This window comes from Carcharhinus amblyrhynchos, chromosome 18 (assembly GCF_965287045.1).
Source record: "Carcharhinus amblyrhynchos chromosome 18, sCarAmb.v2.hapA, whole genome shotgun sequence".
In the NCBI taxonomy this organism is placed as follows: Eukaryota; Metazoa; Chordata; class Chondrichthyes; order Carcharhiniformes; family Carcharhinidae; genus Carcharhinus; species Carcharhinus amblyrhynchos.
Window position 1 is genome coordinate 26,625,439 of NC_137341.1, and position 60,948 is coordinate 26,686,386.

Consider the following 60,948-nt stretch of genomic DNA (forward strand, 5'->3'; position numbering starts at 1 on the left):
AATTGAACCCAGGTCCCTGGTGCTAACCACTGTGTCAGCGTGCCACTCCACAAGATTTACATGCATGGCTCAGAGGGGAGATGCAGCATCCTGTGTGCTGTTGCTCCACAGAAACCAGAAAAGGGACCAAATGTGTGAAGCCTGTTTGTTCTGAGTTGGCTGATCATAGCTGGGGCAAGGGTCGGTGTTACCATCTTTGTTCACTAGGTTTGGGTCAGGTTTGCTGTCCCACGGTTGTAGCTGGAATGTGAAAAGTTGCAGATGTCAGGTGTGAATGGAATGAAATCCAGCTGTGATGACCACTATGGTGGAACAGCCTACCAGCCCTCACTGACAAAAAATACACAAGAAGAATGGCCACTTGGGTGAAGAGCGTCCCTGTTGCTCCAGGAAGCAGAGTTAAAGGGAGACAATCAGGACTAAAATAACAGGGGGAGAAAAAGGGTTGAGAAATGACAGGAAAGACAATATATGAACAACAGACATCAGTTAGTGCTCAGGAAGATAGGAGAAAGGAATCCAGTGAGAAGACCTCCATGTATTTGGATTCAATGCTGTGCGCGAGTGAGTGGTCAGGGCCTTGAGATTCTGGAGAATCAAAAGTAATAAGAGATTACAATGGTAAAATAAAGAATTCTCTCTATTTAACATGGATTGAGGCACATGCATTGATTATTGCTGTTCTTCACTAGTTACAGCATGCCAATCTGAATATGATGCACTTGTTCCTGTTCTACACTATAACCAATTCTCAACCCACGCTCATATATTACCCCCAACTTGATAAGGCCTACTTTTGTGCAGTACCTTTTCAAATGCCTTTTGAAAATGGATAAACACTAGATCTACTGGTTTATCTACCCTGCCCTCAAAAACTCTTAATAACCATGCACAAAATACACAAAGCCTACCTTATCATCCCTTCACACCCTCTCTCCCTGTATCCATGTTCACCAATGCCTAGGCTCTCTCTCACTTTCCATACTCCCTCTCTACCCACTTTAACTTGTTTTTTACTTTGTTTTTACTTTAGCAATTCTCAGTAATTTCACTACCTCTACTTTTAATCTCTGTACATGTCCAATTGGCATTGTTGATATTTCTACATTTTCTCCCAAGTTTCTCCAGGGATCTCCACCTGTCAGTGTTGCTTACGTTCAAGTCACGCAATCTTTTGGATTTTGAGATCAGCAGTGATATGTATTGTTTTCAAAGGAGCTCCCCACAATTTCTGGGATACTGTTCTCTTAACCAAGCCCCGCTGCACCAGCACCCCACTGTTTGACAAGGCTGTGTCGTGTTTGTACAGAATATCAGAGTGTCAGTAGCATATTATTTACTTATTTCCAGTAAATTAGTTAATACTTCGGCTCTGTAAACTCATTTCCAAAGACAGCATTGCTGAGCGGCAGGTTTGGGCAACAGAGTTCCATGGCAACATGGGCAGGATGGTGGCACAGTGATTAGCACTGCTGCCTCAGAGCACCTGGGACCTGGGTTCAATTCCAAGCTTGGATCCCTGTCTGTGTGGAGCTTGCACGTTCTCTCTGTGTCTACATAGGTTTCTTCAGGGTGCTCCAGTTTCCTTCCACAGTATAATGATGTGAGGGTTAGGTTATTGGCCATGCTAAATTGACCCTTAGTGTTAGGGCATTAGTACGGTAAATAAGTATGGTTATGGGGATAGGGCCTGGGTGGGATTGTGGTCATTGCAGACTCAACGGGCTGAATGGCCTCTTTTTGCACTGTAGGGATTCTATGAACATAGGAGTGTGTGTGCTAGACTCGGGGACACAGGTCTTGGGTTTGAATCCTGAATGTAGCTCTCCTCTTTCTGAGATAGGTGAAGTGAGCTTCCAGTATGGAGGAGGGAGCTATAGGCATCTCTAGTCTTTCATAACAGAGATTAAAGGCTAAATCTCATTGTGTCCAAAGTGAGGTAGCTAAATGGATACAAAATTGGCTTAATGACAGAAGCCAGAAGGTGGCTGTAAAGGGTTGTTTTTCAAACTGGAGACCTGTGACCAGAGATCGGTGCTGGGTCCACTGTTATTTGTCATTTATATTAATGAGTTGAATGAGAATATAGGAGGCATGGTTAGTAAGTTTGCATTTAACACCAAGATTGGTGGCATAGTGGACAGTGAAGAAAGTTATCTAGGATTGCAACGGGATCTTAATCAATTAGGCTGATGAATGACAGATGGAATATGATTTAGATAAATGCAAAGTGATGCATTTTGATAGATTTGACCAAGGTAGGGCTTACTCAGTTAATGGGAGGGCACTGGGGAGAGCTACAGAGCAAAGAGATCTAGGGGTACAGGTTCATAACTCCTTGAAAGTGGAATCACAGGTGGACAGAGTGGCGAAGGCAGCATTTGGCATGCTTGGTTTCATTGGTCGGAACCGATGAATTGGTCGAATACAGGAGTTGGATGTCTTGTTGAAGTTGTACAAGACATTGGTAAGACCACACTTGGAATATTGTGTATAGTTCTAGTCACCCTATTGTAGAAAGGATAATATTAACTAGAAAGAGTGCAGAAGAGATTCACTAGCATGATACTGGGACTTGATGGTTTGAGTTATAAGGAGAAGTTGGATAGAATGGGTCTTTTTTCTCTGGAATGTAGGACGCTGAGGGGTGATCTTACAGAAGTCTATAAAATAATGACATTAGGTATATAGTCAATATCTTTTCCCAAATGTAGGGGAGTCTAAAACTAGAGGGCATAGATTTAAGGTGAAAGGGGACAAATACAAAAATGTCCAGAGGGGCAATTTTTTCACACAGACGGTGGTGAGTGAGTGGGAACAAGCTGCTAGAGGTAGTAGCAGAGGCGGGTACAATTTTGTCTTTTAAAAAGCATTTAGATCGTTACATGAGTACGATGGGTATGGAGGGATATGGGCCAAATGCAGGCAATTGGGATTAGATTAGGGGTTTAAAAAAAAGAAAGGGCAGCATGGACAAGTTGGGCCAAAAGGCCTGTTTTCATGCTGTAAACCTCTATGATTCTATGACTCTATTAGCATCAACCAGGCTGTTCCTGCTGCTGCCACCAAGTGGTCAATTTTATATCACAGGTCATTCAGTTTATTGCCCCTGTGCTGATTCTTTCAAGTTGAAGTCCCAATCTTCTGCCCTTTTTCAATGTTTCTCTTTTTAAAATATTTATCCACCTTCTCTTTTTAAAAACTGTTCTGGAATCTGTTTCCCCTTTAATTTCTGGCAATCTATTTCCAAATAACTCTCTGATTCTCCTTTTATTTATTTCTTTGGTGGTGAACTTATAAAGGAAACACTCAAGAAATTAACTGATGAAGTAGCTGGAAATGATTGGGCAAGCACACTATCCTGAGGGACTCCTGCAATGATGTCTTGGGACTGAGATGATTGTGAGCTCCAACAGCGATTTTTGTGTATACCAGGTATGTCTCTAACGAGCAGAAGGTTTTACCCGATTCCCATTAATTCATTATAGTAGGGCTCCTTGATGTCCATACTTGGTCAAATGTTGCCTTGATGTCAAAGTTGGTCACTCTCTCCTCACCTCTGGAGTTCAGCTCTTTTTTCCATGTTTGAGGTTAGGAGCTGAGTGGCCCTGGCAGAACCCAACTACAGGCGAACAGATTGTTACTAAGTGAGTATTGATGACCCCTTGCATCACTTTTCTGATGATTGGGAGCAAACTGATGGGTGATAATGGACATAATTTGTTCTGCTTTTAGTGAAAGAATATACCTAGGCAATTTTCCACATTGCCAAGTAGCTGTACTGGAATAGTTTGGCTTGGGATGTGGCATGTTCTGGAACATGAGTCTTCAGTACCATTACCAGGATACTGTCAGGGCAAAAAGCCTTTGCAATATCTATCTAGTATCTTCAGTTGTTTCTTGAATTCATGTGGAGTAAATCCAATTGGCTGAAGACTGGTATCTGTGATGCTGGGGACCTCAGGAGGAGGCCAAGATGGATCATCCATTTGGCACCTCTGGCTGAAGATAGCTGCAAATACTTCAGCCTTGTCTTTTGCAGTGATATGCTGGGTTCCCCATCATTGGGGATGGGGATATTTATGGAATTTCCTCCTCCAGTGAATTGTTTAATTGTCCATCACCATTCATGGCTGGATATGGCAGGACCGTCATTGATAGAGCTAAGTGATCACACAATCTATTACTTGCTGCTTTCATTGTTTGGCACACAAGCAGTCAGTTTTATAGTTTCACCAGGTTGACACCTCATTTGTAGGTATGCCTGGTGCTGCTCTTGGCATGCCCTCCTGCACTCTTCTTTGAACCAGGGTTGATCCCCTGACTTGGTGGTAATGATAGGGTGGGGGATATACTCGGCCATGGAGCTGCAGAATGTGCTGGAGTACAGCCCTGCTGCTGCTGATGGCCCTCAGCACCTTAGGGGTGCCCAGTTTGAGTTGCTAGATCTGTTCAAAATCCACCCCATTTAGCACAGTGGTACTTGAGGCCACAGCACAGACCCCTGTGGGACTCCACTTGTTGCAGCCACACAACATGATGGAGGGTATCCTCAATGTGAAGATGGGACTTCATCTCCACAGAAACCATGTGGTGGTCACTCCTACCAATACAGTCATAGACAGATACATCTGTGACATGTAGATTGGTGAGGATGAGGTCAAGTGGGTTTTCCCTCTTGTTGGTTCCCTCACTACCTGTCAAAGACACAGTCCAGCAGTTATGTCCTTAAGGATTCAGCCAGCTTTGTCAACAGTGTTGCAATCGAGCCACTCTTGGTGATGGACATTGAAATCCATCAACCAGATTACATTCTATGCCCTTCCCACTCTCAATGCCCCTTATTATCTATTCCTTTTTGTCAACAATGTTGCTTCACCTAAACTGAGGTATGGACAGGTGAAAGAACAAGACTGAAAGGATTAAAAGGTAGGAATCCTAAAACATAACGTATAGGATAAAATCTCAGAGAATGATAGTTTACAATGGAGTTAAGCTGCAGATTATATGAATATTTGAAAGTGCAAACTATAGAAGTAAGCCATTTGGCCCCTCCAGCATTCTCCGCCATTTGATAAGATTATAACTGATCAGTTTGTGTTTCACAGTCTACATTCCCATCTACCCCAATTTGATTTTTTCGCCTAACAAAAATCTGTCTACCTACCTCTGCCTTAAAAATAAGCAATGACCCCACCTTCACTGCCTTCTGAGGCAGTGAGTTCCAAGGTCTCACAGCCGCCTGAAAGAAAAGACATCTCTCCAGCTCTGACCTTAAAGGGTGACTCCTAATTTTGAAACAGTGCTCCCTAGGTCTGGAAACATCCTTTCCATGTTCACCCTGTCAAGACTATTCAGCATCTTATAAACTTCAATCAAGTCACTGCTTAATCTTCTAAACTCCAACAGAAACAAGCCCAGTCTGTTTAACCTGTTCTCATGAGACAACCCATTCCAGATATCAATCCAGTAAACCTCTTTTGAAATGCCTCCAATGGATTTACATCCTTTCTTAAAAACGGAGACCACATAATATTCAAGGTGTGCCCTCACCAATGCCCTATATAACAGCCTCATTTTTATGTTAAATTCCTCTCATTAAAAAAAGGGTAATATTCCAGTGGCCAGCTTAATTACTCGCTCTACCTGTTGAATCGTGCGCTAGTACACCTAGATCCCTCTGTACCTGCACACTAACATGTTGAGTCATGCGCTAGTGCACCTACATCCTAACGTGTTGAGTCGTGCACTAGTACACCTAGATCCCTCTGTACCTCAGAATTTTACAGCCATTCTCCATTTAATAAATATTCTACTTTTTTATTTTTCCTGCCAAAATGAACAACTTCACCTTTTCCCACATTATGCTCCATTTGCTAATTTTTGCCTACTCACTCAACCTCTCTATATCCATCTGCAACCTCCTTTTGCATGCTTCACAACATACTTTCCTACCTTTCTTTGTATCATTTGCAAATTTAGCTACCATGTCTTCACTCTCCTTATTTAAGTCAGATATAAATTGTAAAAAGTTGAGGCCTTTGCACAGACCCTGTGGGATTCCACTCATCACATCCTGCCAGTCAGCAGAAGACTCATTTATGCATAGTCTCTGTTTACTGCCAGCCAGCCAATCTTATCCGTGCTAATATATTACTCCCTAAACCATGAGCTTTTATTTTCCACATTAAGCTTTGAGGTGGCATTTTATCAAATGCCTTCTGGAAATCAGCCATGATCTAATTGATTGTTGGAACAGGGATTGAGGCTGAATGGCCTTGTCCTGTTCCTATATTCCTGCAAGGGTTGCGAGGTTGTGGGATGCACCAGGAGAGGCAGAGACTATGTCAATGTTTAAGAATAGGTTAGGCAGGTGATTGTAGAAAAGTGTAATAAAGGGATGGGGGCCACACAAATGATGGTCGTGTGGAGGGTAAACACCAACACAGACTGGTTGGGTTGAATGGCCTGTTTCTGCATTGTACTTTCTATACTACTGTCATTCTCAAAGAGCCTGGTCATTATAATGGGAGAATTAGCAGTGTAGGAACACAGGCAGGGGAATAAGTGTATCATGCCCTGAGTGTGTTCTACCTTTCAGTTAGAACATGGCTGATCTGTACCTTAGCACCATTTACTCACCTTGGTTCCCTAATCTTTAATATCACTTAACATCCCCCCATTTATACACAACTTCAGCAGAATTCTGGGAGGTGGGAGTGGTTTGTTGCTTGTGGTTATTAGGGTCAAGGATCATGGCCCCCCTTCATCATTGCAGGAGTTCCTCAGAGTGGTTTCATTGCCCCCTTGTTAATTATCTTTTCACCTTTGATTTATATCACATGATGATATTATTATGTTGGTTATCCTACACTTCGTGAAGTCTTGGAATGAGTGGCACATTCACACCAATTTCTCAAGAATATAAACGTGGCTTTGGTTTTCCATAAAGTCTGTCACGTTGCCTGCAATACTGATTGCTACCAGCAGGAGTAGCCATTTCACATTCAGCAAATAAATCATAAAAGCCCTCGATCAAGAGAACTGCTATTTTAAAAGAGAAGGAAACCTAGAAATTAGATTAAAACAGGAAGTTTACCTTCAGGTTGCCAACAATATTTACTTGAAAGCTATAACAGAGGCATGTCAATGATGTTAAAAGCTAAAGTGGGAAGCCTCAGTTAGACAGCCTGGTTCACATGACGATAGAGTTTCTCTTGTCAGTGAATCCAGAACACATTTTCGATAAGGAGTCACTCTCTGCTTCAGAAAGGGGTGGAAGCAAGGTCACTGAACATTCTTAGGACTGAGGTAGATAGATTCCTTGTCGGGCAGTGAATCAAGATGTTCAGGGAAGATGGGGAATGTGAACTCAACACAAACAGATCAGCCAGAACTTACTGAATGGCAGAGCAAGTTTTAGGGGCTAAATGGCCGCCTTCTGTTCCTACTTTTTATATTTGTATCTTCATATGAAAAACATTCAGGAACCACTACTCTGTTTCCTGTCACTCAGCCAGTTCCATGTTGCTACTGTCCCAGTTATTTTACGAGCAATAGCTCACAAGTCTGGTGTGTGGAACTGTATCAAATTTTCTAAGTCCATGTGAACCACATCAACAGCATTACTCTCATCAACCCTCACCGTTATTTCTTCAAAAAACTGCAGGTTAGTTAAACATAACTTTTCCCATGAGAAATCGGCACTGGATTTCCTTAATTAACTATCATTTGTCTATGTGATGATTAATTTTGTCCCAAATTATTGTTTCCAGAACTTTCCCCAGCACCAAAGTTTAACCCCTTGACATTGAATGGCATTACCATCACTGAATCCCCCACTATTAATATCCTGGGGGTTACTATTGACCAGAAATTGACCTGGATTAGCCATATAAATATTATGGCTACCAGGGCAGGTCAGGGGTTAGGAATCCTGCAGAAGTAACTTACCTCTCAACTCTCAAAGCCTGTGAACAAGGCATAAGACAAGAGTGTGATGGAATATTCTCCACTTGCCTGGTTGAGTGCAGCGACAACAGCACTCGAGAAGCTTGACACCATCCAAGACAAAGCAGCCCACTTGATTGCTACCCCTTCTACAAACAGTCACTGCTTTCACCACCGATGGACAGTGGCAGCAGTGTGTACCATCTACAAGATGAACTGCAGGAACTTACCAAGTCCCTTTAGGTAGCGCCTTCTGAACCCAGGACCGCTACCATCTAGAAGGACAAGGGCAATCAACACCAGGCAAAAGCATCACCTAGAGGTTCCTCTCCAAGTCACTCACCATTCTGAAATATTTTGCCGTTCCTCCATTGTTGCTGGGTCAAAATCCTGGAATCCCTCCCTAACATGGACTGCAGTGGTTCACCATTGGCTTCTCAAGGACAATTAGGGATGGGTAATGAACGCTGGCCTAGCCAGTGAAGTCTACATCCTGCAAATGGATTAAAAAAAACCGATCGGCCTGCAGTTCCTGGGCTTATCCATGCACTCTTTTTTTTGAACAAAGGTGTAATATTTGCAATTCTCCTCTGCAACCACCCTTGAATCAAAGAAAAACTGGGAAATTATGGCCAAAGCCTTTTCAATTTCCACACTCATTTTCCTTAGTATTCTAGATGCATCGCAGGTCCGAGTGCCTTATAAGCTTTAAGTATGGACAACCTATCCAATACTTCCTCCTTTTCTATGTGGTGTCTGCATTACCTTCACTTTCACCTTGGCCTGGGCGGCGTTGTCTTCTTTAGAGATAGGTGCAAAATATTCATTTAAATCCTGAACTATGCTCTCAGCCTCCTTGTGTAAATCCTCTTTTAGGTTTCTAATTGGCACTGCTCCTCCTTTTGCCACCCTTTTAACCTTTATATACTGATAAAAGACTTTGGAATTCCCTTTTATGTTGGCTGTCAGCCTGTTTTATGTTGGAAGGGAGGTCATTAGTAAAGCAGCTGAAGATGGTTGGGCCTTGGACACTATCCTGAGGAATTCCTGCAGTGATGTCCTGGTGCTGGGATGATTGAATTTTTATTACTGTTTTATAATGTTTTTTCACTGTTTTAAGCTTCAGGTGAATATTTATAATCCATGGTGTTTCCTAGTTCACAGGCTTGTGCATTCAAATATCTTTTTATAATCCAGCAAATTCCAAAATCCAGAAATAACTTGGTCCCAAGAATTCTGGACTGGCGAGGTTACAGTGTGTTAAAATATATTGAACCTCTGCTGGAGTGTGTCTAATTTTGGACTCTATAGTTCATAAGGATATCAAAGCCTTTGGAGAAAAGGCAGGGGGAGATGTACTACAATAGTGCCAGGGGATCAAGGACTTTAGTTATGTGGAAGACTAGATAGTCTTCCAATCATATAGCATAGCAAGAGACCATTCAAATCATTGTTCCAGCAATGACTTTTTGACTGGCTACCCAATTAATCCCAATTAATCCTTTCACCATAGCAGCATTGCAAGTTTTTTTTTCAAGTATACATCAAGTATATGCTGTTGAAAGTGACTATAGAATCTGCTTATATCCAGCATGTGTATGTTCCTGATATTAGCAATTTGTTGCATAAAACCCTTCTCATTTCCCTTCTGGTTTTTTTTGTCAATTATCCTGTATCTATGTCCACTGGTTACTCCTATCAGCAGATACATTTTCTCCTTGATTATTCTTTAAAATAAGTTGAGATTTTTCCTCTTAGAGCAGAGAAAGTGTAGATTAAATAAATGTCTTCAAAACTTTGAATAACTTTGATTCAGCTTCATGAGTGTCAATAACCAGTTGCCTTATTTGTGTGTGCGCACGTGCATGTGTGAGAGATCAGGCTGACCTAGCCATCCAGCACAGAACTTGAACTTGGCAATGTTTCTGCATTGAAGAATTGACCTGCTCACATGTGATGCAGCCTGTCAAGCTTTACACATGGAGTGTATTCAAGTCAGAGAGCAACAAATTTCCGGGAATCCAAGGACATAGAATAGCTAGATTCATAGGGCTTGATCTTACCGCCTGTGAACACCATGCTCCCGCTGCTGCAAGGTCAGAGAATTTGGCGGCCAGCCAAATCTCCATTCACTGCGGCAGAATGGGAAAACCCGCCGGTGTGAACAGTGGTAAGATTCTGGCCTTGGAGCTTTACAGTACAGAAAGAGGCCCTTCAACCCAAATGTGTGCTAACTATCAAACACCTATCTGTTCTAATCCCATTTTCCAGCACACGGCACATAGTCTTGTATGCTACAGCATTTCGAGTGCTCCTCTAAATAATCTCAAATGTTGAGGGTTCCCACCTCCGCCACCCTTTCAGTCAGTGAGCTCCAGATTCCCTCTGAGTGAAAAGGTTTTTCCTCAAATCCCTGGTCTCTTGCCTCAAATCTATGCCCCCTGGTTATTGGCCCCCTCTACAAAGGGGAAAGGTTTCTTAGTATCTACCCTATCTATATCCCTCATAATATTGTTGCTCCTGAATCTTCTCGGCCCTAAGGAAAACAACCCCAGCCTAACCAGCCTCACTTCATAACTGAAACATTCCAGTCCAGACAACTGAGGAGTCCCCTCTGCACTCTCTCCAGTGCAGTCACATCCTGAATGGGATGCTGTAAGCAAGTGTAGCTGAGGCAGAAGATGCACATGACCTTATTGAATGGCAAAGCAGTCTCGAGGGGCTGAATGATCTAGCCTTGCTCTTATTTCTTATATAATTGTGATTATCCACAATGTTGGCATTTGGAGTTTTTTTTAGCTAAACAGTGCATGTTTTTAACTTCAAAAATATTGCAATGTTAGCATCACTCTAACAAGGTTATTCGTCACAGTTGAGTGGTTTTATTACTTAGGCTTACTTTAACATGTGAACACCTGGGACTTGATAAGCATTAAAAACCTGTTAGTTAACAAATTATTTTTGGTGGGAACCTTCGCTGTGGGATGATGTTCTTAAATTAATCTGATTATTTTTCTTGAGTTTATCTTTGTGCTTCTATGCTCTCTGCTTTTATCAGTCAGCCCCAGCGTTAATCCAACAAGCAATCAGTTTCTGACAAGGGAGAATGGAAGCTCTCACTTCCAGCTGTCTTTTGACATCATTGACAGATGGAGATTAATTTGCCAGGTTAAACTTGCAATCACTAATATCTAATATTTATCAAGTCTGAAATTGTCTTTTGTGAGCAAGTCTGTACTTTAGTAAACTAGCTCACATGTAAACTTTAATCATTTAAACAAATAACAGCCACATTCTCCAAGTGTAAGTAGGGCAGGTGTTGCATGGTCTGTTTGACCTGCAGTGCTATTTACTTTATTTTTATCACTCACCGTGCAAATAGAATGCTATTTCATACCAGAAAAAGTCAACAGCTTCATTCCAAAAAGAAATATCATAATGCTAGCCTTAATTATCCATGTGAGGCGCACAGCTAAGACCTAGAAGACCTCATGTATAAATAGGCTCTTTTATTAACTGAATCATAGAACCCCTACAGTGCAGGAGGCCATTTGGCCCATTGAGTCTGTACCATCAACAATCCCACCCAGGCCCATTTCCCCATAACCCCAGGTATTTACCCTGCCAATTCCCCTGTCACTCAGGGACGATTTAGCATGGCCAATCAACCTAACCTTCACATCTTTGGGCTGTGGGAGGAAACCGGAGCACCAGAAGGAAACCCGTGCAGACACAGGGAGAACGTGCAAACTGCGCACAGATAAGCGATCCGAGGCTGGAATTGAACCTGGGTTCCTGGCGCTGTGAGGCAGTGGAGAGAACCATTGTGCCACTGTGCTGCCCTCTGTGGGGGCAAACAAACTGACAGACAGTAATAAAAAAGAAGAGATTCCCAGAGACATGCACTAGTTCAGTATGTAAGGAAAACAGACACTTTTAAAGACCACTCTATTTCTAATACTCAATGAAAAATAGGTATGTGATACATAGGAACAGGAGTAGGCCATTCCGTTGTTATGAAAGAGCAGATGTAATTGCTGAGCTGACCAAGTCTCAAAGAGAAACCTTATCAAACTATCACAACAATTTGTAATTAATATTTTTATTATAAGGATTATGTATACTGAAATCAGAACTAAAAATTCTAATGCCACCTTTTGAGACTTTAAATATTAAAGTTATTAAAAAATTTAAAGACAAATGGTTACAGTTGGTGAAATTTAGTCTAACAACATTTCCCGAAGGATTTCTATTAGCTAAGCTCACAAATAAACATTACTTTTCAAGTTACAGTCTCAATCTATAATAATTCTAGTAGATAACACCACAAGGAACACAAAGAACAAGGAACTGTACAGCACAGGAACAGCCCTTCAGCCGACCAAGTCTGTGCCGACACACGTGCCTTTCTAATCTAATATTTTCTTGTCTCTACGTGGTCCCTATCCCTCTATTCCCTGTTTGTTCATATATCTGTCCTGATGACTCCGGAACATTGTTATAGAATCTGCTTCCACCACCTCCTCCGGCAGCACGTTCCAGGCATTCACCATTCTGTGTGAAAAATTTGCCCCTTACCTCTCCAATAAACTTTCCTCCTCTTGCTGTCAACCTATGCCCTCGAATAATTGACCCTTTGACAGTGGGGAAAAAAACACTCTGACTATCCACTCTATCCAAGCCTGTCATAATCTTGTAAACCTCGCTCCAATGAAAACAATCCAAGTTTGTTCAATCTTTCTTCGTTGTCCATGTCCTCCAAACCAGGCAACATCCTGGTAAATCTCTTCTGCACCCTTTCCAATGCATCAACATCCTCAGCCACATGTTTCAGGGGAGATATTTGTGTTGTGGTAATATCACTGATCTAGTAATCCAGACATGTGGAGTCATGGTTTCAACTGTGGCAACTGCTGAGACTTAAATTTGTCAATGGTGTGTAAGAAGTCTTAACTTCTTAAATCTTCTGTAAAATCAAATTTTGTTTGTAGAAATCTAGAAGTTAGATTTTAAACTTCATAGCTTTAAGCAGGGTTTTAACAATGCTTGCACTGGAAGAGTTGCTGGGCTTAGCTAATTAAGGATAGCTCAAACCGGTTTGTGTGTAACTGACTCAGCTAACTCCTTTCTGAGCAGCAAACAAAGTCAACCAACTTAGTGGGCTTTAGTGTGACTTAGAATAGAGCGCTGGGAGTTGGGTAACTAAGGGATTTCAGGAAAGAGGTGTACTTTTGCTTTCCAATTATCTCAGCCTTCAGGAAGAGGTCTTATTCTGTTACAGGAGAAGAAGCTAGTTATTTGGTGCTTATCTGGTAAGTAACGAAGGTTTAATCTATTCTTAAAGTTCAAAATAGTATCATGCCTTAATAAGGTTAATAAAATATATAAACAAATAGTACACAAGTAAAATATAATTGAATAAAGTAATGAAATGGTTAATTAGAACATATTAAGGATGGCAGGACAGTTGATGCGTCACAGCTGTAGTATGTGAGACAATGTGAAATTGTCCACTTTAGCAGGAAGCAAAAAAGAAACAAGCTATTTAAATGTTGTGAGATTGCAGAGCTCTGAGGTGCAGAGGGAACTGGGTGTCCTTGTGCATGAACCACAAAAGGGTAGTATGCAGGTACAGCAAATAATTAGAATCATAGCTTCCCTACAGTGCAGATGGGGGCCACTCCACCCATCGAGCCTGCACTGACAACAATCCCACCCAAGCCCTACTGCTGTAACCCCACAAATCCCCTGACACTAAGGGTAATCTAACACAGCTAATACACCTAACTCCACATCTTTGGAGTGAGGGAGGAAACCAGAGCACCTGGAGAAAACCCACACAGTCATGGGGAGAATGTGCAAATCACTGTGCCACTCCATTAGGAAAGCTGATAGGATGTTATTATTCATTGCAAGTGGAATTGAATACAAAAGTAGGGAGGTCATGTTTTAGTTGTATGGGGCACTAGAGAGACCACATTTGGAGTACTGTGTACAGTGTTGATCACCTTATTTAAGGAAGGCTGTCATTGCATTGGAAGCAGTTTGGAGAAGGTTTACCAGATTGAGACCTGGAGCAGTGAGTGGCTTGGTGGGGAAACTTGCAGGTGGTAGTGTTCCCATTTATCTGCTGCCCTTGCCTTTCTAGATGAAAGTGGTCGTGGGTTTGGAAGGTGCTGTCTAAGGATATCTGGTGAATTACTGCAGTGGATCATGTAGATAGGACACACTGCTGCTACTGAGCCTCAGTGGTAGGGGGGCGTGAATGTTTGTGGATATGGTGCCAATCAAGTGGGCTGCTTTGTCCTGAATGGTATCAAACTTTAAGTGTTGTTGGAGCTGCCCCCATTCAGGCAAGTGGGGAGAATTCCATCATACTCCTGACTTGTGCCATGTAGATGGTGGACAGGCTTTGCGGAGAGGTTAGGAGGTGAGTTATTTGCCGCAGTATTCCTAGCCTCTGACCTGCTCTTGTAGCTACTGTGTTTATGCGAGAAGTCCAGTTGAATTTCTGGTCAATGTTAACCCCAAGGATTTTGACAGGTGATCTTAAAAATGGCGCAAATTTGTCATCAGACGATCATCTTGGGGTCAGATATGATACTAAGGTTGCAACCAGTCTGGTGCAGCCTCAGACAGCTGTCAGGGAGACAAGTTTAAACAAGCTCTGACAACATCAACTTTAATGCAATGGACAGTGTGTCCAGATGGCCAGAAAGCATCTACCCCCCCACACCAAATCCTGATTTCTCCTCTCTCAAATGGCTAGTGCTCCGAAGAAGACAAATAAAATGCTTCAAAGTCACGCCGAACCATTCCTTGAAGCACGACAGCATTAACCTTAATGACTGGGAGTGGCCTGCCACCACCTGTCCAAAATGGTGACAAATTATCCATCAAGCTGCACCATCCACCATGGGAGGCAGCACAGCCTTGGTGATTGGTTTTTGGGACGCAAGGATTGTCCTGTGATGAGTGGGCTGAGTAAACTAGGCCTGTACCTCTGGAGTTTAGAAGAATGAGAGTCGATTTCATTGAAACGTATGAGGTTCTGTAGGGGTTTGACAGGGTGGACACAGACTTTCCCGTGCCCAGGGAATCTAGATCACAGTGGTACTGTGTCAGTGGTTTAAGGCTAAATGAGAAATTTCTTCACCAAGCAGGCTGTGAATCTTTGGAATTCTTTACTCTAGGGAGTTGTGGAATGCGCCACCGTGAAGAATATTAAAGGCCAACTTTTGACATTTCAGAATATCAGAGGATTATGGGGAAAGTGAAGTTGAAGCATAAGATTGGGTATGATTGTACTGAATGATAGAACAGGTCCGAGGGGCCATATCGTCCACTCCTGCTCCATTCCTAATACAGGATGAATAGTAAATAACTCCAGGATCAAAAAAAAAAGCAGCAGAAGGATATTGTTAAGATAGTTGAATAGGCAAAAGTGCCAGATGGAATTTAGTGCTGGTAAATATGATGTGGCACATTTGATTGTTACAAATAAAATTATATTTTGAATGGGGGAAAGTTGGATGCTGTGGGAGAACTGAAGAACTTGGAGTCTTTGATGTAAATAATCCCTTTACAAATTCTGGATTGAATGGCAAAGTTACATAATATAAAAGTCAAGATGTCATAGTAGATCTAAATTGGTGATGCTAAATTCTCTGTGTACTCGAATAAGCACCGAAATGTGGTGACTAGGGGATTTTCACAGTAACTTCGTAACAGTGTTAATGTAACATACATGAGAGTCTAATACAATAAACTTATCTATATTAAATTTATTAATTTATATTAAATCTATTAATTAATCTATATTAAATTTCAGTGAGGCTACAGTTGGAGATAGCACGCAATTTTGCACTTCATACTATAGGGAGTGTCTTGAGGCACTCAAGAAGGGGTCAGTGCAGATTCTACAATAAGGGAGATTTTTTTTCACACGGGAATGTAAGGCTTGGAATGTATTCTCCAAATTAGTGATTGAAGGAGTGACCAGGTGAACATGGAAAGGTAAGATTAGTGGTTGAAGGGAAATGGAGTGAAAGAACACAGAATCCCTGCTCATGTGGAAGATAAGCACCAATACAAGCTGTATTCAGCTGGCTGGCTGGCTTGTTTCCAAGCTCGTGATGCATGAATGTACAGAAACAATGGACTGGAATAAGATCAACTGGTCGACAAAACCTGTCCCATATTGTCATAACATAATATCTATACCATGAACCAAATCTGTCTCCCCATGCAGGGAGCACCAATCTCCTGGGAGAACCATCACAAACAACACATACACTTACAAATAATTTCTATTTAATTCAATATAAAGAGCATGCATTATTCATGTTGCCATGTACAACTGGCATGATGCACTCAGACAATTTATTCCCTTGTATTACTTGCTTCAAAGAAACAAAATAAAAGAAGTTGTTAAATGTATTTTTTAATGAAGGCAGTGTGCCTCCTATTAACAGTGATCCTGTTGATATGATGCAATTCAATCTTAGATGTTAATTTAAGGTTTCCAGATGAGTACAAACCCACATGAAGCAGGTTTTCTGTAACATCTATCATAAAGGGAACTGTTTCAACCAGCCTTCCAGACTTCCACTAGATTATCCCATTTTAGTCAATTTGCTTACTCAAGTGCATGTTAACCTCAAAAATCCATTCAACACATTACACCTTCCAACAATAAAACTCCACACAGAGCACAACAGATGCCAGCCTGACTGCCTGTACACACTGTGCCATGTTGAAGCAGCATCAGGTACCTACAATATGGCAGTGAACTGTACGACAGCTGCATTGCCGAACTCCCTACCTCATTATCCTCTGTCACTCATTAAGGGCTCCAACATCCTGCCTGTGCTGTTTTCTGCTCGTGCGATATCTTAACGTGAAAACATTCTACATCCCCAAAGTTTCATTTTCAGTCAGTGAAGAAGCGAGGGGGTCAGCTGAATACTTTACACGTTCAACTTGCCCATGCCACGCAAACCATATTTGATCACGATTGTGACAGCCTTCTGGCTCCGAATGCATATTTGATGACCATCATTATTCTCATTTTCACCCATGAATGGAAAGGGAGAACATCTAATCTCTCACTGTTGTGAACTGAACACATTAGCATTCCATTCAACAATTCTCAGTAACCTGACAGACCTCCTTCTATTTATTTAACATAATTCTCCCTTTATTTTCACCAATGTGTTCTTAAGCTTTAACGAACAGTTTTGCTATGTTATAAGAGTTTGTGACATTTGTACGGTGCAGTGAGCACCTTGTTGTCAGCAATAGTTGGGAAAGGCTCGTTACAAAGCTCATCTTAATGCCGCTAAAGCTTTTAACTGTATTTATTCCCCAGAACATTCATCATTTATTTATTGATCATTCGGTTTCAATAAAAAAGGCCAGAATACTGAAGGTGTTGGGAAACTCACTGTGCTATGTAAATTTAATCTTCCATTATCATTCTTGATTTCTGACCCACTGATTGCTTCCAGTTTGTGAAGTCCTCGATAGAGACGATACTTCTCTGGGTAGCTTGCTTTGTCTAAGATTGCAGTGTGCTGTAATTTCCACAGTCTCCCTTTACCCCGAGTGATGGTCGTGATTTTATTGGTACAGGTTCAGGGCTGCTTGAATAGAAGCCTTATGCATACAGCACATAAGGTGGGGCAGCACAGTGGTGCGGTGCTTACCACTGCTGCCTCACAGCGCCAGGGACCCAAGTTCAATTCCAGCTTCACGTCACTGTCTGTGTGGAGTTTGTACATTCTCCCCGTGTTTCCTCCAGGTGGTCCGGTTTCTTCCCACGCTCCAAAGATATGCGGGTTAGGTTGATTGGCCATACTAAATTGACCTTAGTGTCAGGGGAACTGGCTAGGGTAAATGAGGGTTATGGGAACAGGATCTGTGTAGGATTGTGGTGACTGCAGGCTCGATGGGCCAAGTGGTCTCCTTCTGTACAGTAGGGATTCTATGATTCAGCCCATGCCTACTTTTCATGCACACCATCCACACACATCCAGCAGGACTTATTGGAAAGTAAAGATTCCCAGCCCTAACCCAGGAACAATAGGGTCAATTGTAATAAGCATCATAAACTAAGCACAGACCAGAGAATACCCCTGGGGTCTTCCTGGTTTTTAAGGTTCAGCATGGCACCAAGTCACTGAGGCGCTGGGAGAATTCCAGCAAGAATTTCCTCAGCCAACCAAGCACCAGAACTCTGGAAAAAGATTGGCAGAAATCCAAGGTTTACAGTTAAATAGGTTACTGCCAAAGTTACTGCAGCTGGGCAGGGGAAGGGGAACATGTGGTAATTCTCAAGTTTTATCCTCGATGCTAGTGCCCGCTTGGAAACCAACTGATGACTTACCAGAGATTTTGCTTGCTCCTCCATCTTGTTGCTATGTAGCACCATTTGGAGAAAGGTTATCTGCATTTATCTATATGGTTCACTGTTTCCAGTCCTGCAGACAGAAACAAACAATTGATGGGAGTCCAGAATAAGAAAGATTTGATTTTATTGTCACGTGTATTAAAACATACAATGAATAGCATTGTTTCTTGTGCACTATATGGACAAAGCATACCATTCACTGAGAAGGAGAGAGTACAGAATATAATGTTACAATCATAGCAAGGGTGCAGAGAAAGATCAATTTAACGCAAGCTAAGTCCATTCAAAAGTCTGATGGTAGCAGCAAAGAAGCTGCTGTTGACTTGGTTGGAGCGTGACCTCAGACTTTTGTATCTTTTTCCTGATGGAAAAAGACGGAAGAGAGAATGTCCAGGATGGGTGAGGTCCTTAACTATGCTGGCTGCTTTGCTGAGATAGCGGGAAGTGTAGACAGAGTCATTGGATGAGAGGCTGGTTTGCGTGATGGATTGAGCTACATTCATGACCTTTTGTAGTTCCTTCCTTGAAGTTCCTCCATAGACAAAAGGTATTTGTGCGTTTCATTTTAAACATGATGCCAGTAACTTAAAATTTGCACATGCATCAGAACAATAGATTTTCCAATCCTAGAATGAGCAGGACACAAGTGCAAATACCAAACATAAAGTCATTGCATGCTTATTTTTCCCTCTGCACTAGATCAGCATGAGGACAATTAGAGTTGCAAGGATGAGAAAGGGGGGGGAAGACATTGCAAAACCCTCTGACTGATTTTTCTCACCACTGCCAATCTAAAACACATTTATCCAATGATGGTGCATTGAATATACTCAATGACTGAGATTCACAGCCCTCTGGGATAGGAATTTCAAATGTTCACACTCTGAGTGAAGAAATTTCTCATCTCCATTTTAAACGGCCAATCCCTATTCCCGAGACTGTGACGTCTGAAGCACTCCAGCTAGGGAAGGAGGATGTGATGAGGATTGCATGATTTTGTGGAGGGTAAATATTAATGTGGACTGGTTGGGCTGAATGATGTTCCTTCACTGTAGCTTCTAAGTATTTCAATGTGCATTATGTCTGCCTTCCACACTTGTCAGCTCCCATATTGGGCAAATGACACAAAGCATTTCCATGAATATAGGATTTAATTATAAAGGGGCTGCTGATAATATGCTAAGCATACCAGGTATTTTGGGCAGTTCTTCAGGCCATTAGAAATAGGAACAGGAGTAGACCATTCAGTCCTTCGAGCCTGCTCTGCCATTTAATAAGATCACAATTGATCTTGCACTCACAGTCTACCTTCCTGCCTTATCTCCGTAATCCTAAATCCCTGAATGATTATAAAGCTATTGATCTCAGCCTTGGAAATGTTGAAGAACTTAGCCTCTATAGATTCCTGAGGCAAAGAATTCCAAAGATTCTTTGAGAAAAGAAATTCTTTCTCAAATCCATCTTAAATGAGCACGCCCTTCTTCTGCGACTATGCCCTCTGGTCCAACATTCTCCCATGTCTTTGCACCTTGACAATGTACCTAATGAATTACAAAGCTCTGCTGATTTCATACACACTCAAGTCTTCAAGAAGCATCAATCAGCTTTTGGCAACACGTTAAAGTGTAATTACTTCAGAGGTGAGATTCTTGGTATTGGCATTGACTTGAATGTAGCTGCTAACAATTGAGAGGTATTTGGAAAGTGGAGATTCTGTATCTCTGATCTCTATGTGCAACGTTTCCACAATGTGCAGAACAGAATGGCAGAGTCTGAAACAAGAACAGAAAATGTTGGAAAAACTTTTGGCCAATGTTTTTTTACGCAAGTCTGGCAGCATCTGTAAAGGGAGAAAGCAGAGTTAACGTTTCTAATCCTTTTGGCTCTTTGCCAGAATTGAAGAGACGGAGAATGTGTTAGATATTAAACATCGAGTCCCAAGGGCTGCGACGTGCCTAAACAGAAGGTGAGATGCTGCTCCTACAGCCTGTGCTGGGCTTCACTGGAGCACTGCAGCAGGCCAAGGACAGACATGTAGGCATGAGGGCAATGTGCTGAGTTAAAATGGCATGCAACAGGATGGTTGGAGAACATGCTTGAGGACCAAGCGAAAGTGCTCCCGTATCACCCTCATCTATTTCCTGATCTCCTTGGAATCTGTTTCAGATTCTATATCCACATGAAGGTGATAATTCTGAACTGGGAGCATAAGTCATCGGTGATCTGTAATTTGACTTTCCCCATATCAAAACTGACCAATGTAAACCAGCCTGAACTAAACTGTGAGATCACACAAAGGGCAGTGGGCTGGGTGTTTAGGACTTTTGCATTATCCTCCCATATGTAAATTCTTCTCTTGACTGCTTACTATCCCTGGTGCCCCACCCTCCTTATTTCCTTTTTGAGCAACGGTGGGCCATATGGTGAAAATAATCTAAAGCCGGCTTGAATAGTTCCAAGCTGTGTGCCCATGTCAGAAGAGTTACATTTTTTAAAGCAATCATCCTTCCAACTGGGATCATTTACATTTTACATGGCAAGCATTCTCTTACAAAGATGAGTTATAAAATGCCATGTCGGAATGAAACAACATGTTGGATCCATAAAATCTATCACTCTAATGTTCTCATCTGCAACTTGATCAACTATTCATCTGAAGAATAGAGATTAATCTAGGAAGTAATTGGATCTCAGAACACAGCTTCATTCTGTTTACATTGTTCCTGTCACTGTCAGGTCGGCACCAACTGTAGTTGGGGCACACGTGTTGATTTGATCTTCCCAATATGTGTGGTGGACGGTAATATGTTGCAACAGCATAACTTGCTCTAATCTTGAACCAACAGCACAGTTCCACTGAATCCAGAATCTGCAGTATTTTACTTCTTTGAACAGTGATTTCCCCTGGTATGTCTGAATACCAAATTGCTTTGATTGCCAAAGAACTGAACAGGTATAAGATAGAAAGCCAAGGTCTAAGCAAACTCACCATGTTGAATTCTAAGAACTTAAGGAAACTGTTGCTGAGTTTATCACAGACAGAGGATCTTTCTCAAAGATTAAGTAAAAGGAATCACCATAGAAAGCAAACCCACCATCTGGGCAAAATAAGAGTAACAAATGCAACCTGACTGGTGTCACTGACTTTCCAAGAATAAAATGAGTTTGAAAATAAAGAATATGTAAGGTTATGAGGATAAGGCAGGGGAGTGGGACTAGGTGGAATGCTCCTTTGGGGAGCAGAGCAGCAATCATGGGCCAAATGGCCTCCTTCTGCACTATAATGATTCTGTGACAATACAAAAGATTATACAGTGAGCACAAACAGCCTTTAAACTTCAAGGTGTCATAGTTAATGCTAAATCCAAGGAAACTCAGTATATTTTTTAAGCATATCACAAGATATTTCTGCCATTATCATGTGGTGAGTAATATAACTTTACCTCTGATTGTAAGACAAGTAATACAACTTTCCTTCTGATTGGAAGGTGAGTAATAAGAGCTTTATTCTTGATAAGACTGTGAGCAATAGGACTTCATCTCTGATAGGGAGGTAAGTAATGGATTTTACATCTGATATTAAGTTGAGTAATAGGGCTTTATACTTTATCTCTGATAGGAAAGTGAGTATTAGAGCTTTATCTCTGGTAGGAAGGTGAGTAATAGGGCTTTATTATTATTGTCACAAATAGACTTACATTAACACTGCAATGAAGTTACTGTGAAAATCCCCTTGCAACCACATTTGGGCATCTATTTGGGTCCACTGAGGGAGAATTTAGCATGGCCAATTCAACAAACCAGCACATCTTTCAGACAATGGGAGAAAACTGGAGCACCTGGAAGAAACCCATGCAGACATGGGGAGAATGTGCTGACTTCACACAGACAGTGACCTAAACCGAGAATCAAATCGGGTCCCTGGCGCTGTGAGGCAGTCATGCTAAACACTGTGCTTTATCTCCAAATGGAAGGTCAGTAATAGGGCTTTATCTCTCTGATTGGAAGGTCAGTATTTGGGCAGTAATTGGGTTTTACCACTTCATGATTTGGGTAATTACCAATAATAATGGCACACAGCAAAGGGTATATTGGCTGCAACACATTTCACAAGTTGCTAGAGCCATAATGAGTCACCCTTGGAATTCAACCAATGAGAGTTTTACGATTGAGTTGTAAGGCTTGACTGATATTAACTGAGAAGATTTGCATAGCTTTATTTTGCTGAAAGTTTACAGTTGGTTGCTTGCCTTCAGAGTATGATTGATTTAAGTACAATCTACAATTGCATACAATTTGTGTATAGAACAGGTCTAATGGACTAAATAATAGGGTACAAGCATAACAATCTCTGCCGACCTTGAGTAAGTGCTGCATTGTTGGACTTATTGCCCTTTGGTCAAGGCGCATCCACCATGGTTCAGATAGTTGCTAAAAATTCCAAAACATGATGATTCAAAGGGAGATTCTCTTAACCTATTGACCAAAATTCCACCCTCAGTCATTGCCTAAGACAGTTTAATTTATCAGTCATTGCCTTGCTGTTTCAGTTTTTGCTGGGTGTGAAATACTTGCTGCATTCAGCTACATAGTACTGAATGCACTTGAAACTAATTTATTGCACGTGGTGTGTCCTGGGACCACTTTGAGATGTCATAACGTGCTTTAGAAATCTGCTTCCTTGTATTTAGCTACTTTACGCAGGGAGCTTTTCAGTGGAGGATGGATATCTCTTCATAGGGAAGATTGTTACTAACTAACTCACTGCTCCACATTTCCAGACAGGGGATGTCGATGACACTGGGAGCAGGTAGCATGGAGGTTCTCAAATGTACAAAAGGCATCAGCAACAAAAGCCAGAAGCGTAGAAATAACTGAATAATCAGAAGGAAATGTACCCTCAGAAAGAACTCAACCTCTGTACCACTCCAAGTTTCCTTCTTTAATCATTATGTCGTTATTTACATCTTGCATTGCTGTTGATTTTGTTGCCCAGTTTAAACATTTGATTTGCCAGTTTCATAGTCCAAATTACAATTCTGCTTCTGTTCAAACTGAGCAGAAGTACTTATTTTACATAACTTGGCAAATAAAAATTAGTAGCTGCTGTATCAATTGGTTTATGGTTTCAGAAGTATTCTATAGTTCATCCAAATGTTGACCAAATTGTTTGGCTATTCAAATCCACCCTTCCCTGATTTCTCACGTTCAACCCAATCAGTAACTGAAACTCACAACATATCTAAATCAATATTCCTGAACTCAGTAGCTTGTCTTAACCAACCAGCTCTGAACTCAATGGCTGTTCTCTATTAACCCAATGCTTCAATATGAAACAAAATCAAAATAGCCTTCAATATATGTCAAATATTCAATCCTGTCTGAATTTTATCATCTTTCCTGATACTTAAGTGTTCAGATAATCTCCAATATCAACAAACGATAGACGTGGGAATTGATATTCTCAGTGCCCGAATAAACAAGAACTTGTAATGACAATAGATTATACAATTTCTTTCAGTAGATTCAACATTTCTTGCTGATTTTGTTTGTTCATACCCTATTTCCCTGAGGATTATGAATTAACAATCAGACAGTAAGCAGGCTCAATCAGATTTCATTGTGAACAGTATTGAAGGGCTTAAGTCTCCTACCAGGAGTGTGTTAGGTCTGAGCTTTCTCCTTATTTAGCTAGAATTTGAAGTATTTTATAATAAATTTTTTTTTTAAATGAGTGGATCTCAACTGAGCCCTCAGTCAGACTGCCATAAGAAATACAGGCCACAGTTTCCACTCCAGATCACTATGCAGTAACCCTGCTCCAATGTGTAAATAAATATAGTGTAGGACAGCATCAGGATCAACTATGATGGCTCTCAGTGGTTGCTGTCTAAATGTACAGTGGATACTTGAATAAAACGTCAGAGACAATACCTGTGGATTGGGATCCCAGAAGTGTCAGCATCTGTGGAACTGTAACCAAGAACGATTAGCATCTGTACCTCAGAACTGTCAGCAGCAGTAAAACTGTACCCCAGAACTGTTAGCATCTGTACAACCCCAACTAATAGCAGCAACTCTGAACCTGTATTACAGCAAATGTCTGCACCCGTAGAATTGCGTCCCAGCAAGTGGTAACATCTCAAGACAAGAAATGAAGTGGAGAAAAATATTTATGTTTGACATTATCCTGCAAAGAGAAAAACAATACTAAGACAGGTAGTTTAATTATTGTTTAAAAAAACCTTCAGATCCTACCTGTGTCGGAAAAACACAGTTGCCTCTGAATGATCACAAGAAACAAAACTGCATCTGTGTGTTTGTGTTGGGAGGTATCACATGCGCGAGGAAATAGGATATTTAAACATCAACCTAAACAATGCAATGCTATCTGTATTGTAGAGGCATATGAATAAAAAACAAACCTGGTTATCAGTGTCTTGGTGCTTTCACATGCAGTGAGCTGAAAACTTGGCATGATATCAAGCTGAAAAGCATCACATGCTGTTCCCAGATGTCCACATTAGTTCCATGTGTTCTCAACTCCCTGTTAGTGGCTAAGTATATGAAGCCAACACATGGTGTAGTACTGAGGTTTCTGGGTTAAGTCCTTCTCTGCTTAGCTTATTTCATAGAAAATTGGAACAGGAGTAGGCCATTTGGCCCTTCAAGCCTGTTACATCTTTCAGTAAGATCATGGTTGATAACCTGCCTTGACTCCATCATAATCACCTTAGGGCAGCATGGTGGCAAGCTCTGCTATCTCACAGCACCAGGGACCTGGGTTCGATTCCCAGTTGGGTCAGTGTGTGTGGAATTTGCACGTTCTCCCCACGCCTGCATGGGTTTTCTCCCACAATCCGAAAGACGTGCTGGTTAGGTGCATCGGCTATGCTAAATTCTCCCTTGGTGTATCTGAACAGGTGCCGGAGTGTGGCAACTAGGGGATTTTCGCAGTAACTTCACTGCAGTGTTAATGTAAGCCTACTTGTGATACGAATAAATAAAGTTTTCATACCTGAATTCCCTTTAATCAAAAAATATATTAATCACTTTATTGAATATATTGAACTAAACATCTACAGCTTTCTGAGATAAGGTTTTCCAAAGATCACAACCCTCTAAGTGAAAAAGTTTCTCCTCATAGGAGTCCTAAGAGGCTAAACTCTTGTTCTGAGATTGTGACCTCACATTCTTGACTCCCAAGTCAGGAAAAACATTCTCCAGCATTTATTTACATGATCAGGCCTCTTGAAATTTTATCTGTTTCAATTCAATCACCTCTCATTCTTCAAAATTCTAGAGAGTAGAAATTTGAATACATTGTCTCTTCAGCTAAGTCATTGATGTAGCTTGTAAATAACTGAGGTGTAAACACTGATCCTTGAGGTACCCAATTAGATATCGCCTAACAACCCAAAAATTGACTCGTTCGATTTTATTACTGTCACAGGTATTAGCATACAGTAAAAAGTATTGTTTCCTGCTCACTCTACAGACAAAGCAAACCATACTTAGAGAAGGAGAGAGTGCAGAATGTAGTGTTACAGTCATAGCTAGGATGTAGAGAAAGATCAACTTAATACGTTTATTCCTACTCTTCCTTTTCTGTCCATTAACCAATTCTCACTTCAGTTAATACCTTTCCCCCAATCTCTGGTCCTAAATTTGTGCATCAACTTTGTGTTTCAACTTTGTGTTATTAGAGGTAAATAATCACCACTAAAGAATTCTCTGAAAATTCAAATACACTTCATTTACTGATTCTTTTTTTCCTTACCTAACCTGTCAGTTATGCCAAAAAAAAAGATTTGTCAAACATTATTTCCTTATTACAAATCCATGTTGACTCTGCCTAATCATGTAACAATTCTCCAAGTGCTCTGTTACCACACCCCCAATAATAGATCCTACCCTTTTTTCTGCTACTGATGTCTGGCTAAATGGCCTATTATCCTCCATTTTCTCTATCTATATTTACTATCTTCCAATCCAAGAACTGCTCTCGAACTGTTGACCAACAACAATGCATCCAATATTTCTGCAGCTAACTCTTCATCAGGTGTCTAGCATTCATCCCTAAATTCATCCGCTTGCCTCCAAATTAAAGGTAATCAACTTTGACAGATGCCCAATACTTACAAAAGGATTCAGGACAGGCAGTTCATTTCAGGTAAGAGGATGCCTGACATTCTTGGACTATTTCTACATCAACAATGGATACCTGGGGGAGAATGTACTCTACATTTTGGAATACATCTTGAGCAATTAAACATACAGGTATTACTTAAATGCAAAACAAAAAAAACTCTGATGCAGGTCACCAGATTCAGTGGATTTATCAATATTTCATGCCATTTATTTCTCCAGTACTATTTCTTCATTAATACCAATTTCTTCAAGTTCCTCACTTTCAATTGTCCTTTGGTTCCCCATTATTTCCAGAGTATTTTTATTTGTCTAATGTCATCGCTATTTCCTCATTCTTCACTATAACTTTTCATGTCCTTGTCTCTAATGAGCCCAGAATTACCTTTGCTAATCTCTTCCTTTTTACATACCTATTATCTTTTGAGGGCTGTTTTACATCTCTTACTTATTTTACCTTCATAATCTAGCAAAGTTTTGAATTCTGGAATAATCCTGACCCTCTACCTATTACTTTTTTGAGCAGTGTTATAAGTCTCTTCCTTTTATACATTATCTTTATCTTCTCGCTTTAGCCATGGTTGAACCAGTTGAGGGGGGAGGTATTCTTTAGAGGAATGTATATTTGTTGCAAATGATAAATTAATTCTTTAAATGTTTGCCATTACTCATTTACCACCATGTCTTTAATACAATTTCTTAATCCACCTTGGGCAATGTGCCCCTCATTCCTACGTAATTTGTTTTGTTCAGATTTAAGAGACGTGTTTTTGACTTATCATCATTCTTCCCTCCAGGCTCCTTTACAAGGTTAATTAACCCTTTTTCATTGCACAGTAACAGATCTGTAATAGTTTTCTCCCTTGTTAGTTCCTCGACATCGATCTTGAAAACTCTTCTATACATTACAAGCACTCATTCACCACATTATTATTGCAAATGTGCTTTGTCCACTCTATATAATTTATCCCATGATTACTGCATTACCCTTGTTACATGCACCTCTAATTTCCTGACTTAAACTCTCTGCCGAACAACATTGTAACGGTTCAGGAAAAAGCTAAAGGGTGTTGAGGCAATGTTTAAAAAACTCCTATCAGTGCTGTGGGAATTCATCCCAGTTACAATGGAATAAGTAAGGCTCTCCAACTCACCCATGCTATCCCAAGCCCCCTACCTACCTCCCTCATGCCAAACTATGGCACTTCAATGCTCATTCATGCACTATACACTGTATAGAACAAAACTCGATAGTGACAGGATGTTAGGTAAAACAACCCAATCATTGATAATTTTCCTAAAACAAACCCTCCATTTTTACAGGCCAATAAAAGTGAGAACAGCAGCATTGTGCTTAGCACTGCTACCTCCCACTGCCATGAATCCAGGTTCAATTCCAGCCTTGGGTAACACTCTGGTGGAGTTTGCACATTCTCCCTGTGTCTGCATGGGTTTGCTCCCACAGTCCAAAGATGTACAGGTTAGTTTGATTGGCTCTGCCCCTCAGTATCAGGGAGATTAGCAGGGTAAATACGTGGGGTTATAGGGATAGAACCTGGGTGGGAATGTTGATGGTGAAGGCTTGATGGGCTGAATGGTCTCTTTCAGCACGTAGGGATTCTATGATTCTAAATTAAAGGCACTTGAAATCTCTATTCTATAAATTCAAATGGTGTAATTGACAGTAGAGATCAGAGAGCCAGAGCTGTAAATCAAGCAATGATTTCCCTGGGGCTCAGTTGTTTCAAAAGTCTAGGCTGTCAGTCAAGCCTCATTATTCATCTTCAGTGGAGAGGCCAGAAATCTATTTGAACACCTGAACAGCTGAGCCCCAACACTGTTTAATGGTTGGGAGCTCTGGCTCTCTGATCTCTTTTTTTCAGCTGCTTCTCATCCTTTGTGGTTCAACACAACTACCTGCCCTCGTTCATTTTTGGAGCACAGTCCCAATGCTAAATAAACCTATACATAAACACTTTAATTTTGGTAAGAGAAAGACTGATGGATGGTGATATTTCACAAGCTGTATTCATACCTCAACCAACAATTTGGTTTTATACATTGCTCATTTGTCCTACTGATATGAAAACTGCTTACATTTCCCTAAATCAGAATAGTGACTAAATATCAAAAATACTTCAAGCACTCTGACAATGCATCCTAAAAGGCACTGTAAATATGTAACTTTGCTTTGTAAAATGATCAATCAATATTACTGGAGAAATAATAGTAGGAAACAAAAAAATGACAGAGGAAATGAATAGTTACATCAGTTTTCACGGTGGAAGGCATCAGTGGGACATCAGAGCTCCAGGCCGTCACTAAGGAGAAGGTTCTGGGGAAACTGAAAGATCTGCAGTCGGATAAATCACCTGGACCGGATGGACTACACCCCAGGGCCCTAAAAGAGATAGCTGAGCAAATTGGAGACATTGGTGGTGATCTTTCAGAAATTACTAGAGGCAGAGATGGTCCCAAAGGACCAGAAAGTAACTAACACAACACTGCTGTTTAAGGGAGGGAGGGAGGCAGCAGATGGGAAATTATAGGCCGGTTGGCCTGACTTCAGTCACTGTCAAAATTTTAGAGTCCATTGTTAAAGATGAGATCACAAAGTACTTGGAAGTGCATGATAAAGTAGGACTGAGTCAGCATGGCTTCGTCAAGGGGAAGTCACACCTGACAAATCTGTTAGAGTTCTTTGATGAGTTAATAAGAAAGTTAGGTAAAGGAGAACCAGTGGACAATTTATTTAGATTTCCAGAAGGCCTTTGACAAGATGCCACATAGGAGATTGTTAAATAAGAGCCTATGGTGTTAAGGAAAATATCCTGACATGGATAGAGGATTGGCTAACTGGCAGAAGGCAGTGGGGAAAAAGGCGCCCTTTTCAGGTTTACAAAAGAATGTAATTCCTAATTTTTGACTTTATTGTCAAAATTGTTGACAAAGTATTTGACTAGTGGCGTACCTCAGGGGTCCGGACCATAACTTTTCAAAATATACATTAACAATTTGGAAGAAAGAACTGAAGGCACTGTTGTTAAATTTGCAGATGATAGATATGCAGAGGGACAGGTAGTACTGAGGAAGCAGGTTAGGACAGTGGGCAAAGAAATGGCAGATGGAATACAATGTGGAAAATTCTGAGGTTATGTGCTTTGGAAGGAGGAATGGAGGCATCGACCATTTTATAAATGGGGAAATGTTTAGGAAGTCAGATACGCAAAGGCACTTGGGAGTCCTTGTTCAAGAATCTCTCAAGGTTAATGTGCAGGTTCAGTCAACAGTTAGGAAGGTAAATGCAACATTAGCATTCATGCCAAGAATACAAGGGCTGGGATGTATTTCCGAGGCTGTATAAGGCCCTGGTCAGACCCCATTTGGAGTATCATGAGCAGTTTTGGGCCCCGTATGTAAGGAAGGATGTGCTAGCCTTGCAAAGGGTCCAGAAGAGGTTCACAAGAATGATCCCTGGAATGAAGAGCTTGTTGTATGAGGAACAGTTGAGGACTTTTGGTCTGTACTCATTGGAGATTAGAATGATGAGGGAGGATCTTATTGAAACTTACAGGATACTGTGAGGCCTGGATACAGTGGACGTGGAGAGGATGTTTCCACCAGTAGCAAAAACTAGAACCAAAGGACACAATCTCAAGCTAAAGGATGATCCTTTAAAACAGAGATGAGGAATAATTTCTTCAGCCAGAGAATGGTGACTCCGTGGAACTCTGCCGCAGAAGGTTGTGGAGGCCAGGTCATCCAGAGTCTTTAAGACAGAGATAGATAGGCTCTTGATTAATAAGGGAATCAGGGATTATGGGGAAAGTCAGGAGATTTGGAATGAGAAAAATATTAGTCATATTGAATCACGGAGCAGAGTTGATGGGCTGGGTGGCCTAATTCTGCTCCTATGTCCTTTGGTCTTAACATTACAATAATATTTTGTAATCTTGAAGATCTCTATCATATCATCTCTTTTCTTAGCTCTAATAGGAAAGCCCTTACTTCTCAAATCTCTCCATGTCTGGATTGCCTCACTACATGCCACAGCCGTACACAAACCAGTCAACAGAGACAATAACGCAATTTAATCAACAAACCAAACCACTTTCATCTAGTCAAAAAAAGTGTCTACTTTTTAATCAACAGAAACAAGCAATTCAAACTCTGTTACATTCAGTTTTACTTACATCCACCCGATAAGATTTGTTTCGTAACAACATTTATCCATCTTTGTGCAAGTTGACTGACTTATGAGCTATTCAAATTGCACTTGGGGGATGCTGATTTTGCACCGATGTCTTATGTTCAAAGTTAAATATCCAACTTACATCAGTATTATCTATGCTTCTGATTTGCATAAAGTCTCTTCTCGATCTTCTTTTCTCCAGCGAATACATATTTGTTTCTGTCGGCTTCTCTTCATGAAACAGTTCAATCTCCCGGATCATTAATTTTCTGAATCCTCATCAATACAACAATAACCTTTGACAACAGAATTCCCAAAATTCCACAGCAAGTCTAATACATTGCTCCATCAGTGATCTTTACAAAATTAGAATGCGTTTTCAAACATATCAAATATTTTTGAAAACAGTAATTTAGTTGGTCAAGTTAGTGTCAAACATTGCTGCTTATTTATATTGATACCATACAGCAAGCAAGACCGCTAGAGACTCAAAACCTCTGAGCACAGCTCTCTAATTCTCTCCTTTGACCAGCTATCAAACCTATGGAGCGTTTAAATTGATGTTAGAGCACCAGGTGAATGGCACTCAAACCACGTTCCTGATGTTGTCCAGCGACTTCTTGGAAAGTGCAGTGCAAGTTTCTTGCAAGCATAAGGTGAGACTTGGTGACAAAATCCTCCACGGCTGCATGTCCTGCTGACATTCATTGCCTCCTCTCACAATGAATGTCTGAAGTACCATGATGCCAGTGTCAACAACTTTGACGAGAAAGTCAAAAATTAGGAATTACATTCTTTTGTAAACCATGGTGGTGGGGGGTGGGGAGAGGTTAAAACAAAAAAAGGGACTTGCTGGACATAGGTTTTTTTTCCTGTACTGGTATAGGAAGATTTAATATATGACAGAAGCAAGGAGAACGTTAAGCTATTTTAAACGATTGATTAACGCCTTGTACGTTGAACTGAATCTCTGTTCATCTGAACATATACATATTTGAATTACTGTAAATCACACCTTAATTAGATAATCTTGCAGTTATATGAGGAAACAAGTCTACGTTTTGAAAGTTGGTAAAAGGTGAAAAAAGGAAATACTGTCACAGAGTCCTTTGTGATTTGGAAAGATCTTGGTAATAAAATAAGAAGTGTTGCAAATAAAGTGATGCCACTGTTTGAGCAGGAGCCACAAAGTATGGTATTAGATTATATAGCAGTCACATGCTTCCATTTGAACAGTCACTGTACTACAGGATACCAAAGTCATGGTATGTTTGATATTAAAGGGCTACCACAGCAAACCATTTCCACTGGCAGCTTAACACGATTCTTTCATTACAATTTCCAAATAGCCTGTTTTCACATTTCCTTGTTGTGCGAGGACGAGAGAAGGCTGGTATAAACTGCAGGTACCGTGCAACATGGGCCACTACTTATTTCTTGACAATTTGGATGACGTCCTCATGCTCCATTATGTGAGTCAGTCCCACTCGTTGAGGGCTATACTTTGTACTTGTTCCCTAGAATCGAAAAGGTAATATTCCTCGTAAGCAGAAATTTTTATTTCCGATGTGGACAAGTCTCAAATATTTTAAAATTTGCAATTCAGTGTAGAACGTCAACATACTCACCCAGACAAGGGCATATTTGAACTGGCTTGCTAAGGTTCTATGAATTCGATGGCACTGTATCAGGAAGGCAAAGGCAGTACATTTAAATCTTGCATGCTGCTAAGTACATAACACAGATTAAATTGCTGAATCATCAAGAATCTCACTAACTCAAAATAAAGCAGATATAATGGTCAACATGAAGAGGCAACACTCTTCACCCTAAAATGAAAAAGTAAAATAAGACTGCTACAGTTGAAGTGAGAACCCTTTAAGAGGCAAACACTGGTTGGACCCTGTGACTTATTCATCCAGTAGGACTGGAGCACATGTGGCCTGGAAGACAGTGTGGTCTTTTGTCCTCAGTTCTTGGATTTGGAAGTTGAGGAAGTGTGGACTGTATGGCAATGCACTGTACGTAGTTCTTGTTTGTAAATAAATAGTTCATTGTTGATTACTGAATGGTGGTTGTCTGGAATCTCCATTACTACATTGGCGGTGAGGGAAAAAAATTGGCATGACATTTCAGCGCAGAAGAGGCTTGCATTCTGATTCAAATCAATCTCAACAGCCAGGAAACAAATTACCATTATGCAGTTTTCCGTAAAATTGAACCATTTGATGTAAATGTAAAACAGTGGGTGCAATATGTAGAGTGTATGAGTTATATTTTTTAGATTGAACAATATAGAGTAAGAGAAAAAAGCAGAATTACCTTGCTTACAGTAAGCAGCACCCAGATGTATGACTTACTCAGAGATTCTGGACTCAACATAATTTACCAAGCTCATGGAACTGGTCAGGAATCATTACCATCCAAAACCCACTATTATTATTCAATGGTACAAATTTAATTCAACCAAATCCAGCTAAGCTGCTTAATTTGTTTAAGAGTTATAGTTAAGCTGTGTTATTAAATAAAGTTTATTTTACAATAAAATATTCCTAATCTGTCAGAATAACTCCTGGAGCAAAACGTCCGATCCTCGCATTTATGCCAAAATAGAAAAGTCTTGGGGTCTTCTCAGGTGTCCGAATGTAACTTGGGGTTCTGGTCCAGGACCCTAACACTACTTTGTTCGGTACTATCGGCCTGCATGCTTGAAGCTGACGATATTACCGACTCTTGTAAAAGTTCTTTTTTCCTCAGATGGTCGAAATGTTTCTTCAGGATCTTATCCTGAGCTCTTGCTTCATATGATACTGGACCTGTCTTTGCTACAACAATTCCAGAGACCCAACTAGGGCCACTTCCAAAGTTCCTTAGGAAAACTGGGTCATTGATTTCAAATGTCCTCTCTGCATTTGATACATCATGATTTCTATTTGAATACTCTGTCTGAACTCTACCCTTCCACAAAATTTGGAACTAACAAGCTCAGCCTGGTGTGCAGCTAATGTCCCATTAGCAGTTCTGCTGGAGCTGTACCAGGCCTACACCTTGCTACTGTATACAGGGTGATCCTGTATGCCACAACTCTGGGTTATCCTTGTAACAGATTTTCCATGGTGACACTGAGAAATTGCACATGCTGAAGATATTACAGATGGTAATCAGGCTTATTCATACAAGCCTTTGTATATAGATGGTCACATACCTCCGGGCTGAGTGATCTAACCAAGCAACTAGCTAATTTAACATATGTCTTCGGTATAGGGTCTCTGTCTAATTTGGCAACTCAATTGACGGTTAGTTTGCAATTTCCGCAAATGTGGACTCTCTTGTCCGGCTTGGCAACAGGAACAATTGGTGCTGCCCACTCTGCAAACTGAACCAGTCTTGTGATGCCCAAGTCTTCAAGGTATTTAAACTCTACTTCCACTTTCTCCAGCATGGAACAGGACATCAGTCTTGCCCTGTAATACCTTGTTCTGGCTTTGGAATCTATTTATATCTTAGTTTGGAGCACTTTTATTTTTCCTCTTGGAAACTTGCGGATAACTTTGGACGTCCTCATAAAGGCCCCCCTCATTCAGTTTGAATACCTCTATCCAATTTAGTTTAATGTGTTGGAGCCAGTCACGTCCCATTAGACTCAATCTTTGTCCTAATACGACAATAAGTGGGAGCTGAGTTTTAATCGCTCAGGAGCAATTTAGCATGGCCAATCCGTCTAACCTGCACACCTTTGGACTGTGGGGGGAAACAGGAGCACTCAGAGGAAACGCATGCAGACATCAGGAGAACGTGCAACTCACACAGTTTACCAAAGCTGAAATCAAACTTGGGTTCCTGGTGCTATGCCACTGTGCCACCACCAACTGCTGTTTGTAAACAAACAGGATCACTTGATTTTAAGCACCCCACTGGTACAGGTGGCTAGCTTGACTGTGAAATTCCTCAGGCTCAACAGTGGGACCTGTCCTGCAAGTAGCAGAGCAGAGTGTGTTGCAGAAACCTTGGTGTCCACCTCCATTTTTAATGGACATCCATTCACTATTAATACCACGGTTATTGAGGCCACTTTGCCCTCTGATGTGGTTTAATGTTAACACATTCCGTTCTGGTAAAAGGCACTCTCCCTTTCTGCGGACCAATGTTGACTTCTGTCTCCTTCCTGAACTCAGCAGGCTCTGTTTGTTCTTCCATCTTTGCCTTAAGTGAGCTCTTCCATCATATCTGAAACACTGTACATCTCAATATCTACGCTTCTCTGGGTAGAGATTTCCCCCACAACTAAAGCACTTGTTAAAATTCCGTGTCTAATTGTGATGAAGGATTTGACTCCAATTTTCTAGAGCCATAACCCTTCCTTTCTCTCCCCAGGCACCCTCCAACCTAGTGCCATTGCTACCTGTGGCCTCTGTTTCAAACTGGGACTTCACCTCCGAGCATGCTTTGCAATTCTCGTGTGCCTTTTTCTGCAATTTCCATGAGTAAGGCTATCTTCATAGCATTTTATAGATCAAGCTCAGACTCTGCAAGCAACTTCTTTTGGATTTCTGCATTATTTATCCCATCCCATAACACATCATTTAGGCATGTTTCAAATTTGCAAGAATTTGCCAGCTTCCTTAACCTTGCATTAGAATTCATCTGGGGCCCTCTATTTTGACATAGATACGAGGATCGGCTGCTTTGCTCCGGGAGTTAGTCTGCTGACAAATTAGGAATCTTTTATAAAACAAACTTTATTTAATAACACAGCTTAACTCAAGCTCTAACAAATTAAACAGCTTGACTATTAACAGTTGAACAATATTTAAAAATGAAAGGAAACAATGTTTTAGTTCCAAATACAGTAAGAAGTCTCACAACACCAGGTTCAAGTCCAACTAGTTCACTCGAACCTGGTGTTGTGAGACTTCTTACTGTGTTTACCCCAGTCCAACGCTGGCATCTCTACATCATTAGTTCCAAATAAGCAACATTCCTCCTACAGACTTAAAAGCTACTTTAAATATAATTAGCAACCATAGATGTACTTGCTATAACGGGTATAGACAGTTTTGAAGCTTTGAGAGAGAGAGAGAGAGAGAGAGAGAGAGAGAATGAGTTTCTGCAGCTCGCAGAAAATATGCCTTTAAGCAATTCCCAGCCAGAATTCAAAAGCTGTCTCTCTCTGCTACAGACTTAGCTCCTCCCATTAACCACATCATCACAAGACCCTGCATACCTAAACCCACCTTCCATTTCTTTAATCAAAACCCTAGGAGAAATCTCCACTATAAACAAAAATCCATTAGCTTTATCCAAAGTAAACACCAAATTGATAAAATGAGCAATTACCCTCTATCATAAGAACATAAGAAATAGGAGCAGGAGTAGGCCATCTAGCCCTTCGAGCCTGCCCCGCCATTCAATAAGATCATGGCTGATCTGTCGTGGCTCAGTTCCACATTCCCGCCCTCTCCCCATAACCCTTAATCCCCTCGCTTATCAAAAACCCATCAACCCGCATCTTAAAAATATTTAGCGAGGCAGCCTCCAGCACTTCAACTGGCAGAGAATTCCAGACATTCACCACCCTTTGAGTGAAGAAGTTCCTCCTCAACTCCGTTCTAAACCACCCCCCCTTTATCTTGAGGCTGTGCCCCCTAGTCCTACTGTCCTTTCTGAGCAGGAGGAGTCTCTCCACCTCTATCCTATCCATCCCATTCATCATCTTATACGTCTCAATGAGATCTCCCCTCATTCTTCTAAACTCTAACGAGTACAAGCCTAGTTTATTCAGCCTCTCCTCATAGCTCAACCCCCTCAACTCCGATATCAGCCTAGTAAACCTCCTCTGCACTCCCTCCAAGGCCAAAATATCCTTGCATAAGTGCGGCGACCAAAACTGCACACAGTACTCCAGCTGCGGCCTCACCAATGCCCTATATAGCTGCAGCTGTATCCCAGCTAAATATTTTCCAGACATGCCTGAAGAATAGGCCTGAACCTGTAAACTGTCTCCTTAAACATAAATACATATGTATATATAGCAACAGCACACTGTCACAGTACAGAGAGAAATGAACAGGCCTCTACAAATCTGGGCTATAGACATTTATGGTCAATTGTCTATGATCATGACCCTATTGGAGAGCAGCCATCACAGAACAAACCAAGGACAACTTACATTTATACATCTACTTTAACAGGGGAATATGCAGACAAAACAAACAACAAAGCGAAGGAAGAGTGACTAGGAGTGACCCAATACTTGGTCAAAGTTCTGGGGTAAAAGAGAGGGAAGTAAAGAAGATTTAGGGAGGGAAATCCAAAGCAGGAGAAACATCCCTCATCTGTAATGTCCAATAATCATCATGAATGCTTGAGCAGCAACAGAGAAATTGAATGCAAAGGACTTAGACTGACACCTAGCTTCAGTTCAGCTTTATAGAAAATTCAGCCGAGATGTTGTTGGATTCAAGAGTTTAGCTAAAAGGAGATTGGCAAGGGAAGCTTATTTTCAGTTGAGTTCATAACACTAGGAATGGGGTGACAGGACCCTTTAGAATTGCGTGGAATGTAGGAAGTAGGCCTTTCAGGGACATATGTCTGCATCATGTTCTGGAGCGTTAACTGTGTCTCGTGAGCCGAAGACCGATGACCAATATTTAAAACTCTGCAAAAGTGATCAGTGGTTGAGTGGCTGTTCATGCTGAGAGAGAGAGCAGTTTAGAGAAACTAGCTCATGAATAGCAAGAAGAGAAAGGAAGTGTAGAAAATTCTGAGCTTTCCTGGGGCTGAACAATAGTTGTATGATTTTGGATAACAGAGCATAACTATAACAGCGATTCTCAGAAGGTTCGAAACATTGTTGTACAACAATGAAACAAGATATGCAAGGCATGAAGAAAAAAGCTGCAAAGGAAAAGACAAAAGCAATGTATGAGAGCAAAGGATTGCATAGAGACAATGATGGCATGTTTTGCAGTTCCAAACCAAACCCCATATGGCGTTTTGCCTTTCTTGCACCAAGGTGAGGAACATCATCCAGAGATTCAATAAATCTTTGGTGAGGAAGAACAAAACAAATAATAAAGTTAATTATTTCTTGGAAACCACGTATTTGGTTTGTAGGAGCTAACTAACTCTACAGGCCAGTAACTAGTGGGAAAGATAGCGGAGCAAATATGCAGCATCTGTAATATTTTGCTTTTATTTTAATGTTAATAATTAAAGAATGCAAAACTTGCATTTGCATATGGCTTTACGTGACCACTGGATTCCTTAAAACATTTTACAGCCAATGAAACATTTTTAAAGTGTAATGTGGGAAATTGCACACAGTACGCTCCCACAAACAGCAACATGTTGATGACCACATCATTTGCTTTTTGTGATGTTGTTTGAGGAATAAGTATTGGCTCGGAAACCAGGAAAAACATCTCTGCTCTTTCTCGATAAAGATATGGGATCTTTTATATCATTCTGAGGGCAAAAGGCATTTTGGTTTAATGTCTCATCTGAAAACTCAGAGTGCATCATTCTCTCAGCACTATTAGAATATCAGCTTTGACTTTTGCGTTCAGGTCCTGGAATGTGACCCAAACCCAGAACCTTTTCATTCAGAGACAAGAGTGCTTCCAACTGAGCCACTGTTGACAAAACGGTTCAAAAGCTACAGAATAGTGATAATGAGGGGCTTTTGTTATCCTAACATACATGAGGATACTAAAAGTTAAAAGGACAGAGAGATGTGGGAAGAATTATTTGTCGTGTGTCCAAGGGAACTTTGTTGATCAATGTATTTCTGGCCCATATAGAAGGAGACATTCCTGGATCCCAGAATGGATGAGTCAAGTGGATCCAATTTCAATAGGCAAACATTTAGGAAACAGTGATCTTAAGAAATAAAAGCACAGAATAGTGGAAAAACTCAGCAAGTCTGGCAGCATCTGTGGAAAGAGAAACACAGTTTAACATTGTAAGTTTGTATGACTCTTCTTCCGTTTCTCTCTCTCCACACATGTTGCCAGACCTGCTGAGTTTACCCATTTTCTGTTTTCTTTTCAGATTTGCAGCATCTGCAATATTTTGCTTTTATTATAGCATCATAAGGTTTAGGTTAGCTATGAAAAAGGATAAGGAGTAATAATACCTAATTGGAAGCGAGCCAATTTCAGTGAAATGGATCGAGGCCAGGAAAATTAGAATCAAAGATTGGCAGACAAAACAACTAGAACAATGGGCTGCCTTTAAAGAGATGGTTCAGATGCACTCAAGAAATATTGTAATGAGAGAGAGAGGTAGGGCAACCAACTTCAGAAATACCTGGATATTAAAAGAAATGAAGAGGAAGATAAAATAGGAAAAAAAGGATACACATAACAGCTGTCAAGTTGATAATACAAGTGAGAGTCATGCTGAATGTAGAAGAGTCAGAGGAATGGAGAATTGCAAATGTTACACTTGTTCAAAACAAGGACAAGGGTAAATCCAGCTACAAGCCAGTCATTTAAACTCTAGTGGGATACCTTTTAGAACTAATAATCTGGACTAAATGAACTGTTAGTTGGATAATTGGGGATTATTAGGAAAAGCCAGCATAAGGGTAAATTGTATTTAACTAATTTGACTGAGTTTCCTGATGATGTAACAAAAGGAGTTGATTAGGCTAAAGTGGAGTAAATGAACTTCCCAAACTTTTACAAATTGCACAATAAGCTTGCCAGCTAAACTGAAGCTCATGGAATGAAACAAAGTGGCAGCTTGGATACAAAGTTTGCTGAGTGACAGGAAACAAAAGTTTGCCGATAATTACTATTTTTTTGTACTGGACAAATTTGTTACAAGATTCCCCAAGGGTTGGTACTGGAGCCTCTGCTGACCTGATGTTGGGTGTGCAGGGCAGAATTTCAGAATTTGCAGATGATAGAAAACAGGGACAGACTGCAAACTGATGAGGAGCACAATGGTAGACTTCAAGAAGACATAGACACATTGGTGGATCAGGTGGACATGTGGCAGATCAGACTGAATGCAGAGTGATATATCACAGTGGGAAGAATGAGAAGAGGCAATATAAAGCAGAGACCTGGGTCTATACGTGCACTAATTGTTGAAGGTGGTAAGACAGGTTAGAAAATGGTAGTTTATAAAGGCAAGGGGCCAAATGGGTAAAGAAAGTGACCAATCTGGGCTGAATTAGACAACAGACTGCTACAACCCGAATTGAGCAATATTTTCTAGAAAGACGCTTCATCTTACCACATGTTCAACTGTGGCTGATCTCCTCATAATTATAGCACCCGAAAAATCTGGTCTTTCTGTTCAAAATAAAATTTGCATTAAGTTGTTCATGTGCACACAAATTTAAAACATGAGTTAATTCTGTGTTGAATCTTTTCCTACCTCCTCTCTTTTTTGTGTAGATGCAGATTAACGCAAGATATTCCCAAAGCATTTCAAGCAGATAGTCCAAATTCAGCTTCATTTCACAGCTAGGGAGATGGACACATTAGATACAGATGACAAACATGCTGACAAGCTCAATAATTCAAAATCAGGTAAGCTGTCCTAGGGATCTTGCTTCTCATCTACAAACTGACTAAGATACTGATAGTCACAGTGAACGGGCAAAAACGTGTTAGCATCACAGAATCGGAAGTGACGCAACAGGGAAATCCAGGAAAATACGAAATTAAAAATAGGAAATTAAGTATCATACTGGATTAACACAGCAGGGCTGGCAACATCTATTAAGTGAGAAACAGAGTTAATGTTTCAGCATCATAGTATTTTGCATTTATTTAGATATCCCATTGGGAAAACCAAAACAGCAAATGAAATTTCATGCTATAAATAAGTATTTCACAAATGTCAAAAATATTGATGATTTAAGAACATAGGTACAAGAGTAGACCATGCAGCTGCTTAAATCTGTTCAGTCAGATCATAACTGATATCTTAACTCCATCTTCTTGCTTTGATTCCCTAGCCATTAATACTGTCGCCCAAGTCTATCAATCCCAGTTTTGAAATTTTTTAACTGATGTCAGCCACAACAGCTGTTTCAGAGTCACAGTCAGATTTACAGCATTGAAACATTTGGCCCAGCTTGTCCATGCCACTTTTTTTTTTAAGACCCCAATTACTCACATTTGGCCCATATTCCTTTATACCTATCTTACCCATGTAACTGTCTAAATGCTTGTTAAAAAGACAAAATTGTACCTGCCTCTACTACTACCTCTGGCAGCTTGTTCCAGACACTCACTACCCTGTATGTGAAAAATTTGCCCCTCTGGACACGTTTGCATCTCTCCGCTCTCACCGTAAACCTATGCCGAGGAAACAAGATCCAAATATCCAGTAACCTTTGAAGGAAGATGCGTTTCATAACATCATCCCTGAACAATCTACCTCTAATTTCAAGGTTATGCCCCTTGTTCTGGCCTCCCTCAGCAGAGGAAATAGCTTGGAAAGAGAGAAGCTATCAACTGCTTTAATCATCTTAGACATCCTTGAGCATGGCAGACCCTAATGTTGCATATTCACAGGAATACAAACCTATCCTATGCAAACTACCCTCAAAAATTCACCCTTTTAATACTGGGCATTCTGATGAATCACACTGCACTCCCTCCTATCCTTTCTGAGGTGCAGTACCCAAAACTGAATGCAGTACTCCAGATAGGACCAAACCAGAACTCTGCATCTCCTGCATAACCTCCATCCTTTTGCATTTCAGCCCCATTTTGACCTAAATATCTCTTCCCATTACCCATTTTAATTAATTTTGTTCCTATCCACCAGCTTTGAGAAATTTCAGTATCTGGACCTCTAAACCTCTTCACAGTTCAACAGTACAAAGGGTGCAATTTAACAAGTAGGGGAAGACGGAAAGGGACTTGGGAATAATCTTGTTCAATGGCTAATGTGGTGAAGTAATTTAAAAAGACAATTAGATGTTAAATTGTGCAATATTCAACGAGTATTAAATGAATCTTTTACTGCCACTTCTATAAATCGTCTCCACCACAAAACAGATCTTCCTCTCCTTGCATTCTGAAGAATGCAAGACTCTAGTCCACTGTCCCATCGTCCCCTAATGCTGTCTTTCCTTAACCAGCACTTGCCTAGGCAAACATAGGCTTCCCTCTCAGGTCCTGAAACACTTCTTCGGTCATTTACACTTCCAAACTCATCAGGGGTTGCTCGTAATGCACTCTCTTGTTTGCTGGGGAGGCTAAACACAGATTAGGTGCTCGCTTTGTTGAACATTCCTATCTCACCCACACACATGACTCTGAACTTCCAGTCACTTGTCACTTAATTCTCCATCCCATGTTCAGGATTCTGATCAGAGATCACACTATTTACAGCATTCCTCATTTATTTGATTTCTTGTGTGTTTTGCTCTTTGTTTAAAGAAAGTGAAATATCAGTCAGACCCCCTCCCCCTCGCGCTGCTGCTCATTACTACCTAGTGATTTCTGCTGAAGCAGATATGTTATACCTCATGGGCACAGGATTACAGTGGCTATCTCTACTCTCCGTCATCACCTAAGCTCACAATAAAAATTGGCAATTTGGCATCAACAGATGAAAAGGACTCGTTGAAATACAGAATACAATAATTGAGCAAGGGCAAACGAGCGAGGGGATGACGATGATGACACATTATGTAATTTCTTCCACCAGCCTTATGAGGCCTACCCATGCTCAGTGCTTTCATTTCATTCAGAAGCCTAGAAAATATGGGGTTTTAAATTTCTGCACAGAATGCAATATACATCTGAAACGAGGAAAAGATTTTATAGCACGACTATATTTAAAAAGCTTACCTAATGACTACACTGTGCCGCTGCCGAGCCAATCGGTCCACCTCCTCCAAGGAGATCTGATCAATTTTATTATAAACCTTTTTTAAAGGCAAAACAAAAACAATAAAATACTAGGCATTAACAAACAAATCACAGCACAAGCTACATAAAAAGCGTGGAGTCTTTTTTTCAGTATTCATTGTGTAATGGTACAAAAACTGTTTAGTCAGTATACAAGAATTCATTTTACAACTGCACAGAACTTGCATAATTCTGCAGGATTGGAATTAAGTATTTATGAAATTTGAATAAAACATGCTTAAGTAGCATTTTGATTACTAAATTAGATATGGATAAACAAAGCATCTTAACAAAATCTTCTCTCATCTATGGAATTCGCATCTTTCCAAAATAATCTTGCTGCTCCTTTCCTGGAGGTAGCAATACCTGCTGAGTTATAGAAACCAGGCACATGTTCTATACCCTCCACACTCAATGTATTGGCAAGTAGTCACCATAGAGGGCATCACAGCTAGCCCGACCTTGTCCTTGCCCAATACTTGTACATATCCATCTTTTAACAGAAAGATGGTGAGTGAGTAGCAGCTTAAGGTCATATTCGGGCTCTACTGCCACAATGAACATATGGTCGGCAACAACTACTGCACAAACTCAATGGGCCAAAAATGCCAAGAACAGTAAAACATTAAAGATATCATCTAACACGTTTTTGTAACAGATGACTTTCTTTTCTGGTTGACGATAGTTTACAAACCAGTGACTATCCAGTGGTTTCACAATTGGCTCATAACTTACAGGTGTATTTTACTTTCTTGTTTCTGGTCAATTTTGGGGTATCTTGCTTTGAAAAGGATCATGGCAGTTTAGAAGGTTCAAACAGCAACATGGATTCTACCATTCAAATCAGGCAGATTATTTTCATGATGGAAAGGGGAAAGGTATATCATCTAAGGCAGGGTTCACATGAATGAGGATATTTATCCTCCAGAGACCACAGTCCCCTTACATTGCTTTTCTCTATATTAAGTACATGTTCACAGTTGCTTTGGGACATGCTCTGTAACTGGCCCCAAAATTCTACAACTGCAGTGAGTGAAGGGTTTGACCTCATTTCACATTCACAGAAGTATTTGGCCTCTGCTCCCTACCTCTTAACTCTGACAGATATATCTTCCGCAGAGGCATTGGAGCACCTTTTATCTTCAAAATCATTACTTTCCCATCACCTTCTTAGTTCACGTCAGTTGCTGAGCAGGTTAAAAAAAAGAGTACTACATTAAAAATCGTCCATCTAGCGACTGAGTCTAACTTACATAAAGACAAGGCATGTGCACACGGTTTCCAACCACCACATCGATAAACTGATCAGGAGTTGCATCTTCCCTGAAGAGAACTTCTGCATTAAAGATTTCTGGGGTAAAATCATTAAGGATCAAAAAATAACCTTAATTATTCTAATTAATACTATAATGGAGCCAATTTTCAATTGTTGTTGCTCAGTTAGTGTTGGAAAACAGGACAGGCAGTTGAAAGAAATCCTCTTTCCCTGGTCACCGTGAGATAAACTTCAGGCAAGCCTCTAAATGGAGAGCCACTGGTTCCACACGAACCATACAGAATCCTACATAAATACACAAACTGCAATACTATATTCACAAGAGCTACTGCTAATTCTTCCTCATGCATGTGGGGACTGAAGGAATAGTATAACCTGCAGCCAACCATTCTGTGACTCACCCCCTGGAGTTCTTCCCCATAGATTGAAACTAACTCAGCAGACATGGGAAAACCGGCGAATATAGTATATTTGGACTTGCATTCAAGAAGGTGTCACACAATAGATTATTATTAAAAAAAAAGACTCTTAATATATTATCAGGGGTGGAGGATTAGTTAATGGAAAGAAAATAGAATAATAAGTTGGGGGTGGGGGCACAGACTACAAAAATGAGGGTTGGGCCTGAACTGTTTGCAAGTTATATCAACAGCCTGGATGAAGTGACCACTGTATCCAAATTTGCTGACAATACAAATGTAGAGAGAAAAATAAGTTATTAGGAAATGCAAACAGGCTGCAGAGTGATGTAGATAGGTTAAGTGACTGGCCAAGAACACTGATATTCTGAGGTACCTGGATGTCCTTGTACATGATGTGGAGATGCCAGCGTTGGACTGGGGTAAAACAGAAAGAAATCTCACAACACCAGCTTAAAGTCCATCAAGTTTATTTGTAGCAAACGCCCCAAGCTTTTGGAACACGTTGTTCCTTCATCCCAGCCACCTGACGAAGGAACAACGTGTTCCGAAAGCTTGGGGCTTTTGCTACAAATAAACTTGATGGACTTTAAGCTGGTGTTGTGAGATTTCTTTCTGTTCTTGTACATCTCAGAAGCTTAACGTGCTGGTACAGCAAACAATTAATAAAGCAAATGGTATACCAGCATTTATGACAAAGGAATAGGCGTATAAAAGTGGACAAATCTTATTGCAATTGTGTGAAGCCTTGATGAGACCACAGCTGAGTACTACACAATTCTGGCCTCCTTACTAAAGGAAGGATATATGAGTCTTGGACAGAGTGCAACAAAGGCTCAACAGGCCGATTCCTGGAATTAGGGGTTTGTCCTATTAGGAGAGATCGGCAAGGCCTATAATCCCCTAGAATTTATGGGAATGAAAAGAATGAGAGGTGATCTCATCAAATGTATACAATTCTTAAGGGATTTGATAAAATGGATACTGGGGGGGATGGTCCCAAGGCTGTGAAGTCTAGAACTAGGAGTCAGCAATTTAGGTCTGAGATGTTGAGAAATTTCTTCATTCTCAGAGGGGTTGTCAAACATATTGAAGACTAAGATCGACATGTCTCAGATGTAAAGGGAAATAAAGGGTATGGGGATACTGTGGGAGGGTGCAGTTGAGGTTCATGATCGGGGCGGCACAGTAGCACAGTGGTTAGCACTGCTGCTTCACAGCTCCAGGGACCTGGATTCAATTCCTGGCTCGGGTCACTGTCTGTGTGGAGTTTACACATTCTCCTTGTGTCTGCGTGGCTTTCCTCTGGGTACTCCGGTCTCCTCCCACAGTCCAAAAGATGTGTGGGTTTGGTTGATTGGCTGTGCTAAAAAAAATGCCCCTTAGTGTCCTGGGATATGTAGGATAGAGGGATTAGTGGGTAAAATTTGTAGGGATATGGGGGTAGGGCCTGGGTGGGATTGTGTTCATGCAGACTTGATGGGCCGAAAGGCCTCTTTCTGCTCTGTAGGGTTCTATGATCAACTATGACCACACTGAATGATGGAACAGGGGCTGAATGCTCCTATTTCTTATGCCCTGGAGCCATCTCTTCTGGCTTGGCTCCATTAAAGAGCCACTAAATTTCCTGCCTTGGACTGTTGAGCTACCACTCAATGCAAAGAGTAGCTCGTTAGCCCAGTGCAAACATGACTCCAATTAATATTGCATGACAATTATTAGTTGAGAAACGTAATTGTGCTGACCATCTGATATAGGAAAATGTTGAAAAGCACCAAGTTATATTATGAAAAGCAGATTTTCAAATAATTAACTTGTTCAGGGAGGAAAATGATATCAGCATTCAAGACCTTGAATTAGTAAGAGGTTTAAATTTCACACAAAGATAATTGGGATGATTGTCAAAATTAAGGATTAATGTGAAGAAAATTATATTCGTCGGAGTTGACTACAAAATATATTTAATTCAATTCTACAGTTGGCGGACACTGCAGGCATGGTGGAGGGAGTGTTTAATGTGATGAATGTGATGGAAGTGGGCTTCATTGTTCTGGATGATGTCGAGCTTTGAGTATTGTTGGAGCTCCACAGGCAAGTGAAGAATATTCCATTTTGGCTTATGCCTAGGTAGTGAAAGGTTTTGGGGAGTCAGCATTGCCTCTCACCTTGTAGCCATAATGTTTAAGTCGCTGGTTCAGTTACGTTTCTGGTCAATGGTAATCATGCAGGATACTGATGGTATTGAATTGGCAGAGGGACGTTTTTGGATGAAATATTAAATAGAGGTTCCATTCTCCTCTCAGGTGGACATAGAATGTCCAACAGCACAGCAGGGCAACCCTTCATTGTGTACGGGCTAATCTTTATTCATCAACTAACATGCAAGAAATTATCTAATTATTTCTCTCCGGGCGGCATGGTGGCACAGTGGTTAGCACTGCTGCCTCACAGTGCCAAGGATCTGGGTTTAATTCTGGCATCAAGTCATCGTCTGTGCGGAGTTTGCACATTCTCCCTGTGTCTGTGTGGGTTTCCTCTGGGTGCTCCGGTTTCCTCCCACACTTCAAAGATGTACGGGTTAAGTTGATTGGCCATGCTAAATTGCCCCTTAGTGTCAGGGGGGATTAGCAGGGTAATTAAGTGAGGTTACAGGGTTAGGGACTAGCTGATATTGTGGTCGGTGCAGACTCGATGGGCCAATGGCCTCCTTCTGCACCGTAGGGATTCTATTTCTTTGAATGTGGCTTGCAAGATCTTGCTGAGTGCAAAATTGATTTTCTACATTACAACTATGACTATACTCACACAGTATATCAATGGCTGTAAAGGGCTGCGGAATGTCCAGAAATTGTAAACATCAAGATATAACTGCCTCTCTTTCTAAGCAAAAATTCTGAAGGCAACATTTAAAATTCACATGTTTAAAGCAATACCAGACCTCCTCCCAGTCATTGTATCATCTTTCTCAATGCTGTAAACTGCTCCTTCCTTGCCTTCCATCTTGAGCATCTCCTTCCCTCGCTGCTCAACCACTTGCATGTGACTAATCCAAACACTGAAATCCCCCCCAAAACCGTGCCGCTTCTTTTAAAAATGCAGTTTTTAAAACTAATGTTTAGGCTGTACTTCTTAAGTTTTCTTCTTTGACTTGGTGCCCATTGTTTTCTGTTGTGCCTTGGTATTTTTTTCCAAATTAAAGGGTGTGACTGGTATTATTGCTTACACAGAAAGAGTCTTCTTTCACAACCACAGCCTAGAGACATCAAAGAGAAACTTTACCACGAAGCGCCAGATTTTGAAATTGCATTTCTTTCCGTATGGCAAAGGATACTGTATTCATGCAGGATGAGTTGTACTAGTTTTTCCGAACACTGTGTCAATGAAACTGTTGAGTTGAAAGAGATCCCACCACCTTTCTTTGGCTGAAAAGGAAGGAAGTCAAGTCAAGTTCAGAATCATAACAATTAGTACAAAATTAATTTCAGTCAAGGTTAAGAATGCGTCATGTTAGAATGAGTGTCCCCAACACAACATTCTTGTTGCAATCCAGCCAGCAGATTCTTTTCAGTTCCAAATGGAAGTAAGCAGAGTGGTTACTAGTTTTGTATACTAGTGCGAGAAGAAGCTGGGATCAGGTCATGACTTTTAAACTTCCTGGGTCTGAATAATGCAACAAGGTTACTCCCTGATTGGTGGACAGAGACTAACCAGGGAACAGCTATTCTGATCAATCTTCCACTTTCCTGGATGCTTTGTACCAGGAGGCAGCCATGCCACTTTGGATAAGGTCATTTGGTCAGTGGTCAGACAGGAGGGTGTGACTGTGCATGCGGCAGTAAAAGGACCCAGATGGCAAGTATCCAGTGGATTTGAAGTCCTCTCAGCTTGTTTGGATGAGAGTGGAGGCTACAGGGTGCATGAGCAAACTGACCATGTCATCATGGTAGAGGAGGCCTTTCAAGTGGGGTAAGTACAAAGGAATGCAGTGGTAGTAGGGGACAGTAGACTGAGGGGGATTGTCATTGTTCTCTGCAGCAGAGTCCTGATGGTTGTTGCCTGCCCAGTGCTAGGGTTTGGGACATTTGCTCAGGGCTGGAGTGGAATTTGCAATGGGAGGAACAGGACTCAGTTGCCATGCTCTATGTGGGTACCAATGATATAAGTAGATCTTGGAAAGGGGTTCTGCATTGAGTGCATCAGGACTGGACAGTAAACTGAAAAGCAGAACTTCAAAAGTAATCTCTAGATTATTTCTGAGCCTCTTGCAATTCGGCACAGGACGAATAAGATTAAAGAAATGAAGTGTGGCTCAGTAACTGGTGTGGGAGAAATGGGTTCTAATTTGTGGGGCATTGGCACCAGTATTGGGGAAAGTAAAATCTGTAACTTTGGGATGGTCTACACCCAAACCATGCTGGGACCAGTGTTCTAATGAACCACATAACTAAGGAAGAAGATAAGATTTCAAACGAAATGGTGGGGTCAAGGGACCAAATGTGGTAAATCAACGAGTTGAGAAAAGACAAGAGAGAAAGGTACTAATGTAGAAAACGAGGAACAGACCATGGCAGGAAGTGAGAGTAAAGGGAGCATAAATCTAAGAGTAAATCAGCAGGTGAGGTTAGAGTTTAGAAAAGAATAAAAGGACAAAATTAAAAGCTTTGTATCAGAATGCATTCCAAACAAATGAACTGAGAGCGCAAATAGAGATAAATAACTATGATCTGATATCCATTAGACACATGGTTGCAGGGTTACATAGATTGATACCTGAAATTAAATAGCTGGTAACATTTACGAAGGACAAAAAGCTAGGAAAAGGTGGAGGGGTGCCTCTATTAATGATTACAGAGGGAGGGCCTAATTTCAGGAGGAAGAAACAGGTTGAGTTAAGAAATGACAAAGGCAAGAAGTTAACCTTAGGAGGGGTGTATAGGCCCCTGACAGTAATCATATATTAAGATGTGGTGTAAAGGAAGAAATAATGGGAGCTTGTCAAAAAAGGTACGGCGATAATCATGGGAAATTTTAATCTTGACTGGGGAAGTCAAATGGACAAAGGCAGCCCAGAATTCGTAGAATGTTTTCAGAATAGTTTCTCAGAAAAGCATGTTCTGGCACCAACCAGAAAACAGGCTATGCTAGACGTGGTATTGTGCAATGGAATAGGATTATAATGAGCTCAGTGAAACAACTCCTGGGTACCCTCACCTGCCCTTCAGGTCCTGTCGCTTGCTCCTTCTATTTTTAACTATATCTTTTTAAGAGATTTCTGAGAGACATGATAATATGTTAACTACAAGCTTGCCTGTTCTTTTTGGGTGCCAAAAGAAGAAACAATGTGTGTTTATATTGCACATTTAGCACAATAAAATTACTTCACAGAAGGCACAAAGCAGACATTGAGTTAACAACCTAGTTTATAAAGTCACACAAGGGAGAAAAACATCAACAATCCTCAAAAACACAAGCAGAAAACTGAAATCATTTACAAGATTTGTTAAACACTCAAATTAATTAGCTTGAGTTCATTAGTGGCAGTTCAACTTCAGCAAAAAAGAACAAAAACTACAGCCCTCACCTTGAAGTAAATATTGGGTTTAGGCTTGTTTAATCGGATTCCTACAGACTCCAACTCCTTTTCCAGTAAACTTCTAAAGTGAAAACAGAAGTATTGTTTCAGTTTATTCATCAATATCTGGGATCAGTTTAAAGGAAGTTTCATTCTTTTTATCAATACAAAAATCAACCAATCTGATTCTTAAACAGTCAATGGTAGTAGTAAGCATGAGATCCTTTCTCTCCCTCACCAGCTAAGACAAAGTGAAAATGCCTTTGTATCATGTCTTCTACAACCTGAGGAAGTGCGTTCTGAAGTTTGGCCACTGTTGTAATGCAGGGAGACAATAGGGAAAAATAGAAAATACGAGCCTGCTCCACCATTCATTATGATCATGGCTGAACATCCAGCTCAGCAGTCTGATCCTGCCCCCTCCAATATCCTTTGATCCCCTTCGCCCCAAGAGCTATAACTAGTTCCTTTTTGAAAACATGCAAATGTTTTGACTTCAACTGCATACTGTGGTAGAGAATTCCACTGGCTGACTACTCTCTGGATAAAGAAATTTCTCCTCTCCTTACTTTACACTGTATCCTTGGATTATGACCCCTGGTTCTGGACACCCCACCACTGGGAACATTCCACACAGCCTGGCTTGGTTTTAATGGTTTTGGAACTTGTTGGGCATATTTACACAAATGTTTGGCTATCTTAGAAGCTGTTTTAAGTCACTGAAATGCTGTTGGCCAATCTTTTAAAACTGTACTGGGAATGGGGATGGGTTGGGAAACGGCTGTGTTTCTGTGAGCTCTGGCGCTACTCATCTTTTAATCCTTTCATTTACTCTGATGCGCTGCCCTTATGTAACTAATATTGAAGTGAAAATTCCGCACTATGTCCCTGGAAGATTTCTGGTGAAGTTTTGGGACAAAGTGCTGAGTAAAGAGATGAAAATCCTCAATGGAAAGAAACAGCTCCCAACTGCTGATTCTTTTATTCAATCATGGATCCATTTCAACTTAAAGTTTGCCAATTACAAAGTTGTTACTGGGGTAAGGGGGGTTAAAATACAACTACAGAGTGGTATTCAAACTGTAAGTGTAGAACTCATCTAATCCAAGATATACACAACAGCAAGTGGCTGAAGGAACAATTTGAGGTTGTGCTCAGCCATATAAATAAAAAGTCTTGAAGGTCAATCTCTAATTTGTGCTGAATTACCCCAAGATAACCAAATTGGCAGTCAGGGCGCTTTAGCTGAAGCGTTAATCTATCTTTTCTCTTTCCACATTCTACCACTTTACTAAATTTCCATTATATTTTTGTCTTTTTAAAAAGACTGTGCATGGATATTTTAGCTGCTTCCATACAGACATACATACACACACACACACCTCTGCACATCACCCTTTGTTGCATCCAGCATCATTATTACAACATCTGCTGTCCGAGCAACTGCAATCACCTGGCGACCACGGCCCTTACCTGTAACAAATTCAAAAACAATATTTCAGCGATCTGTCACTCTAGTTAAGCTTCAGCAGCAAACTTATGATGACTAGTTATTGCATTTCCTGAAATCTGATTGAGTTGCTGTTCTACAAGTTTTTTGAAAGATAGCAGAGAGGAGAGGGGATTTCACAAGAGAACACAATTAATTTGCACTGATAATTGCAACCCAAAGTATTTCACAGACAACAAAATTCTTTAAAGTGTAGTCATGGTCCAGATATAGAGAATATATAGCCTCATAAGAACATAAGAACATAAGAAATAGGAGCAGGAGTAGGCCATCTAGCCCTTCGAGCCTGCCCCGCCATTCAATAAGATCATGGCTGATCTGTTGTGGCTCAGTTCCACTTTCCCGCCCTCTCCCCATAACCCTTAATCCCCTCTCTTATCAAGAACCCATCAACCCGCTTCTTAAAAATATTTAGCAAGGCAGCCTCCACCACTTCAATGGGCAGAGAATTCCAGAGATTCACCACCCTTTGAGTGAAGAAGTTCCTCCTCAACTCCGTTCTAAACCGCCTCCCCTTTATCTTGAGGCTGTGCCCCCTAGTCCTACTGTCTTTTTTGAGCGGGAACACTCACATTATCAATATTTCCAGAAGTCAGGACAAGAAGGTTCAACCAGACATGTCCATTGATACTTCAGTTAATAAAATTGCTGCAAGAACCATATCCATCATTTAGAAAGGGTCTTTACTCTTGCATAATTTCCATGGCTCCTCTATCCTTCAAGCCAGAGGAAGAGCCTGGGATTGGAACTTGGGAACACAGAATTTTTTCATAGGCAACCCCAGACTCAAACCTTTCCAAGCAATTGCAAGCATTCCAACTCAACAAATGCACATACAGACCTTGTGCTGCTCCTTCAATGATACCAGGCAGATCCAAAAGCTGAATGTTAGCTCCTTTATGCTGCATTATAAAAAAAAATCCTTTTTTAGCAAATAAAAATCTGCTCACAATAGTTTTGAGTTTTATTTTGTGGCTCATGGATGCAAAGATTTTTAATATTTATTTAAATTAAGGCACGTAATAACTCAACTCTGACTTCTTGACTCAGAAACTGACAGAGGTGGCAGTCAGCCTGCAACACAGATCTGGTTCCAGACTCCCTTAGCCACTCTGTTCGACCTGTGCAGAAATATACAAGCAGCCCAGGATATCTCTCTTTCCAATTTCCTCTTCCGCTGATAAGAAAGTCCTTAAGTTCTTTCTAACCAACTTGGGTGAAATCAGGAAATTAACTGTGAACCTGAGCATATTCTCTGTGGTACATCACACTGAAACTTAACATTATACAACTACACAAATCCTCTTGCTCCCTCCAGGCCAACAAGCACAATGATAACATTTTCTTAAATTCTCCTGGCTGTTAATGCCATGTGAAAATTAAAATGAGCACTGTGGGGGGACAAAGGATGGAGGCCTGTGATGTCACCAAATTTGGATCATAGGACCTGAACCTATTATGTTATTCAGTCCCTTGAACCTATTCTGCCATTCCATGAAACTACAGTTGATCTACACCCTGTCATAAAATATCTGTACTTGCCACATATCTTTTAATGGTTTTGACAGGTTTTTTGATATTCAATGAGGAGGCAATGGCCTAATGGTATCATCGCTAGATTGTTAATCCAGAAACTCAGCTCATGTTCTGGGGACCCAGGGATTTGAATCCTGCCAGGGCAGGTGGTGAAATCTGAATTCAATAAAAGATATTTAGAATTAAAAATCTACTGATGACCATGAAATCATTGTTGATTGTTGGAAAAACCCACCTGGATCACCAGTGCCCTTTACGGAAGGAAATCTGCTGTCCTTATCTGGTCTGGCCTACATGTGACCCAGAGCCACAGCAATGTGGTTAACTCTCAACTGTCCTCGGTCAATTAGGGATGGGCAATAAATGCTGGCCAGCCAGTGACGCCCATGTCCCGCGAGTGAATAATAAAACAAAATCTTAAATTTAAAATTAACAACTGATCAAGCATTACCAGTTGTGAAAGAGAGCTCCAGACTTCTATCATTGTGTGCCAGGTATTTCCTAATTACACTCTTGAAAGATCGGGCTATGCTCCAAGTCCTATGTTCCACAACCAGCAGAAATTGTTTCTCACTATCTATCTTATCTGTTCCCCTTAATACCTTGAAAACCTCTCCCAAATTGCTTAACCTTCTAAATCCAACAGAATATAACCCTAGTTTGTGTAATGTCGCCACACAATTTAACCCCTGGAGACTGGGTATCATTCTGATCATTTTGGATCAAGTACCAACCTGGAGAAGAGTTCAGCTGGATTTCCAAGCATTTTAAGTCACAAATAAAAGGCCTTGATCAAGAAATCTTTTTAAAACAGGATTAAACTTCAAACAATATTTCTGAACGGAGACATGTTACGCAAACAAAAATGAAACAGAAATCCCTAATCATCCAACTGCATTGCTTTTTATTAAACTAAGAATCTTCAAGTATTTGCTTAGCTTAAATAAGTTTCAACAGAAATGAAATTCAGTCAACATAACATTTTAATTCTGCACAAATATCAACAAGTACACAATATGAATCAATAACAGAAGATAAAACTGAACAAATGTTTTGTTTTTTGCCAAGTAAATTAACTGCTATAAAATCTAATACAGAACCAATCTCTTCTAATTTTGTGAAAACTGCAAAATATCATGTGATTGAAGCACCAAGCGCACGTCTAATCAGAGCGGTGACCCTATGAGTACGATAGTCTCCTGATGGGCTCAGTTAGCAAACATCCACTCATATGAATCAACCATTCATTTGTCTTATTTTTGTTTCAGGAAACCAAGCCTGTTCTTAATTGACTAGAAAGGTTCCAGATTCAAGCCCCCAGTCAGTACCAAGGCAGCTCAGTAAGGGTAACAGCAGACCTGAACTAAAGGGGATGAGGGAAAATGAAACAGGGCTATTGATTATTACCAGAAGCTCCGTCTTGAAAGGGTATGTGTTTGGACAATGAGTGGACAGTGTGGGGCATGGTCCTCAGACTAAACCCTCTTTGAATACTGCCAATCATGCTGCTTATATTGGACTTCTAGCCTCAAAAACAAAGTCAGTGATGGGAGTTGGAACGATTGTGGGCAAGTGCCTACATCATTCAGTAAAGGTCGACAGGAGAATTATATGTCGTTAGGTCATAGACCAACTATAACCTCATGGAACACCAGAATAGTCTCAAAGGAGTGAATAGCGGACTCCAATTTTATGATCCAAATTTGGTGACATTGATGAACAATGAGAGAAACCTCTCATCAGCCAGCATACACATAACTTGGAGCAAAATACTTGGTGCTTTATAACAGAGAAAACTAAAAAGGATCTAACAAAAACTGCACTGAAATTACTGCACAACAGCATGAAGGGAATGTTCTCCAAGGGAACGCACTAGGTGCACTACAATACTGCAATCTGCATTTACAGCTATCTAGCTGCTTTAAAAATTAAGATAGATTTAGTCATAACCAGTTGAATTCCACAAATAACTGAAGTTTGAAGCTTAAGAAATAACCTCATCTGGTTAGAATTCAAATGCAAAGTATAATATACATTCCCCTGTCAAGGCCAGGGACAGAGCATAACAGCAACTAGAGTCAGTCTCATGGCACAAACAAAGATCCAGTGTAGTTCAATCTTACTGAGAACATCTTACCTCTATGACACCTGGGATACAGGTAAGAGTTGTGAATTCATATGAAGCTGCTTCACTTGCAGTGGAAGTCATCAAACTCAGGAATGTAGACTGAAAGACAAATATTGGCCACAACTCAAGTACAAGCTCATCACAACAGAGAGTTACAATGCTTCAATTTAAGGCCAGTTACTAGCACTATTTCAGCCTATTTTTCTAGGTTACTACCAACTTTTTTTCATATGTTAGATCTTTCTCTTTGCAGTCCAATTTCCCCTGGGTTTAGAGTTCACGTTATTTGTAAGCAAAGGTGACCATGGCTCTTTCCATATATCAGACAACTTATATCACTTACTAATCTTTCAAAATTTCAAAGCACTTAACATGCAACAAATTATTTTGTAAATTCGTCAATTACATGACAGGGTCTTTAATGTCTATTTCAGTCGCTGTAGGGTGTCCAAAAACTGGACACCTTTCTCTTGCACTCCAGTGAACCTTAATCCTGCCAAACCCAAGTCGGAGAAGTTTGGTGAGTTGCCAAGTATTGATTGGCTTCAAGCAGCCGATGTGCTCCAGCAAAACTTGACTCCACCAGGCCCAGTGCAGATGCAGCTGCGTCAGACAAAAGACTCTTGCAGAATCCAATGAGGTACGATATTTAGCTATGTATTGTACTTGGGGGGAGTCAGGACACATGCCTATCCTTGCTAAGATATTGAATTTTGATGCCATTAAGGCTACCCAATAGAAGCACACAGGATTAAATCCAAACATTACACCTGATTCTCAATAGTCTAAAATCTATTAACAGGGCTCATCTCTTCTCACTTTGAGAAAACTGCAAAATACTTGATGCACCAGGCATACATCCAATCAGAGCTGCAATCCTATGAGCACGATATTCTCCTGATGGATTGGGTGGCAAACTGGCTGTCTTCTTGCAGCTGTCCCAAGTCAGTTCAAAGAGAGTGAAAGAGTACCCTACAATCTTGCATGAATAAAAACAGAGTTTTCAAATGCAAGGTATTTTTAAACATCATTTCAGTTTGATTGATTTTTTATTTTAAATGGGATAAACTAACGTAAGGAAGTGGGTGAGGCATGGAAGAGTTATTAAATCCAATGTGCGAGAAGTGAATTAATATCAGCAGCAACAAGGCATTTAAACCTAAAATGCTTTGCGATCATATCACTTGGTTTTCCTGCAACTCTTATTCACTGAATTAAGGTGTTTCAATTTGAATTAATGTGATTAATATCCCACCCTTTCCCAAAATCCAGCACATTTTCAAATCGAGCCTGGACTCAATCCCAAGATTGACGGATTTGAGGTACTCCTTTTTTTGCAGTGCTTTATCTGAGTGATACAAGCTCTGATAATAATGAGAAATCCTGCCATGGTGATCTCAACACAAAATTCTGATAATGTGTCAAGTGTTTTCACGTATGACAAGTTGACAGGTATCGAAATGTGTGTACAATATTTCATCATGACAAAGAATAAGCAAGGTCGATGGTGGTCACAGTTTACAGTGTCAAGCACGTGCTGCCAAAATTTCACTAAATATATCTGGGTATGTATTAGTGACTTGCAGCCATCCTCAACTGTTGTGCTTTTCAATTTCATAGTCAGTGGCATCAAGCACTGTGTGTGCTATCCTCTCTTTGCCGAGATGATCACATGATCCCACTGTGGAAACTACTCAACATGACCACTTTCTCACTCACTCTATCAAGCACCATCAAGACACAAAAACAAGGGGAACAAAGAAAAACCAGAGTGCAGACATATCCACATATATTTAGATTTATGTGGCCTTTTATTGTAAAGCATATCCTCTTCCAAAGTGAAAGTCAAAATTACTGCAGGAAACAATGCTGCCTTGGCGACCAATGTTTTCAATGATGATATCTAAGCTCCTTCATAGTGGAAGTGATGCAAATTGAGCAGGGAACAGAAAGAAGTTTAACTGAAGCCATGAACAAGGAGAGGGAGACATATGACAAATCAGAATACTTTAAAAAGGATTGCAGGGTGCAGGGAGTGTTTCCCCTCCAAATCTTCCTCGCAGCACAGATTTTGAGCTCTGACCTGCTCCACGGAATTGGAAGCAGGAAAGAGAGGCATGGATCTAAACTGGGAGAACATCTGAAAGTCCAGTTAAAACATACGGCAGCTGTTAAAACTCTGTAGCAGGAGGGAACGTAATTCCTTCAACATACACCAAAGTTTCTACATAGGAAGTTGCATGGCTTTTTCTATTATAGCAGGGGCCATAAATTACGCATTTCACAGCCAAGGCCATGACACTGGAGAATGAGTTAAGGATGAAAAGTAATGGTTAAACTTGTACATCAAGGAAAAGAGTAGAAAACAAAGTAGGAAATGCATTGCAAAATGTCAGCAATTTGTCGAGAATAGCAGATGAAGTTTTGAGGGCAATCCCAAAAGAATACAGCATGTACGTTTCAGATGCTGGGTAAATAGCAGTGTACCATTTCATAAGAACATAAGAAATAGGAGCAGGAGTAGGCCATCTAGCCCCTCGAGCCTGCCCCGCCATTCAATAAGATCATGGCTGATCTGTCATGGCTCAGTTCCACATTCCCGCCCTCTCCCCATAACCCTTAATCCCCTTGCCTATCAAAAACCTATCAACCCGCGTCTTAAAAATATTGAGCGAGGCAGCCTCCACCACTTCAATGGGCAGAGAATTCACCCTTTGAGTGAAGAAGTTCCTCCTCAACTCCGTTCTAAACCGCCCCCCCTTTATCCTGAGGCTGTGCCCTCTAGTCCTACTGTCCTTTCTGAGTGGGAAGAGCCTCTCCAGCTCTATCCTATCCATCCCCTTCAACATCTTATACGTCTCAATGAGATCTCCCCTCATTCTTCTAAACTCTAACGAGTACAAGCCTAGTTTATTCAGCCTCTCCTCATAGCTCAACCCCCTCAACTCCGGCATCAGCCTAGTAAACCTCCTCTGCACTCCCTCCAAGGCCAAAATATCCTTGCGTAAGTGCGGCGACCAAAACTGCACACAGTACTCCAGCTGCGGCCTCACCAGTGCCCTATACAGCTGCAGCAAGACCTCCCTACTTTTATATTCAATCCCCCTCGCTATCCCCCTCATCATTTACTCCAGCTTGTCACACCAATCCTTTACAGTCATGATTGTCAAGTGGCTTGTATAGTTAACATGAAGAGAATGAGAACTTAATTTGTTCTTACCTTACCCACAGAAGGGAATCCGATTAATGCTACCCTGGCATCTCCTGATTTCATCACATCAAAGCCTTCCCCTTTTGATGATGCAGATTTTGAGGGTTCCAATAGTTGAGCTCTGTACTTAGCAAGCTTGGCCTTCAACAAGCCCAGGTGGTATTCAGTGGCTGCAAAACACCAATCATATTATTGTGACGCTTAAAGTCACCACAGTCCCAAGTGTCCACAGGCTGTGACTGGTGGTGTCTTTAACTGGAGGATCACCACACATCAGGTGAGGGGCAATGTTGAGAATTGGGGCCTTCATGAATAACCTGGATTGCCAACAGACTCATTTAGTATAGTGATACCAATATAGACAAAAAAAGGGACAATTCAAAGATAATATTTGATGTGTACAATACTGTCAGTTTTTCCTCTCCAGGACCCATTATTGAAGAAAAGAGGAAGGGATTAATGAGGAAAATTTCAGGCCCAAACTTGGCAGAGGGGAGGCAGGTCACGCGGTGTCAGAAAGGATGGGATGGGAGGTGGGAGGGCATGCGTGCAGCGTGCACAGTGCCTGGGGGCGGGGGTGGAGAGTGTAATGTACATGATGGGGGAGGGGGTGTGTAATGTACACAGTGCAGGGGGCAGAGGGGTGTAATGTACACGGTGCGGGGGGGGGCGGTGTAATGTACATGGTGCTGGGGGGGGGGTGCAATGTATACAGTGCCAGGGCGGGGGGGGGGGGGTGTAATGTACACGTTGCTGGGGGCGGGGGGGGGGTGCTGTAATGTACACAGTGCTGGGGGCGTAATGTACATGGTGCGGGGGGGGGTACAATGTACACAGTGCTGGGGCGGGGGGGTGTAATGTACACAGTGCTGGGGCGGGGGGGTGTAATGTACACGGTGCCGGGGCGGGGGGCTGTAATGTACACGGTGCCGGGGGGGGGGGTGCAATGTATACAGTGCCAGGGCGGGGGGGGGGGGGGGGTGTAATGTACACGTTGCTGGGGGCGGGGGGGGGGCTGTAATGTACACAGTGCTGGGGGCGTAATGTACATGGTGCGGGGGGGGGGGGGGGGGTACAATGTACACGGTGCCGGGGGCGGGGTGTAATGTACACGGTGCCGGGGGCGGGGGGTGTAATGTACACGGTGCCGGGGGGGGGGTGTAATGTACACGGGGGCGGGGGGTGTAATGTACACGGTGTGGGTGGTGTATTTTATTCGGGGTCTTTACCTTTGTTTTTCTGGGTCCGGGAGATTTCTTTCTCGATCTCGGAGATTTTCTCTAAAATCCCCATGACTGCGGTATTTCAGCGGAAGGTGTATTTTTGGGAAATTAGCGGAATATTTCCCCAGATTCTGGAAACCTCCCACGTGAGCAAACGCGGAACCGGAACCTGGTGCAACCTGGAACCGGCTCCCCCGCCGCACCCGGGAGTTTGATGTCAGACTTCAGTTCCGAGTTCTTCACCGCCACAATCTCAGCCTTTGCCTTTTCGACCCTGACATTTCCTTGTCATCGTAATTTAATCTTCTCCGCTCTCTAATCGATCTCCAACTTCTTTTGCGTCACCTCCCCCACCCCCACCCCCTTTTCAATAAAACCCATCACACCCCTCCCTTTCTTGAAAGGTTAACTTTGTTTCTCTACAGAAATTGGCAGACTTACTGAGTTTTTCCAGCACTATTCTGATTCACACGTAAGATCTCCAGCAACCACAGCGTTTTTTTAAATCTCGCCTTTGTCCTCTATTTAGGTTCTTTTGAGATATTGGACTGATTGCTATTCAAATGTGTGTTTTTGCCTTAGGATCATTAAAAAGTGAGAACAGTGTCAAAATTACTATAACACCTTACTGTAGTTATTATGACAAAGTGTGATATCTGCACTTTTCAATCTTCAAGTGATGATTCTGAAACTTTGGCTTGTCAATTCTCTTGATATACAAGCAATCTTTCACTACTTATGATTGCAAAAAGCACAATATTGTCCAAGTTCAATGAGTCCATAAATGGAATAAGGACTAAGTAGATTTTATTTGAAATGTTTAACAAACTATATTTTTGTTTGAATATGATGATCAAATTTTGTTGCATTCATTTGCACCAACCATGTGCTTCAAATTACTTACAAAGCTTTAACAAAAGTACTTCCATCAAAACAATTTAGTTAGATGCAAAAAAAATTGATCATCGCCAATACTTAGTTTTGGATGGGGATCAGAACTTTGCCCAGTACTAAGTTTTATGTATCATTTCTACTTTTCAATTGTGCACAAATGAGTCTAAGTACTTTGCTTGCAATTTTAAGGCCTTATTATGCCATGTTGCCACTTTGTGTATCTGACCCCCCCCCCCACATCCTACTATAAAAACTTATTATTCAAGCACTTCACAATTACTTATATCGAAGTTAATATTGTATTGAAGTGTTGCTCGTGCAGAGATGTTTATCGACCATGGCCTTGTTGGTAGGGATGACCTGTTCAAGCATGATACATTATATATTTTGCACTAAGAGTTTCACCACAATCAGTAGAATTGGTCTTATTTACCAAATCAGTACTATGATCATAGAAAATCATAGAAACCCTACAGTACAGAAAGAGGTCATTCGGCCCGTCGAGTCTGCACCGACCACAATCCCACCCAGGCCCTACCACCATATCCCCACATATTTACCCAATAATCCCTCTAACCTATGTATCTCAGGAC

The 60,948-nt window shown here is 41.0% G+C and overlaps 1 protein-coding gene across 1 annotated transcript; it reads right to left on the reverse strand.

The window, feature by feature from the left end:
• Positions 1–30,626: 30,626 nt before the first annotated feature.
• Positions 30,627–59,630, reverse strand: drg2 (developmentally regulated GTP binding protein 2). Its single transcript, XM_080206625.1, has 13 exons — positions 59,468–59,630; positions 58,248–58,408; positions 55,037–55,126; positions 52,205–52,265; positions 51,236–51,326; positions 49,863–49,935; positions 47,613–47,703; positions 43,840–43,937; positions 42,527–42,603; positions 40,092–40,180; positions 39,948–40,006; positions 32,330–32,383; positions 30,627–32,218 (listed from the first exon to the last, which is right to left on the reverse strand). Exons 1-13 carry the CDS (start codon positions 59,529–59,531, stop codon positions 32,132–32,134), a joined length of 1,095 nt encoding a protein of 364 aa, XP_080062751.1. The 5' UTR covers positions 59,532–59,630; the 3' UTR covers positions 30,627–32,131.
• Between the last annotated feature and the right edge of the window lie 1,318 nt (positions 59,631–60,948).

Bases quoted from the DNA above. Each gene is read 5' to 3' on its own strand.
- drg2 (XM_080206625.1), bottom strand. From the start codon at position 59,531: ATGGGGATTTTAGAGAAAATCTCCGAGATCGAGAAAGAAATCTCCCGG. The intron at 52,266-55,036 runs GTAAGATGTTCT...TTTATAATGCAG, and splicing joins GTATCCCAGGTGTCATAGAG to CATAAAGGAGCTAACATTCA. The intron at 43,938-47,612 runs GTATCCTTTGCC...ATTTTACCCCAG, and splicing joins ACTCATCCTGCATGAATACA to AAATCTTTAATGCAGAAGTT.